The following is a 67,912-nucleotide window of genomic DNA, read 5'->3' on the forward strand; positions in this document are numbered from 1 at the left end:
ACAGTGATGTCATTCTGTACAGTGCCTAAAAGGGAAAAGCTTTAGGGGAAAAAAGAGAAAATCTTAATGATAAAGTTGTGACTGTAGCATGTACTGTACATCAATGGTTGAATGTTCATATTGACTCAACAGAACCCATAATCATGAGTACAGTATACTGTATATAAATTGGAACTGAAGAACAGCTGGAGTTTTCATCCTCAATTTATGTGCCGTTCCAGTTCCACCTCCTGAGGAAATATTGAACCATTTTTGCTTCTCACAGGCAGTAATATCATTTTTTTCAGTAAGTGAAAAGGCTGAGATATTTTGATAGTTCACACAGCGCAACAACTAGTGTTGATTTCCACAGAGTGAACACAATCTGTGGAAGCTAAATGAAGCTCTTTGCGGTACACTTGGCACAAGCCTCATGAAACTTTCATCAACCCCCCTTTCCCGACATTGTGCTTTCTCATTTCACACATTTTTGTGGCTTTGTGTGCTCGCGGTGGTCTGTAGAGATGGCTTTGTGGATAGATGCTAAACCCCCAATGGCATTGAGCAATCTTCTCCTCCGATGGAAGCTAGAGGTGGTGGTGGCCATGCTGTTGGGGTTGCTGACTCAGTCCAGATCACCACTAGCCACAAGTCACACCACACTTGTTTGAGTAAACCTTCTTCTCTTTTTTACAAATGACCCACTTGGTTTGAGTAAAGCAATTGGATTATGTGAGATAAAGTCTATTTTTTTTTAATCATATGCTGCCACTGCCAGTCTCAGATTTGATTTGAGCACACCACACCAGCGGGGGGGCTGAGTAGCAAAAAACTATGCATTAGCAAACCAATCCACGCCTCAGATAAAATCAAGCCCTCCTGGACTGCACATAATGGGTTTGGATAATGTAGGTTTGCACCAAATAGAGGTTGCGTATCTCTCAACACCTCGGAGCAACCTCCACGTCCAGACGTCTCTATGCCGGTAGCATGCCGATAGCGTGACCCAAAGAGGAAACGTTCATCTGGCTTAGCTGTCAAGAGTAGGAGACCTCCTCTGAAGCCATGAAAGAAGCTCCTGTTCCTTCTCCATGACGCACAGCTGCCTTTCTTTCCTTTTTTCTTTCATTCAGGAAGCCTCTTCAGCACACAGCTCCCTGTGTGTGGAGGCACTTCAAAGGCCCTATCAGCCAGACTAAAACCTCCAACCCCTTTTTTTTCTGAAAGAAAAAAAAATCATAACCAAAAACTCATGTTTGGACTCATCTCGCAGATGCTAGGTGATATCCAAAGCACATGGACTCCATTCTCTTCATGAACTGGTCTTGAAAGAATCTCGACTTCCACGCATGGCATCTAATGCAATCTGCGCAGGGCCAACGGAAGGTTAGCAGACACAGTTGAAGACATGCCAGCAGGGTCTTGGCAGGAATACAATTCAAACAGTTCCACAATATCAGATCTTGCGAGGCATGATGTAAGCATCTTTTATACTGTGAGAAGAGAATTGGGTGAAAAATGGCGTGGGAGCATTCTATATTAATTTCACACATATGAATTCAACATCTTACATTTACATTATTTATATGATGTGGCGAATCCAGTTTGAATGACTGCTACTATCCATCATTATTTGAATATATTATTTAACGGTTCATGAAGTTTTAAGACTTCCAGTTGGATTAGAAAGGGGTCAATGGAGGACAGGAAAAATTAAACCGTAACACTCAACTTCTCATTACGCAAATTGCATAGACCTAGCCTAGTTAGATAGCAATCACGGGTTACCCGTTATATTACGCCTGGCGCACAGACTGCAAGACGTGCCATCTTGGACCCGATTTGGCCGTCACTGATGTCGAACAAAAGACCCAGCTGTAGCTTACCCGCAACCTCGCAATCAATAACAAAGTAACTGCTGACATCTGGCAACAGTGATGCATGCCGCAGACAATCTAATTAAGCATTTAAAAGACAAGATGTTGCCTGTTACTGAATTTAATGCGAATTTCTAAACAAAGGAGGCTATATGGCATTAATGACAGAACAGGTAAAACCGACTTTAAAATTATGTAATTCCTTTCACTTACCTTGTCCACGAACTCTGTCTCCTTTTGTCGTTTAACTTTCTGTGATCCGCAGGCATGAAGAATGAACAAAGCCCAGAACACCACTTGCGTGGACCCCATACTTGTGGAAAAGTGCTGGAGAGGTCCGTGGTGTGTGCGCCTCCGTGGAGTTTGCAAAAGTGGAATCAGGATGTACGCTCTGAGGTAGTTTCCTACTTGTGAATCCACAGAAATCCCCAGGGAATTCCGGGTTCAATCGCCCCCCTCACCCCACTCCTGCCAAACTCACTTCCTCTGATTTGGCTTTGAGACACGACTTGCATATTTGATGAGTCAAAGGAAGCTCTTAACCTAATGTCTATAAAATTGTAGTTTTAGAAAGAAACGTGGGACTTGGCACACATGAAATGTAGGCTACTTGGCTGTAGAAGGCAACCAAGTGGTGCAATACCATTTACATTAAAAGCTTATGGTGGCCAGTGGTAGAAATGGGATATCATGATTTAAAAACAGTATTAATATGACAGTAAATGTTCTGCATTTTTGTCATGCTCTTTGTAGATTGTGGGTGGCTCCACACAAATTGCTAACCATGGCTGACACAGAGGTGGGCTTTTCATCAATCGTTTTTCACTATAGACTGGACCTTAGACTCATTGTGGTCTGGATGGCACATCAATCTGATAAAACACCCAGAGCTTTCACAGGTTTATATAAGATGACTGACACCTCATTAAGGGCAGGTCACCAGTGGAACAGAGCAGCCATTCACCCGCAGTGTATATTTTCATTTCCCTGGCCTGACCTCAGAGGGCACCGTGTAGGCCAGTGTGTGTGGGGGGAGAAGAACAAACTCTTCGAGGACTCTCACCCGGAGGCCGAGTATTTCCGCGTCAACATCATCATTTCCTTCAGTCCGTTCCAGTATAAATACGATGAGAAGTAGGCTACAGACAGCAACGTCCGCCACCTACACTTTCACAGGACTTTTACTGTAACACAGTTAATACATGTAAGTGTCATTAGGTTTCCATAGCCTATAAATGAGGCCCCTGTAAAGTCAACACTTCTTGCTATTCACTCCTTAATTAGAACAACCAGAGGTTATGTTGATACAAGGATGTGGATTTTTTTGCTCATTGGTTTCGTGGCTCGGTAAATTTAGCTCTTTGACCTCAGAGTAGCTTATTCTAAATGTGCAGCCCTAATGGGCTCCCCTCCATCCCAATGAAAACACCGTGGAGATAGAAGTGGGCTCAGTCTAATGGGGAACTCTGTTATGCAATGAGGCTGCCCTACAGTACGTTACACTGGCAACCGAGGATGTCAGACTCCATTAGGTAACAAGCCATGTAGAAACAAATGTACTGTAAGTGGAGAGGAGAAATAGACAGACAGACAAACAAATGAGTTTAGACAGACTGGTGAAATAGGTAAAAAAAACAAGGGGATAAATATATTCTGTATTTATATAGATGTACAAAAGGCCAATCTACTGTTTAAAACTCTGATTTAGTCAAGTATTAGGCCTACTGTAACACACAGTGATATAGTCAATTCAGAAGAATGCCTTTTAAACTTACAGTAAAATACCACAATGGTGAACTAAGTGGAAATGAATTTGTTCAACCATTTCAAAGTAGACTGATATTATCAAAATCCAACAGATATAGCATCAGTACCAGTTCACAGCAGTCAGTGAACAGCATGGGGGGAAACTTTCACCTGCAGGGGGCGTAATCATTCTATTGCATGTCGCTATTTCGAAACTGCCATTGACACAGACGATCAATGTAAACCTCAAAGCTGTTTTAGATCGACTCAAGGATGATCACACATCTTGTGTGAGTCATGAAAGAAATGGATGCAGCCCTTAGTTTCTTGTAGCCCTGTGATGACAAGGTCTTCAATAAGTCAATAATAGTCTAGACTCATGCACGGTAGCCTAGTTCATCAGTTAGCCCAATAAGTGAACACTGGTTAGTCCACTTACTGTAAGAGACTGCGGGTGAGTTTTTAACCATTTCAAGACGCTACAGGGGATTTATGAGGGTGAGGACAGTGTATGATTTTTATATATTTATTTATGTTTTTAATCTCAGCATCAGTTATTACATGAATACTGATCTGACATTTTATACCTCAAGACAGACTATCTTTGTGGACGTTTGCTTAGAAGATAAAGAGGTCCATTATAACGAGAAGCATTTCAGCCAGTAAATAAATTCATTCTTCAAAAATGGTTATTTTCCTTTATTTGTGACAAACCCAAACCACCTACACTCATCTGAAAGAAAACAACAGTAATTCCTCTATTTAATATTTATAATCCTGAAAGGAACAAGTGTTTTGGTTCCTGGGACCAATTATGTGCTGGAATTATGTGGTGTTTTGTTTTTTAAACAGTCGGTGTTGCCATTGTGTGGTGTACAAAAGCCTTATCACTGTAATGAAGTTTGTGTTCATTCGACAGTGAATTAATTTATGTGAGAAGAAAGCTACGCTCGATCATTGTGTGCTCTATGTAGCGCTAGATTAAACACATTGCTTGTCAAAGGGCCCTGGTTTTACACAATGTGTCAATTCTTTTGGTGCCGCCTGTTTCCTAGGTGACTTATGTAGTGGGAATCAAACTGACCAAATGGAAACAACTACTGAGCAATAACAAAACATACAAACACAACAACACACACACACACACACACACACACACACACACACACACACACACACCTGAGAGAATTCAGGATTAGACCCTACATCTCTCTACCTCGTTCTGTCAAAGAAATCCTTGCTTCTAGACCCTGCTTGATCCATATGCTCCCAGAGGACAAAGTGGTGGTGTTTTGGAGGCGCTGACTCAGCCATCGGAACTTTGAGCTGGACGAGCAAGGCGCCGCACTGTGCGTTGCTACGGGCGCGGGTTAACATCCTCTGGCCATGTCCAATTACCAAGCGGAGCGGCTGCTGCATGCGAAGCGCTGCCTACAGTACATCTGCCGTGCTCACACCACACAACATCAAACAGGAGGAGTTGTCACCGCCGCTGACTGCAGCAACAGAGTTAATTAGTGGGCTACCGCCACTGCAGAACACGCCGAGAGAGAGCAATATGAAGAAAGAGGAGATGATTGTGGAAGGTGGAACGTGACTACGTAAGACATACAGTAAGACATAGGAGAGAGAATGAAAAAGAAAAAGTGTACACACATGTGTAAGAGAGATAACTCTGCTGTAGGCTTTTTTTTTTGATGTGACGAAAAGTAAAAGCTTTTGAAGATGGACTGTGACCTTTTCCATGAGGCCTTAATCAAAAGGAATTCAAATTAATATATTGAAATGCAATATATGGTTCTATTCTTGCATACGAGTCAATCGGAGAGACAGATAAAGTGTGTTGACGTTTGAATTGCCATGGAAGTGATGTTGACAGTCTACTCGAGTGTCTTGATAAAAGTGAAATGAGAAAAGAGAAATTATCCTTCAATGTCCTTCAACGTACAGGATGCAACACAGACAGCCTGCGGGAGGACAAAAACGTGAGATAAATGCAGACGCATATGAAGACTCATCCACATAAGCCTACCACACACACACACACACACAAAGGAAAGAGAGCCAGAACAAGAGAAACACAAACCTTAACTCTGTGCAATATTTACACCCCCCCCCCCCCCCCCTTCTCCGTCTGGCATCTTTTGTCCTTTGTGTACGTCTTTCGTGTGGAGTGCTTTGGGTTGCACTATGTGCACGTGAAATGCGCTATACAAATAAACTGACTTGACTTGACTTGACTTCTCTTCACTATGGTGTGCATGTGGCATACTGCTCATCATCCTCAACCCCTCCTGCAGTCTCAGTACTGGGGGGGGATCAGCAGCTCTTCTCTGGCCAGACCTCTCAGGAAGTTAATGGAGGAGTACTGGACATCATCCTGATCCTGATGGGAATAAAAACCTCACCGATAGGTCATCAAAGTCAGCGATGTTGTATGAGTTCAGAACGTGTATTGCTGATCATCAGAAACAGACACTGACCACTCAGACAAAAGAAGAGCATCTGATGTACATGACAGTAAGAGACATCTCACCTCTTTGTCTCCCCCTTGTGTGATCTTTAATGCAATTAAAAACATTAATAAAAAACATGAATTAAAAAGTCAAATCCTTCAACGAAATGCTGTTGGACAGTATGCTGTTGTAGTGTCGACTTCTCCCACCACACTCTCCTTCATGTGATCTCCTCTCCTCAGCCAGTAAACGACACACAGGAGGCCCACAACTCCACAGACACTCCAAACAAGAGCCGCTGTTACAACATGAGGCTCCACTGGACTATAAGCCTCTACTGTTGTGAGAGAGAAATGAGAAACAGATAAAAGAACATCACATGGAAAACCTTTCCCTGACTGAAGATTGTGACTGATTGCGAGCTGAGATATATAATCTCCTCAGTGACAATATGACACATTTATGAACTCTTTATGTATCTCCGTTTGAGATTTCAGAGGGTGGTTTAAAGTGAACTGTAAAAACAAGTAGGCCTATTACACAAGTAATTTCCTCAGCAAATCAATCATCAGCAAAAGAAAAATATTTAAATATAAGACATCTCTTAATGTCATAAGATGGAGTCGGCAAGGTGGAGATGGGAGACCCTCATAGTCTAACGGCACAGGCGTAGTTGCCCTCATCCTCATACTGACTGGATGGAGCTGCAGCTGGTTTAGTGAATTATTTTCCAAGTTCCTTCTAGAATTCAATGCAAACAATCTATAGTTTCAGTGTTCTGTATACAGTCTGTGGGGAAAATCTCGGAGGGTAATTGTCTCATCATAATGCGGAACTCTCAGTTCACCGAACATTCTAATCACATATTTGTGACCGTATCCCTCAACAGGTTAATGATCTGCTTCTTCTCTACAGGACGTCCATCTTTACTCCACACGAATGAAGGGCGGTTGGTTAGATTACAGGTGGTGTGGCAGGTGAGACTCAACCTCCTTTACATCCTCTATGTCTGAAGAAAGAACTATTGAGCCTGGGAGAGGGAGACACTTAATCACTTTCTAATGATTGACATCCAGTAGCTCTCAGATATATTAAAAACATACTTTAATTTGATAGTGTTCCTCTTGGTGCGATGATCTTCACTCACACATACATGACCTTTATCCTCATAGGTGGAGAAGGACAACCTTCAAATCATCTAACAGCACAGCTGTAGTTGCCCTCATCCTCTATGTTGACTTTTGTCCATAGTGACATACAAATAACAATGATACAATAGTTCAATTTAATAATAAATTATATAAAAGTTGGTAATAAGGAGAATAACAATAAAAATCAATAATGTCAATTCAATCAATACCTTAATGACTATAACTAAATACTACAATATACAAACCATAATGCATAAGAAACCATTAGTAAACTAAGTGCATGTTGAACAGATATATACTTTGCTTTTTGCAATTGCAAAAAACAGTAACTAAACTGATTATGGGAGTATTTTTTTTTTCACAAAAGATTGTCTGAGAAAATTACAATACAGATATAGGGCCTAGAAAAGACCGCAGTGCAAAGCACATCAGTTTGATGTTGCTGATTTGAAAGAGTAATTCAAATAGTGCATGTGTGTATCATTTTGTTGCTAGAATTATTTTTTTACAAAAAGGATTGTCAAGTTTTGTTTTGGCATAAATGTGAGTTGTTTATCCACAAGTGCTGTGTTTATATTTGGCTTGTCCATAGAGTTTTGACATAATGAAGCAAATTCTGCTAAAAGTATACATAGCACATTTCTACATTACTGCTTTATCATTTAATTAATCAGGGATTTCATATACAGTTTTTGCTGTATGCTTTTGCTAAATGTGCTCTGTACCTCGGATGATCAACACCATGGAAACCAGAGGTGTCATCCCAAATAAGATTTGCGGAAGGTCTTTCTTTTCCCCTCTTCTCGATGTTACCTTCCGTTACGACACCGACATGTGTGGGGTCATCGCAGGACACCCCAAAGTGTGGCCTCACCTTATAGAGTTATGGAATGAGGTTCTTCGCGCACTCCTGCTCCAGTGCTGCACTCTGCCATTTCTGCCTGGTGGAGATGATACCCCTGTCGCATCAGTATTGCACTGTACATTCAACTGTTGCATAAACACACATCATCACCGTGGGAGGGCTTTCAACTCCCACTGTGTTGTGTGACACACACACACACGCATGCACGCACGCACGCACACACACACACACGCACACGCACACGCACACGCACACGCACACTCACACACAGGCATTGCACACACACACACAAGCATTGCACACACACACACACACACACACACACACACACTCACACAAGCATTGTACACACACACACACACACACACACACACACACACACACTGCACTGCACACTATAAAAAAGGAATCATGATGTTCACAGCAGGGATGGATGCCCATTATACTATAAGCGGTTGAGGAGACCTTTCATGCCTGATGTCTTTCTCTCCTCTCATGTTTACTGCTTAAGCTACTCTGCGACACATATCGGTGTGCTGTTTTTGAGTCAGGAGCTTGACACTGGCTATAGTGGCAACTCGTGGTCTTTGACCTACACGTTATGTTCACATTAAAGCACATTTTGATAGCAATTATAATTATTCATAATAATTTAGATTTACAATATGGTCTGGTGTTTACATGTAATCAGCCAAAGAAGACGTGCAACTCCTGTTACTGTACATTACTCTTCATGGGCTTTTTATAGCAGACAGAATTACTGTAAATGCAAGTCCCTGACTCTGACTCTGGCCTATAGGACACTTGCTGAGTCTGTACCTTGCTATCCATGAACCAGCGCTATATCCCCTCTCGCCCACTGCAATCCTCTGATGAGTGTCGCCTTCCATCTGCCTTCCATCAACAGTAAGAGGTCGTCATAGTAACTCCTTACTGGTCAAATGGCCTACTCTTTCTTCTTATCATCAGGCCTCATCTGTGAATCTAGGTCGAGGTTTGTTTGCGTTTATTGATATTTTTCTGTTTGATTTTTTTTTTCTGTTAGAGTCTTGTATTAATGTTGATTTATTAGACTATATGGCTTTAATTTAAACTGTTAATATCAGTGTCAGTGTGTTTAATGTAAGTCACTGGACAAAAACATCTGCTACGAACTATAAGCATAATCATAATATTATTCTGGGTTTGAATTTCAAACTTAAATGTATTTTCTGTGACCTGTTAAATGTATTTTCTCTGACCTGCTGTCAAATTCAGCAAACTACCACTCTGCTTGTGCTGACCATTCGGTGTGTGTGCGCCAAAAATAACACCCTCTAATAAATGAGGTCAGAGGGCAATGTCTTCTAACAAGTAAAGTTCTTGTGTGGAAGCATAAAGATGGCTCATTAGTAGGCTATTTTTCGTTTAGCTCTTCCCCACAGTAGTAGCGTTCATATGGACACTTTTAATCCAATTAGAAACGGAATAACAGCTCAATCGGAAATAAAATGTCTGACCCGATCAGAATTTTAATCGAATGAAAGAGATGGTGTAGTAGCAGACCATTCCTATTCTGACTGAACAGTATATGCCAATCGGATTGACTGTTGTATCTCCAAGTATAAGTAGTAGGCAACAAGGCTATTCCCATCAAAGATGCGCTGAAAAGTACCTGATCGGGATAGAATGTAGCCTACCCCATGTAGACGGCATGGATTTTTCTGTCAGAATCTGTTTCGGAATGGCAAAAAAACTAGGGCTGTCAAAATAACTGATTAATTTAGATTAATTAATTTGAGATAAAATAACTGATTAAAAAATTAACGCAGATTAATCGATGACCTTTGACCCGGAGCCATTCTAGTCAGTAACCATTACTTAACTTGGAAGTGATATTAGGGTAATGAGTGGTCATATGGTAGCTTCATCAAAGACAAGCTACTTTAAAGAGTTGTTTTCTGAGTTGTCTTCCAGGCAGCGCTACCACTGTTGACTTAAAAACACTTAATCCTACTCCTAACCTTAACCCTAACCTTAACCCTAACCTTAACCTAACCTTAACCCTAACCTTAACCTAACCTTAACCTTAACCCACGCCTAAGCGCCTTCCAGGCAGCGTTGGGGGCTCAAAGTCAAAACACAACCTTTCTAACAACTACTAAAGCCTACTTCTACTTAACTGTACTCATAACTGAAATAAAACCAGTCAATCTTTGACAGGTTCAAAAAGCACAAACTCTTATTTGCCGCGAGGTAACGTCATCTAAGAAAAAAGAAGTCATGGTGCGTACTTTGGCAGGCAAAAAAACCAACTTTCATCTGAGATTCGAACCCAACACCTCGAGCATGGTAACTTGGTTACTTTACCGCTGTACTGCGCCCCGTTGAAGAAGAAGGGGAGAATACTAATTATTGACTCACTTGTTGGGGTTGCTAGGTAACGGTAAACAAAACTAAAAGATCGTGTTTCTTGATTTTGCTTGCAAACGGACGGCTTTACCCGTTCACTGAATAAAGTTTGTGGAAATTTAGCACCACTTTCCCATCTCAAATATAGTTTTAATAATCCTAACTTGTTAGATTTAGGTAGGCCATCTCCTGCCAAGATGGTCCCGCTAGCGAAATTACGAATCCTACTATGGCCACGCCAAGTCCCGCCCTATGATGCGCTATGCCGCCCTCTGATTGGCGTCCTAACCTTAACCCAACCCCTAACCCTAACCTTAACCCTATCCTAACCCAGCACAGCGTGAGTGTCATTGAGCTCAGCCAATCAGAGGGCGGACTTGGCGTGGCCATAGTAGGATTCGTAATTTCGCGTCCCGCTATGTTGGATAGCACGCATTTCCGGTTTGGGTGCAAATAAGAAAATGCCTCCATTCCACTATTTACACCCGGGTGCAAATAATCACTCCGTAAAAAGAAAGTGTTGATTAAAACAGAATTTGCATATCAACGGAGTTTGTCAACTCTTAAGTATCACATTACTGCAAAGACATAGTGTTGACATTGCGATTTTGCGATTACATTTTATATGCGATTAATTTAGATTAATTAATCACAGAGTATTGTAATTAATTAGATTAAACATTTTAATCGATTGACAGCCCTAAAAAAAACTGTCCATGTAAATGTGTTAAATCAGCAAATATTAAATTAGCTATGGTTAGACGTAAGACGTTGCACTTTTCTCACTGTTTAAAATGAGCTAGCATACGCTTGGCTCTGGATGTGGGAAATAACCCAAGGATAGCTAAGCCAGTCAACATGTTAAATCATGAATTGGCTCTTGACCTCAAATATCACCGGCTTTTTACCAGAATCTAGTGAGACCATAACAGTTGATTCAGAATGCAGCAGCATGTTTGGTCTTGGAGCTGGAGAGTCACTCCTCTGCTATAGTTACTCTTCATTGGTTCCGCCAGAATTAATTTAAAATCCCTCAGTCTGGCCTAGGACACTCACTGGATCTGCATCCTGCTACTTGAATTGTATGACCCGGCTCTACATCCCCTCTCAGGCACTGCAGTCCTCAGATACGCGTCTGCTGTGTTGACTCAATTAATGTAAAGGGGTCAAGTCCAGATTGTGTCCTCTTTTTAGTTTGTGAAAGAGAGGACACAAGAGAAAACACTGCCTCAAAAGGCTATTTTGTATTCATTTGTGAACAACAGAGAGAAACACAAAGCAAATTTGCTGTAAACACGTTTGAGGCGCTAGAAGAACAAAATCCTGGACGATTTTTAGGTCTTAAAAAAAAGGACATTTTGTCCTGGAAAAAGAGGACATCTGGTCACCCTAGAAGTGTGTTGGTGGTTCCTGGTTGGTGGAATGAGTTGCCTATGTGTTCTGCATTTTTGTGATAGTTTTGGTACTTTCACTTAAAAATCTGATCACCTTACTCTTATTTATTTTCAATTTTTTTTCAATTTTACTTTATATTGATATTGATACTGCACTATTGTTACTATTATGGCCTATTATTATGTTCTGCACCAGCCCCGCCCCTCAACTCTGTCTGTCGGTCTGTTCAGGTGGCTGTGTGGCTGAAGCTGCGCAGGTGTTTGAAGTTGGGCCTGATTGACCTGCCCATGACAAGGCTCAGCCCCATGGGGCAGACGAGCTCCCTCTCCGCTCCACGGCGACGGTTTGTTTAGTTTGACTCATGCCCTAGACATACATTGCACTACATTTTGCTTTCTATTCACTATACTGATATTTATTGATTGCTTTAATAAACATTCTGAAATTATAGATATTTATATGTGGACCGCCATTATGTTGCTCATGCTTTGAGCCAAGAGTGTGTAACAATTATGCTTAATGCAAGCTTTTTATACTTTATTTGAAACCATCATTTTAACTGTGTGGTGTTCACTGTAAGTAATTTTGGACAAAAGCGTCTGCCAAATACCATAGCCATAACTATAACCATTTTTGACTCTGGCCTTAACTGCAATGCAATATATTTGATCAGCCTTAGTCCAAACCAAATATTTTCCCCTAGGCACACATGGGATATAATGACATCTGTCATATCGTAGCACATTTTCATCAATATTTCAAATGGCTGTTGGCTCAGGACAGTTTGAGGTTATGAATTCAGTTTGCTTGTGAGATAAATGTACTGCTGTTGTGGCGGTAAACAGCCTCTTGCTAAATCGTTGGCATGCTGTATCTCTGCGTATTGTGTTTCTGTTCGCACTTCCTTTGTTGCCGTTGGTGTTATGTTTTATTTATTCCCGTAATGAATATGAAAAGGAATAAGGCTCTCTTCCTTTCATGGTGTGTTCCCTAATGAGTTCACTGAAGTGCATATACAAAGAGCATCGCTATTAGTTTGTGTGCATGCTGGATAATAGCCTACGATGTACATTGAAACTGTGTGTTTCATGTTATTCTGATATCATTATTCTGAAGAGGCTGTACAACAAGTGTATGCCCTGTCTTTAAAGATGGTGATTAAATGAAAGGTGGATAATGGTGATTACGTCATAAACACCCTGAAGACACATAATCAAGGTTAAACTTCAAGGATGTCCACTTCCACAGGATGTACACAATCTATACTGATGATGTAGATTGGGCATTTTGCAGCTATATATACCACAACAAGCTGTTTCCGATTTGATCAGTGCATATCCTGCAGGTCTTTTGAAATATACTAAAGCACTAGCTGTCATCATCAATCGAGAGGCTGAGCTTTAAGTCTGACCAGAGCAGTGACTTGAGGAAATTACCGCTATTTCATGACATTAATCGTAAAGCAAGATTCATAAAGAAGTCTTCTATAAACTTTTGCCAGGGATGTTTAAAAAAAATCATACTAAATTGAGGCAATTCATTTTATATGTCTAAGTTGCACAAAAAACCTTCACATGAAGGTTCTATATAGAGAGGTTTTAAATGGGGGCATGAGAGAGTGAGATAACGTATTCCTTACATGCTAAGTATGTGGAATCAAAGATTCCAATTCATCTGCACATTTAAATCACCAGTCAGCTAGTTCAGTTTTTTTTCAGAGGATTATCAAGGGAGCTAGCTACACTGGCTCCATTAAATCACGTTAGGCAGGAGTGAAGGACTTCCACCCTCTCCTCAGCGTGTGTAGACAGCTGCATGTCCTGCGCCCAGTTGACACCTGGCTGATGGGTTTGAACGAGGCCACTCCAGTTAGCCAGTCAGGAATTCCGGCCAAGGGCCACACTGATCTGAATACAGAGCGTGTAGTTGTTTTTTTGAATGGTGAATGATAACAAGGAAGTCCATGTCAGCAGTGGTGGCGGTAATGAATGAATGGAGTGATTTATTTATAATGGCACCACTGGCAAGGTGAGGAGGCTGCCTATCTGTGTCATGGGCCCGTGCATCCCTCATGCCGTGAATTTTGTGATGAGAATATTCATGGGAACACCGGCAAGACAGCTCTCACCAATCATGAAAAGCTGCCACAGGCCAATGTTACCTGAGCATGTTGTGACTAGAATGCCTGATTGCACAGTATGACATAGGATATAAGCAATGTTTTGACATGTTATGTTATTATGCATAGAACGTTGCCACATGTTGATGCCAATTAGGGAAGTTTACACAACAACAATATTGAACTGCCACAAATTGACATGATTTTCATACACCCTCAGCCATAACCACCTTTAATTATGTGACTCATGTTGGACATGTAGCCTACTACATACCAGTGATGTGGCAACACAATCTAGGCCACCAAAATACGTGTTGGACATTGGACATTTGTGAGTGTGTGCGTATGTGTGTCTATAAGGAGTATAAGTAGGGGTTCTATAATCAAGTGTTATATTTTCAACAGTGCATGGAGAGCCTCACAATTCCATTCAACCACTTCCAGTTCCCTCATTGGCTCTGAAAAGTGGTTCTTACATCAGTGACAGAGAGAGAAAGAGAGAGAGAGAGAGAGAGAGAGAGAGAGAGAGAGAGAGAGAGAGAGAGAGAGAGAATACTGATGATAACTAAATAAACAGAACAAAGGCGGAGCACAGCAGGCTTCCGGTTCGACACTTCACGCGGGCGTCTGAATCCAGCACTCTGCACTTTCCGGCAACACATGAACAGCACGTTTAATAACCAGTCGGTCTGATGACGAAGAGCACTATTGGTAACCACGATGGCACAGTATATTACTTATTATATCTCTGTCTCTTTTTTTGTTTGTTTCAAAAATGCTCCTTTTTAAAAAGGGACAAAAAAAAATCTCATCCCAATAGCACGCCACATGCAAGGCCGTGTCTCCCTGTGAGATGGTTTCATTTCACGCTGTTTATCCACTAAAGCATTCAGTGAGCCGGAAACCCTTTCTGTTTATTTTTTTCTGTCTATTTAAAATACATATTTTTATTTATTTCTTCTCGAGACAGCAGGGAGAAGAGGCATTGTTTAGATTATGAGTCGCTCGTGCATTAATGCCCGCAGGATGTCACATGGTTTTCCACAAATGATTTTTCTCTGCTTATCATCCCCCAGACTGATAACATTTTGACATTTCTTTTTTTACTCTTTTTTTCATTTTGACATTTTTGACAGGAAACAGATTTTATATTCCCATACTCACTTTGATTTTTAAAGAAGGTGGGGAAGGGGGGTCGCTATGGCGTAACAGGCTACAGCACTCATACCCTGTACGGGTCCAATTGCCCCAGGGACCATGCAGGTTTGAATCTGACCTGCGGTCATATCTGCTCACTTCCTGTCTATATTCACTGTCCTATCTGAATAAAGGCGAAAAGGACAAACATATATACTTAAAAAAAAGAGGGTAAGGAAACCTTCACTTGCTATACCTGAGATGTTACAGTAATGTTGCTTAGGAGGTGGCATAAAATTGTCTGTAAAACGAATGTAGGTGAAATTATTCATTTGGGAGTTGTTCATTCCTATGCGTATGAATATAAGAGGTAAGGAATACTTGGATGATCTCCTTTAGATGGTCCATAGTCGCTCAGATTTTAAACAAACAGTGTACTGACAGAAACAAAGTTCTTGACTGAAAACCATTTCTCAATAAACAAACCGTAAGTCTCTAATAGGCAGACCATCTGTAAGCAGGACTGTTGCCAACTTGGTTTGTATCTGTTTGTAAAAACTTTGGTCTATGCCCATGAAAGGAGCACAGGGGGTATTGACCCGATAGCGCTGTGCTTACTGCTGAAATCAATTTGTCACCATGCCACACACGCACCATCCAGTAATGACACACACTTTGCATGCGAAGTGGATTGTGCACCCACGGCTACAGACGGTCACATGGAACAACACACTGCGTACTCTGTGGGCCAGCGCAAGTTGCTCGTGGCAGTGGGGCTTACCCGGCCTGGAGCGGGGCATTAGCCACAACACAACGCTTTATCAACACTGAACATATGATTCGCCAGGCAAGGCTGGGACGGATTACGTCTTTAAGACCCCCTGAGGAGCCGCACTCCTCAGAAAAGCACAGCGCTCAGTCCTGGGATGAAAGAGAAAGACCTCTGGGAGCCAATTCCAGAAAGACTGCAGTGGCCATGAGAAAGATGTGGGCAGCATGATGTTGACTTGGTTCGCTTGATTGGCTTGATTTTGCCCTGGTATGATATGAGCTAATGGGTCTCTGCAAACATCACAGGCCAATACTTACATACTCATATTTCTTCCTATACATTTATTATTATTATTAATAATAATAATAATGATAATAATAATACTGATAATGATAATGATAATGACTATAATGATAATGATAATATATTAGATTTATATAGTGCCTTTTAAGATACCCAAGGTAGCCAACAAAAACAAAAAAGGAAAGGAAGGTTACAGGCCAAAGGGCTCAGCAAAAAGATGTGCTTTTAGGAGTTTTCTGACCAAGCGTAGGGAGGGGGCACTGTGTATATGGAGGGGTAGATTGTTCCATAGACTGGGGGCAGCAGCACAGAAGGCTCTATCCCCAAAGGTTCAGAGTCTGGTGCGGGGGACGGCAAGCTGATCCTTGTCAGTGGACTGCAGGGACCTTGATTTTGCATATTTTTTGAGAAAGAAATCACTGGTGTGTTTACTTTCAATAGTAAAGCTGTTAGTGTCCTTTTAACTAGGGACAGCTTAGTGGCCTGGTATTTAAAATGCTCTAAGGCCATTTAAGGATTCAAAGTGCAAAGAAGGATGGATATTGACGTCTGGGCTAAAATATCTTACAGATTTCATATTCCATTTCCCCTGATCTCATAGCATCATCGTCATAACAGAACAGTGAGAGCGTTGGGATATGGTGTGACATCACATCACAGGCTCCTCAGCTTATTGGTTATAATAGAACTGGTCTCGGGTTTCATGCTAATTTCAACTGTGAAATGCGCGGCTATCAGAATCAATACCATTCCCAAGAATAATAGGAGGAGGTTTCACCGGCACACGGGCACACAGCCACACAGGCATCCGATCAAAGACAAACATGAAAGAGGGTGTCGGGTGGTGGGTAAGAGAGCTTAGCAGTCCACTGATGGTGGGCTACCAATTATTTCACAGTTGAAGTTGACCTAACAGTGAAAGTTACCCTTGTGAGAATGTTAAAACTAAAGCTATTTAGAAAACCTATGCTGTAAAGAAATGATTAAATGGGTAAAGTGCATGACAGGAATTGATAACAAGCTGTTGAGCAAAATAAATCATCACAGAAAACAAATGTGCCTACTTCTTCTCATCCTACACCCCAACTTGTTTGTCATACATTAACCAAACAAAAGAAATACAATACGGATCATGGGCAAGTGTAGAAGATCAAGTTTTGTTTTCACATAGTGCCAATCAGTCCAGGAGCACTGCTAGAAAATTACAGATATGCTATTATCTCTTGAGGCCCCCTGTCAGTGCTGCACTCCTTAGAATCATCCTAACCACACACACACACACACACACACACACACGCACACGCACGCGCACGCGCACGCAAACGCACACGCACACGCACACGCACACGCACACACACACACTCACACTCACAAACACACACACACACACACACACACACACACGCACACACACGCAGACACACACACACCGTTCCCCAACGGAGCCTGGTCTTGGTGGGGGAGATGCACCAAGCAGGATTTTGCCCTCTTCCGATTGTTAATGTAGCAATGATCAGACAAGCAAATGCAAAACAAATTAATTACTACTTCACTTCTACATGTGGCTCCCCCTATAGACTAATGGCTGGTGTGTTAATGTGTAAGATAATGTACATGTTGCTTTGAGGCATCACGTGAGTGTCTTCTCTATGTTCATTTCGTCGCACGGATATAACGGTGTGTGGGTGGTGTTGAGGGTGATGGGGAAAAATCGCTTTAGTGAGGACGCTCTCCGTAATCATGCTTCCATAACAACCACACTTTCTACTTGTCAATTACCGTCTTGACCAGAAAGCACTGAAGCAGAAGCACAGATGAATCCTAGGGGGAGGAACACCATGGGATGTTTTTCCTATCCCTGTCAGAGCTGTTAGTTCTATTTAAAACAGACGCTTTTTATAACGTGTGAGTAAATTGACAAGCAAGAGCTGGTACAAGAGAGGTGAGAGCAAGCTTTGTTTTGTATGTTCTTTATTGTCTCCACCACTTTAAACAAGCAAGATGATACAAGGCACAGATATCAAGTACAATAGAAATCACTAAAGCACAATCAGAAGATCTTAATATTAATACACAGTACAGATGGTCGAATGCATCAGCACAGTTGAAGGTCAGGAAAGATGAACGGTAGGTACTGTGTACTTTGAAAGTCTCGCTCCCTCTCCCTCTCCCCCTCTCTCCCTCTCTCCCTCTCTCCATTTCTCCATCTTTCCATTATCATCCTTTCCTGTGTTTGGGTGTGGGTGTGGGTCTGGGTCTTTTTTTTATCGTAGAGAATTGAACTGATGACGTCCAACTTAATCAGAGAGGAGCAATAAAATAAACACAAGGTCTGCAACCCAGCTGCTGGAGCAATGCTCAGACTCTATCGAAGGACATTCCATTCAGCCATGCATGCCTCATTTGGTCGCCTCCAAGGTTCAACGCAAAATAAGACTTTACAGCAGACACCAATTCACAGACGGGCATCCACTGTTTACTAGCCAGGCTAACACCACCACATCTCAATGTGATGTGGTCTGAGAAACAAACATTCATTTCCTCGTATATGAGGCCTAGCTTGTGAATGCCCAGAGCCATTTATTGGGCGCTGCGGATGTCTATCAAATGCGTCTGTGCGTAGCACATAGGCTAGCCAATCCTATCAATTAGCCTATATTCCAAATGACATGTAGAGCATTTTAATACTTCAAAATAACTAGTAGATTTGAACAAAAGCTGGTTTGGTTCTTAACCAAAGTACAAGCTTCGGTGTGTTGCGTAGATGTCGTCATCATCTTGCTGTCCCTTCCGTTCTGCTATATTGGTTCCCTAGCTGAGGTGAAGGTAAAGTCCATGGTTCCCAGGCTGTCTAGCAGCGTGAATGAAATCGCACTCAAGGCAGCATGGGTGTATAACCAGGCTAACTGTTCACTGTTCACACCCTGAACATATCTGTACATACTCACCCCTCTCTCACAGACACATACAGATACACATACACGCACATTCACACCCATCCTCACCCCTCAACCACACACACACACACACACACACACACACACACACACACACACACACACACACACACACACACACACACACACACACACACACACACACACACACACACACACTCACTCACTCATATCCACACACATTCACACACACCCTCATCCACACACAACACACACAAACACACAAACTCTCAAGCATCCTCATCCCTCACACACACACAAACACATATTCAGTCACTCACCGACTCTCAAGCACGCACTCTCATTCATAGACACCCTCACCTCTCTCTCTCATGCACGGATGCACACACACAATTCACACACACACACACACACACACACACACACACACACACACACTCACACACACGCATCCGCATACACACACTCTCACACATACAGTACTCTTGCGCTCAAAACACAGGCAGTATTAAAGCTTCAGCTTTAAATCAATACAAAAATAGGCAATGATGAGCACAAAGCTCAGTTCTGCTGTTTTCTTCACTGTTGTCTTTTGAGGTCAAAATTGTACATAGCAAGTGTTTTAATCATGCCCAGCCTTTACAAATCAAATCACAAAGTACAAGTAAGCAGTATGGAGCACTTACAGACCAAAAGAGCACAAACCACATAGGAATATTAAACATGTATAGCTTTTTGTCAACATACATTTATGCGTACTTTCCTTCGTTTTATACAGTAACGCTCCCGTTCTATATACAATTATGAGGTTTTCAGATTGCCTGAAGTCTACTGTCTTCATGTGCTGATGTTTATGTTGAATATATACATCTTCTTGTTCAGCCACAGCCCCCAGCAATCCCCCCTCACAAGGGTGTGCTTTCTCCAGAGTACGCTTAGATTAATCAAGCCCCCCACATGCTCTCATGCGTAAGCAGACATTTATGCTACACAAATAGCCGCCTTTCAAAACATTCAAAGCAAATGGATGGATGACCGTATACTGCCGTTGCCTTGGGTGAGTATGTGAGGAGACTGGCAAAAGAGAGTAGAGAGCCACTTAAAAACGCTTCATAATGGAAATCACCGACAAGCGCCAAAGTAATCAGAGTGACCCATCTCCCCTCTGGACAAAGAATAGGCAAAACACTGTTATTTAAGCATCGCTTTTCTCTCTAAAAAACATTTTGAAATCGTGATCCCGTCCCTTCCCGTTCGTCCCACTACTACCATGGTTAAAAGGTACCAACTCATCATCAACAGTCGTGAAATGACAACCTGTAATTACAGGATGAATGAAATTACAGGTTGTCATTTCACGAAAAAGTTATTTATTCTGCAGTGTCATCACAAAGAAGTGGGTGTGTACCTACTAATAATTAAAAATTAAAATTATAATAGTTAATCCAAAATGATGACTGTGTCAACATCTTGGCTCGGAAAGTCTGAGTCATATTTATAAGAGAGTCCCTTAGGTACACACTCATATCTTTTCTAGTTTCTTGGTGACATTGAATGGTTTCCACTATATTTATTATCAATATGTAGCTATATAGGCTTCCCCCACTTCTTTGTGATAACACTGCAGAATAAATGACTTTGTCGTAAACAAACGTTGTAAATAACTCACTCATTCAACATAATTAATTGCTGTCATTAAAACTCCACATATCTCAGTTATCCAGGATGAAGCTGTCCTTGTCATTTTAGCTTGCCTTCAAATAATACTGTAATGCTTTCATAAAGTATCGTTAAAAATGTTTTATCCCACAAGTAGCAGTCGTTGTGTGCATTTATCTGTGCTTGTGAGAGTGTAGGCAGTAGGCACATGTCATGCTATGACAAAAAAGGCAGATTGAATATGGAATGATTGGGCCTTACACACTCCTTAGACAGGGTGATTCTTGGAGACTTGCTTTTTTTAAGAATATCTTATTCCCCTGCTGACTTGAATTATCTACAGGCGTAGCTGAATTTGTTAGTACCCCTCAGGATTATTCAAATAAGGCTTCATTTCTTCCTTAGTGACAAAATTCAAATATTTGTTATTCATGTAGGCCTACAGCTGCATGCCTTTTACAAAGATATTCTAAAATGGTCCAAACAATTTTGTTTGTACCCCTCAAAAACAGACCTATTTGATCTACATCACTCTTTCAGCCTATGTAAATGAAGAAAACTTGCAGTTTGGTCTCATTGTGTGTGTGCACATAAATGTCCATGGACCAGAGAAATCCCAGGAAAGAGTCGCCTGAGGGAAATCAGAAAGAAATATAAACAAGCATGTTTAAGATTTTCCAGAGACTACAGTTGCATATTATTGACAATTTTAAGGATAATGGTACTATTGGAGGAAAATTCAACCTCCAGCCTGAGCAGAAGGATAGGGCCAATTGATGAGCCAGAGAAAACTTCCAAAGTGAACTCCAAGGTCAAGGTACACTGGACTCCAAGGTCAAGGTACACTGGACTCCTTGGAGGACTCCACTGCTGAAAGAAAAACACTACGAAAAAAAAAAAGCCAGACTGGAATTGGCTAAAATGCCTTTTTTTTGGTCACAATCGCAATCCTTCTGGAAAAAAAGTCCTCTGAACTGATCTTTTTACGCCAGTCACTTCAGCTCTATGTTCACAGATGAAAAAATAATGTGTCGAAGAGACACCATACCTATTTAAAAAAAAATGGTGGAGGCTCAGTTATGCTCTAGTGCTGCCTTGTTGGGTCTGGCCCAGAGTGCTCCAACAGGATATTGACCCAAAACACACTCTAAAGGCCGGCACCCACCGGACATAGCGTTCAGCGGTTTGGGCTTGACACATAGAATGTTAGAATAGTTTTCCAACCCTTTGCGGCTGCCACATGGCATACATTTCTAGTGGGCTTTGCTCCATTAAAAATAATGGAGTTCTAATTTTTTTGCACCGCCCATACGGAAAAGATATAGAAAAAACTTATTTGCCAGCAATGTGTTTTATATACAAAACTTGTATGATTTACTCTTGAAAGTGGCCCCTTTCACGTTTTCCTCATTCAACGTCATATATAGTCCTTACAGGTTACAATGTTTTATATATTTCAGGTTACACAGATTTAGCAAGGATCTTATAATGGTATAATGGTTTAATAACTCAATCATTTCAAAGAAAAAAATAGGGGTTTCTTTTTCTTATGGAAGGGCACCAACAATTTCAGCTACAACTGTAATTGTTACAGTCTAATCGTGCTAACGCATGAAACATTTGCCAAAGGTTCTGCCTCTGTGATTAAATGTTAAAGGTTCTGCAATGTCAGCTCACTCTGTCTTGTGTCTTATGTGCCCTGAATCACTGATCCAACTTGACATCAGGCTGCCACTTTGGCATGTGTAGTGCTTTGGATATGCATGAAAAAAGAGATGTTACATTCAAGATAGCTCACAGTAGATTAGTGTCATATCAAGGCGATGATATACAGTATAAATCTTTTACATATTATAATAGTACAACATTTATTTACAACTAGTTTACCACAAGCATTTATGAGAACTCCTGATATCTTGTAGCATGTTCAGTATTACATTGAGATAATTTATGCCTTCTGATTGCTCTTTTCAACTTTAATCATGACATTATTTTAAATCTGCACAATGTGGCTGAATGATCTTTTTCACCATCTTCTTAAAAAGTATTTGAATATGAATTGATGGATCTGTCAAATGACACCCTTTAAGAATGTAATATTGTCATGTCAGTCAGGGTAGTGAATAGTCCTGTGTGCTGTACATCCATCTATCGTTTGTTTTGAGACAAAGAGTCCAAGTGGCACTGCAGGTGTAGTTTAGCTTATCACATGATACTGTATGAATTCCTCCAAGCATTGGCGTGCGCGCCACGGGCTTTTACGACCGCTTGGCGTTCCTGGCCGCCTGAGACGTGTCGTAGACCTGGTTGCTGGCCGCCGTCCGGTCCGTCATGGGCAGCGTGAGGACATTCTCGAAGACGTTGCGCAGGCTGTAGCAGCAGATGATCTCCTTGAAGGTCTTGCGCATCTCCTGGCTGCGGAAGGCGTAGATGAGCGGGTCGATGACCGAGTTGCACATGATGAGGATGAGGTACATGTGGAAGTGCGACATGAAGCAGACGCAGTAGATGTTCCGCGGGCACGAGATCATGAGGATGAGGTGCAGGAAGAAGGGCGCCCAGCACACCACGAAGATGCCCAGCAGGATGGTGAGCGTGATGGCGCCCTTCATGCTCGCCCGCTGGTGGATGGCGTTGTAGCCGGGCAGCGCGGCGATGCGCTTGACGTGCGAGCGCGCCAGCATGAACATGTGGCTGTAGAGCGACGCCATGAGCACCAGCATGGCGAAGAACATGGACACCAGGCAGACGATGACCGACGTGGAGTCCGAGTAGATGATGAAGACGATGCCGCAGCCCGTGCAGAAGGTCCAGATGCTGGCGATGATGAAGGAGGCGCGCCGCACCGTCATGATGTTGTGGTAGCGCAGCGCGTAGAAGATGGTCACGTAGCGGTCCACGGCGATGGCCAGCAGGCTGCACATGGACGCCACCACCGAGATGCAGATCAGCGAGTCGAAGACGTTGTCCATCTGACGCGTGAAGTGGTCGTCCACCACCAGCTGCCGGTTGGCCAGCAGGTAGATGACGATGGTCTCCCAAGCGTTGGAGACGCTGACCAGCATGTCGGCCACGGCCAGGCTGCAGACGAAGAAGTACATGGGCGAGTGGAGGTTCTTGTTCTTGACGATGGCCCAGATGACCAGGATGTTCTCCAGGAGGCTGATGATGCCCAGCGTGAGGAAGACCTCGGTGGCGATGTTGAGCTGCTCGCACGCCTTGGGCTTGGCCGCGGGCGCGGACGTGGCGGTGGCGTTGGCGTGGGAGTACACGGGACTGGCGTTCAGCCACAGGCTCCAGTGGGGGAGGGGGAGGGTGGTGGTCTCGGAGGCGTTCATCTCCGGTCTGCGTCTCAGGTGCAGGTCAGGTCAGGTGGGGGGAGGATCAGGAACGGACACAGCGTTGACGCCTTTCTCCAGCTCTCACTGATGCTGTGGCCAGAACATGGTCCAGTGGACAACTGCAAACTGAAAAATGACAAAATGAATGACACTGGACTCAACTGTAACACTTACATAGAACATCAGGACCTCTGAACCAATCAACAACTCATCATAAAAGGGTCACAGGATCACTGGGATATTTATTTTTTATCTAATAATCATGTTGATTTGTTTTGTAAAATGTACCTGCCATTTAGGGGGAAAAAAGTAGATCTACACATTATAGACCTCTACAGATTTTGCTCATTCACTCACACTTGTTCAGTACATTTTCTTCAGCCTCATAAAGCTATGGTGCAATGGTTACCATGGTACCTAATCCACAGCAAGAGAAGAAAGAAAAGAAAGTCTCCAACTGTTATTCCTCTGTATGGAAGAACTTTTTAAATATGCTTAGACAGTGCTACACGCTTGAATGCATGCCTATGGAGACGCTTTTGGCTTCACCGAAAAGTGATGACCACAGCCATTACCTAGCAATTACCTATAACAAAAGGCAATGATTGGAATCTGATAATGTGCATTTCTCTCCATTTATTGGGAGAACGAAAGGCACAGATTGATTGTCAAATCTCGTTCCTATCACATCTCCTTTGGAGTGAAACTCTGAGTCTTTTCAGAAGGATGGGAACCCTCCAGGCTGAACGTTTCTTTCAAATGACCTGGGACCTTCTGTTCGGCAGAGGGCAGCTTCTGGTGAGCTTTAGTCGAGGCCTGTGCACCAGAGTGCATGCCTTCTTTTCCAGGCCCTCTGTAATTACTCCCCAGGGATTCTTCACTGGGGTGGAACGGCAGGATTTTGGATGAGAAAACAGACAGAAGTTTGGGACCCGAGGGAAAGAGGGTAAAACAGCATTCAAGACACCATCATAAAATAAATAAGTGCCATTATGCAACGAAAACCCTGTACAAATACTGTATCTCTGGTATTGAGTTAGAGTGGCAACTGTCAAGTGCAAAATGGCTATACAATGAATCTTGTGGAGCAAAGCAAACTGTTTCTTTTCACCTCGGACAGGATCAATATGTTATTTTGTGTCCAACAACTGTTTACGTTGCATGGCCTATTACTTTTAAACCCTCAACGTGAAGTAAACTTTTTGAAACTGTATACTGTTCAGTCTAACTATTGTAATCATTGTTGTTATTTGTATGTCGCTTTGGACGAAAGTGTCTGCTAAATACCATAACCATAATAACCATAACCATGACAATAAACTATTTATTTTCTATATTTAGTATATACTGTATAGAAAAAAAATATATATATATATTGTCTTCAGGATGTAACAGTGGGTTATTTACACAAAGTCATTACAAGATAATTGCTCGTAAAATTATTTCCATTTTAGCAACTGTAAATGGTGGGCCATTGCATAGTCTTCCAAATCATAACCTTTTCCCTGGCTATCACCAGACTCAATCTTTTGAGATTGGACATTAGTCTGGGGAGTCTGCGCTGCGCTGTCTGCTGTCTAGTTCAAATGACTGTACACTTGGATAGTCCTTCAACCAATCAGACCAACGATCTGGGTGCGCCTGGTGGATAAGCCAGTTTGTGATTGTTTCCAGCAAACGTGGATGGGAAGCAGGAGAGATAAATGTGGAGGTTTACAGCCTGAGCTGCCGGGCGAAATCCAATCGCCAGCAGACAGGGCTGAGTTTACCCATAATCCTTTTCTCCATCCTCCTTCTCTACCAATCATATCCATTCACCAACTGTTGCAGTAAAAGTTTGAAAACCCCATAGGTTAACTTATGATTTATTAAAATAGCAATCCATTCATTTTCTATTAGAGAAGTTGAAAGAAATATGCAGAGAATGTTATATAATACAATCCCATTAAAAGTAGATAGCATATAAATATGTATAACTTGCATGTTAAATTAAAGGCATGCATGGCAATGTCAGCCTGCTCCAGTTTTCAGCACCTAAGTCCACTTCACAGCATGACAGCGACATCCAGCCAGCCCGCGCATGCCATGCCGACAACCGCATCTCTTCTCTGGATAAAAAAAAAAAAACAGAAGTCATTTTCTTTATCGTTTCCCGATACTGAAGCCCACATGCCAATACACATGCCTTGGCTCATTCAGTCTCTTCGACTGAACTGAATCGCAAACACTCTTCATTTGCATCGCCAGCGCCCTCACCACTGCTGCAGCTCTCCGCTAGACGAGGGACAGGCAGCCAGCTCACGCTGTAAGCAAAGCCAGCTCCTTATCGACACGGCGGTGCACCACCTGAGTTGCCTGCCGTGCTTGTAATCTTAATTGTATTGATGTTTGGAGTTCTGGCATGACGCGAGGGGTTGTTTTCGTTTCCCTAATTGAAACTAAACGCGCCCGACGCTTCTTTTGAAGAGTGATGAAAACCAATCGAGATTTCAACAAAGACTATTCAAAGACCATTCTATTCAGTGTTGCAGCATACACTTTGCATTGACAATGCTGTATTGACATCGGAGGCTGTTCTTTTTTCCCCTTTGCTTTCAAACACCAAACAAAACAAAAGAGTTTTGACAACAACTCCTAGCGCACTCATCGACACTGAAAGGGCTCTGCCGAATATAATTAAATGTAATGTAAACAGTGCATTTTTCACATCATATATTTCACAGATCAACAACAAATATTTGTCAAGATAAGTGTGGTCTACTTTAAGCCCATGAGATGTCTTTCCGTGAGAGGCAGCCATCCTCTATGGTGCAATGTGCTTCTGTTTCCATGCACTGCTGAAAATGGGTGCAAATGAACTTTAGGGAAAAACAAAACACAGGAAGCCACATCCTGTGATCATCGCTGTGATCCTGCATGCATGTCTGGTTAGATCCCGTCTGCTCCATCTCTACTACGTGCTTGAATGCATGCCTATGGAGGCGCCGCTTTTGGCTTCACCTAAAAGTGGTGACTCGAGCAATTGCCTAGCAGTTATACCAAATGGTAATGATTGGAATCTGATAATGTGCACTTCTCTCTCGATATTGGGAGAACGAAAGGTTGATTGTCAAATCTCGCTCACTATCACATCTTCTCTGGAGTGAAACTGTCTTTTCAGAAGGATGGGAACTCTGCTGGAAATGGGGTGCAAATCAAGCTTGTAGAGAAAAACAAAACACAGGAAACCTCATCACATCGCCTGTGATCCATACTTGCATGTCCAGTTAGATCCTGCCTGCTCCATCTGTTATGAAATAGGGAAATGCTGATGATGGGCTAAATGTTTGTTTCCCATTTTTTCTGTCTTTGGCTCATTATATATTTCGGTTTATGATTTCAATGCAAGTTCTTATAATTCAGCTTTTGTGTGCGACTTCTTTTCTGGACTTACTCTTTTTTTGAGTTACGCACCAAGCGACACACAAAGAAAGACAAAGGCGCGGACGCCACTTTAACTAACTTAACCATCTGTTATGAAGAATGCTCTGCGTGTAGTGTATGTAGTGTAGTGTAGTGTAGTGCTCTGTTATGAATGCTGCATTTATAAATTGTAGGGTCAAAGGCTGCTGAGCGTATGCCCTCTGATACATCTTGACCATCACACACTTGGGAGGGCCCTTCTTCACCTATGATTTCCCTCTCTTCTCCAAACTATTTCTTCACAAGTCTAAATAACCATCCATCCTGGGCCCATTATCCATCCTGAATAACATTAAAGGGACACTTCACCGATTAGCATTAAGCTTTGTATCTTTAGAAGACCAGTCATGTTTTTGAATGGCCGTGCATCATGCCCTCAGTTTGCCTTGAGATGGGAGAAATACAGATTTCAACGTTGGACTCTTCTCTGAGAATACTGAAGGGAGGAGTGAGCCGCGTCTCTGTTGTGCATGGTCCTTGGTTAGAATATAATGTATGCTATTTTAGACATCATGCACCTCTAACACAATCCGCTCGGTTGGATCAACTCAACCATCAGAAAAGGTTCGATTGAAATCAGTCTGGAGTTGGTATGTTGAGTGGACATAGAGTACAAACCTTAGCAAGATATTTGATATTGATTCATGCTAAAGGTTTTGCAAAATTGATCTGGTGTCAGATAAATTCAATTCTTTGAACAGGTTTATAAGGGTGCACCCCTGTGTCTGCAAGTGTGATTGTGCACTCAATGTGCTCATTTGTATGTGTGTGCGTGTGTGTGTGTGTGTGTGTACAGGAAATGTCATACATGATCCTTCTCAAGAAGACAGCCTTTTTCCGAGATTTCGCCATTTTAGAGCAAGTATGAAAGGCTGCCATATTGATTTGATGCATTCCAATGTATTTACAGAGCACTAAGGAAGGCAATAATCATCATTATGTACAATCATATGACCTCAATAAGCATTGTCATTGGAGAGAGAGAGTGTTTCTGAAAGCCATGACCAGAGACGATTGTCAAAGGGACACTTTATAGGCACACAGATGGGAGAAATACGGATTTCAATGTTGGACTTCCTGCTTTCAGTGATGTAAAAAATGATGCAAAATCTCAGTATCGCCAAGGGCAGCCAATGGGCTAGGGCCGGCCCTGGGTGAAGTGTCCCTTTAAAGTGAGATAATTGATAGAGGGTCATTTTCTATATTTTTTAGGAGTCCGGAAGCAGCTTAGATAGTAGGTATAGGTCCTAACTCCAAAGTTTAATTATTCATCCTGTGTCCGAAAGAGTGTTTCATTGGCATCACACACAATGATAATAAAATAGTAGCACATTATATTCAAACATTATGTTTATCTTCTTGAATTTCCCCTTGGGGATCAATAAAGTATCTATCTATCTATATATCTATCTTCTCTAATTGCTTATTCAGAGAAAAGTTTATGCTTGGCATAATGGACATGCCTATTTAGGAGTCCGGAACTACGTGCCATTTCGTTCCATTGACAAATCCCTTTATGATTCATCTTGGTAACTAGACAATCTTTGCCATGACATTTCTGAAGGGATTTCAGCGTGCAGTAACTGCATGTTTTTGTTGTTGTTGTTGTTGTTGTTGTTGTTTTGTGGGAATCACATTAGACATTCATGTCATTCAAGCTACATCTTAATAGACAAAAAGATAGAGAGAAAAATATAAAAGCAGGATTTGGTAGTCTCGGGGACACGTGTAGCAACATGAAAAGCCTATACTATTTAAAGAAACATCACAAGGCAAAGGTCCATGGTTTTCAACTGAACAGCCTTCATCCGAGTGTATTCTGCGGCAGCTTTCATATTCTGATAGAGGCTTTTTACTGAAGCTCATTTCATTTCTGATTTCTGAAGCCCCTTTTCATTAATGGAGGATAATTATCTTGCCTTTCCAGTATGAACCTGGATTTGAAAGCACCTTTCGGGGATCTTATGAACTTGTCTTATGAACAGAATTGCCAAGCCAGGTGGTAGGCAGGCATCTGCCATCTTAAGGGATCAAGAGTTCAGAAGAAGGGGAAATGACGTCCGGCCAACATGATGTACCTTTCAAGGCATTACAGTAAGAGCAGTATGTTTTTTTCTCCACGACAAATCTACTGTATGTATCTCAATGTGCTATATATGTTTCTCGTGGGCTTCAGGGTTGCATATGGCCGTCTATTTCGCCCAAGCCTGATAAGAGGATTTTATCCCCTCTGCTTTTATGATGAGCCTTATAATAACCATGTCTTTCATCATGGCTCAGAAAGCCCATATCCAGTGTGATTGGATATAGTCACCTGGCCTGCACACACTCAGGGTCCTTATAGAAGGTCCATTAGGAAAAAACTCAGCCATATTCCTGTATAATAACTGGACCCCTGCCTGTCACTTTCATGCCTGATTGTACCAGACTCACTCACTTTGTGAAGAGAGTATAGGGTGCTCTCCATTGGGAAATGTTTCCAACTCTTGCATCGTACTGGGCATACACTGTGTGTTAACTTTGCCTAACCGTTAAAAAAACTGCATTGTTTTGTAAAGCATCAGCAAAAATATAGAAAACAATGTATTGACCTCTGCTGTTTAAATGTATACCTTTGACTGCATTAAACAATTACCACAGCCGGCAACAGCCAGCAATTTCAAAACTAATGTCATCCTCTCCAATCACTGATTGGCCCACCATCCTGCTGGCTGATGGTATAGCGTACATTAAATGCATGGACAGGAGCCAGACTAGTATCTCGGCGATATGAAAACGAGTGTAGCTACCTGGCGGGTGGGGCCAGGGGCCAGGCTAGCCACTTCCCACCTGCAGCCGTATTCATGTGTTCTACATGAATACGGCTTAAGGTATTAATAAAGTATTAATATTCTCTCCGTCAGTTTCCTGTGACTCGTGTCTTTTCCGTTAGTGTATTGTAGGTCACTCCCTAGAGGGATATGTCTGTCTGCCTTTCTTTCTCTCTTTCTCTCTTTTTCTCCTCCTGCCTTTCACCATCTCTCTCTCTGTCTCCCAGCCTTTCTCTCTCTTCTCTCTCTTTTTCTCTTCCTGCTTTTTCTCTCTCTCTCTCTCTCTCTCTCTCTCTCTCTCTCTCTCTCTCTCTCTCTCTCTCTCTCTCGCGCGGTCCTTGTCTATTTTGTGATCTCCTTTGACTCTGCTGGCATGTGGAGCTCCAGCACAATCCTGTCTGCCCTGCTGGCTGCGCTGCGGCGGTGCCGCGCCTCCACATTTCAGGGGTCGGCTCTGACTCACGCCCCCGCACAGGGCTGACTCAGACTGGACTGCTGGCGCAACCACAGCAGCAGCAGCAGCGGGAAAAGAAGAAGAAGAAGCAGTCTTGCTCAGCAGCATCACTTTGCCTACGATTCCCCTTCATTCAGCATCACACAGACAGACTGTGCGTCTAAGCAGCTCTCCGGCGGCTACATGGGGCAGCCTTCTGTTTAGTGACATTCTGAGGAGTGCCAGTGCTATTCCTTTTTTTTTTTTTTTTTTTAAAAAGAGCACAGATCTACAAAGTATAGATCTAGAGCACAGTACTAGTGCCATTCTAATTGGCATGCCTTAACCCCATGGGAGCAATAGCCTTTCCTGCAGGAATGTATTTGCATTTGTCTGCTGTCTCAATTCCAGTCAAGAGAATACAAACACGGACATTATACTGACAAAGAAACAAGATTTAGGCTATAAACCAAATGGACATATTATTGTTTTAAACCATGCCTTGAGGACCACCAAGATGCTGTTTTGTTAAAAAAGAGACAGTGTAGCAGCTGTTTTGTGGTTTGCAAGAACAGCACCATTACAGACCTGCTAATAGCCCAAGCGAAGGGATTTGCATAGTTTCTCATTGATGAACATGTTAAATAGCCTACATCACACTCACTGACAGAAAAAAGGGAATTAAAGACACAGAGAGAGAGAGAGAGAGAGAGAGTGTAAGAGAGGAAATTACTGTAAAGTAAGAGAGGAAATAACAGATAGAGATAAAAAGAGGTAGTCTTGAGTAGACTGAAAAAAGCGGGTCTTATTTTAACAAGTCCAGAGGGAATAGGCTCCAAGGGAGTTGTACATTCTTCATCCTCCCTTTGAATTTAAAATATGGAGTCATGTTTACTTTGCCATTCCAGACCACATTACACTTTATGACAACCATGTCATGCTCCAGTTGAATTATACATTTGTATTATTAAGTAAACTGAGGAATGTGCTCATGTAAGCGAAAATGTCTTTTACTTCCCAGGAGCTATTTTGCCATTCATAAGGAATGCAATCAATAATTCTATAGAATGCCATTGAGGACCCCTCGCACGAACACAATGTTGAATGATTGCTTCACAATTGCTATTTGTAGCTTTTCGAGACACAAAGGTTCAATCTTCAAAGACTCAGAGACAATTTGGTCAAAGACCGTTCTTCGAAATAGTCTGTGATTAGGAGTCTCTCAACTGAATTTCTACTTTGAGTTTTCTAAACCATTTCCAAATCGGTTTTTCTAACTTCACCGACATCATTAGGCTACAACATTCCTCTTGTAGGCTACTTCAGTACTGGACAGTGGACAGCGTCCAAAATAAATTAAACATTTCGTCTTACGTCAGGATTTAACCCCAATCCATGATTTTAACAAAAAGAAGCCATGTGATTTGACTGCAGTAGGTTCGATGTGATTACATTTTCTGTCTAGGCATCAATTTCAAAATAAGTGTAAGTAATTGGTTTACAACCAGAATTAAGCTGCCTACTCAAAGAACGGCCGCCTAAAAAGCCACGCGCGGACGGCAGCACTCACCTTTTCCCTCGAGAACGAAACGTTTTCAACACCTGTTGATGAGCGGAACGTGAACAAGAAATCTGTGCAGTAGTTCAAGCAGCTTCTCAAAGGTAACAGACTTCCAAGGGAATGAAACCTCTTTGCTGTGTGGTCTTGCGTATGTCTGGTAGCCTATATAAGCTGAGTGCGTGTGTAACTCCACCTCCCGCATCTCGGAGTCGATGAAACACAGACAGATACTGTAAACCAACAGCATAGTCCGCATAAAACATAAAACATAAAAGATAACACATAAAAGATAAAACATAATTAACAGAAGTCGGGCAGTTTGTAATGGCGGTGCCCAATGTCTGATTTACCTGTTGTTAAATAGCCAATTCTAAGACTTGGGCTAATCCTCCCAAAATAGGTCCGGGGCAGTTATCCTTTTGTCAACAAACATTAATATTCAAGAGAGGAAGTGCAAAGAAGAACACAAATTCTGTCCGGATTGGACGGCATAGCTACAGAATGCCTATTCATCTTTGAGAAAAATACAAGTTTGTCTTTTACAACAACCAAAAATAATTTGCATAGCCTATTGTCTAACTGACCACAGAAAATTAAAAAAAAAAATCAAACAAATCAGGACTGAAGGGGAATGTCTAAACTAGCCTAATTGAAAGGAATTACAAGTAGGCCTATAGTCATAATAGCATATGACACTACCAGTCCGTTTTCAAGAAGATTAGACTTGAAACAGACACAATAGTTGGCTATATTGTTTTTAATTATTAAAAACCACTGGAAAAAAAACAGGCTGCTAATTGTCAGAGCTGTTTCTGAGCCACCTACGATCTGATTTCTCTGGACGAATGGTGAAGGCTGGCCTGCTACTTACTATTTCTCATCGCTAGCAGCTTCACCGTGATTAGCTTCAACTCTGATACAATTGTGTCTGTGCATGTGCACAGCTGACCAAGCTTGGGGAAGATATATCTGATCTGGCTACATAACTTCATCTACATGACAAACAATGTCCTCTCAGACTAAGCAGCAGGCAAAGTGTTATGATGTGTGCTAAATCCACCCTGGGACAGACGACCCACCTATTCTTTGCATGCCTCCATTGCTTGCAGAAGAGGGATGTAGGCAACTGGTTGGCCTTCATATCCACTGAAAAGGATTCTGCAATACGTTTTAATGGGGGCTAAAGGAGAAGTGCAAAACTGTGAAATTGTACAGGTACCCAACTGAACAGGAACACCAGTTAATTATATATTAGATATGTTTGTAGTATTGAGGTCCAGTCTGATTTGCGTTCAGTTTTCAATGTATGGGTATTTTCAACTACCAGATATGTTTTGCATTTTGTATATGTGTTTTCCCAACATACACTGCTGTTCTAAGAGTTTAGAGAGAAGAGTTTTGCAAGTATTGTTATTATTGCTGGATTGGTGTTTTGTGATTAGTAATTAGTAATAATTTTAAGGAGCATTTACTTTTTTCCTATACCTGGGAAAAATATTTTAATGGACACGATCACTGATATGATAATCATTATATATCCGACATGAAAAAAGTAACATTTTCAAGATATTGTACAGACACAGATAATTCCAGATCCTGTTCTTTAGGAGACATCCAAGCATCATGTCAAAATGCCATGCCTTGGTCATGAGGAAGCCCCATTCATTGGACAATACATTTTCAAAACACTGAACCCTGCTAAAATGATTATGGTAGAATTCTGGTTAAAGATACAAATGCTCCAAGGAAGAGCCTTCCTTCAGAATTACATTTCTAGTTGCCTCCCTATAGCCATCTTGAATGATATGGTCTCAATTACTTAGACTAAACTAGATTTGTCACTGTTGGATTAAATTGTGAGACTGTCTGTTTCTTGTATGTGTCCCTGAATAAATAACATGAGACAGATGCACTATGTGAAACACTACCCCCCCCCCCCCCCCCCCCCCACACACACACACACACACACACACACACACACACACACACACACTAGCGTTGCCATAAGTATTATCTCGATACCGAGTGAAGAGTTTCGAAAATTTGATTTGATTTGATTTGGGAGCCACCACCACCTTGACACCATCATTAATATTAAATATTGTGTGATCATTCATCAGAGGAGACCCTATAGATTTGATCGACTTTGATCGACCCTCCACAGAGAGAGAGAGAGAGAGAGAGAGAGAGAGAGAGAGAGAGAGAGAAAGTGATGGCTTATGTTGTAAGTTTCTGTTTCATATTTTGAAATTCATTTTCATGGACATTTTTGTCTCTTTTTGTGCTTTGTATCAAAGAAAAGGGACATACAAAGCTTTTTCATTAGGCTGTGCAGAATCTAGAAGTATAGCCTAGGCAAAAAAAAAAATGCTACACAGGCAATTGCATATAGGCTTAGACTCTGTATAGCCTAATGAAAAGTTGTTATAGTCTTTGTCAAGCACAGAAGGGGGGAAACATGTATATTGTGAAGGGCAAAGGGAATATTACACTGTTTGCCTTTTCTGGGTTATGCATTGACAGCCCTGACAACTTAGCCTACCCAACACACCTGCTTGCTTGTCTACCAGTTGCACCAGGGTGAAGTGGCCTATCTTTGACACTCTCTTGCGTGTCAGACCACCCCTTCGGTTTCAGCCAATCAGATATTTCTTTTACTTTCGACCTAGCCGTTGGAACCGGTCTGAACACCACAAAGGATTTCGCTAAAATGTTGGTGGTGCACGGGGACAATTTTGTCATCTTAAATTATCGTCCCTATCTAAACCTACACCCATGTCTTAAATATACACTTAAGGTCGATACATGCAGCTAATGAATTCAGCTCAAGGTGAGCTGTAAGTACTGTACCTAAGTGCTTACAGTTTTTCTCAGTTGCTCTGGTGCACTTCTCAGATCAGAATAAAAATGATTAGTTCAACCTCCACAACATTTAGTCATTTGTGCACCTCATAGTGTAGTCATTTCTCCTTTCGCTGAAAAATATGCTAAAGATACTAAAACAAGGATCCACATGGATGTATACTGAGGATGTATAAGTATGACTAACTAAAAAAAAGAGCGACAACACTGCTACAAAGAGTCGATGCAGTCATTGATCATATGAGGGTTCAACTCCATCCGCTGAGTGGGTTAGATGTAAAGAAGCCAGAATTTCCAGTGAATTAATGGATTTATTATTATGCAAATATTGATCTAGTTGCGAAAAAAGCTAATGTGACCTCAGCAGTAGCTTGAGGTTATTTATCTTTGTAAATAACATAGCAACACATTCTGTTTACTTTGTATAATTCACTGAAAGTGGGTTAGGCTACACGCTTTTAGCAACTGTGTAGTCTTGCTGTTACTGTTCATTTGAAGTCTGCTTGTGGGCTTAACACAATCATTTCAGTTTTCCAAACTAGTGTCCAAATTCTCACCTCACATACTGTATATATACAGTGCGTCACACCTCCTGACAAAAATCAAGACTGAAACTCAAGGCGTGTTGCATGATGTGTTTATACTGTATGTCCTCTTGTAACTTAGGACAGCATGCTCACGACCATGTGGTCACAAGAATCTGGAGGTACACGGTCGAGCGCACAGAGCTGTGTGTGTGTTTGCAGCACAGCGGCGAACCAGTCTTGTTCCACAGCTATAGTTTTCTTCAGGATGCAATTGTTGTCAGGTTGCCTCTAAAGATCACAAGGCTCTCCAATGCTTTAGATGACCCCCTTAATGTTTAAAACACATTGTCCCTTTTTCCCCAATTGCCTTTCAAAAAAAGGAGAAAAAAAACATCACAAAAACAACTTAATCAATAGGCACAGGTATTCACAACGAAATATCAACATAGTCACACGCAGGCACACACATTCAATAAAAATACATTTACAGGTATGCATACGCTCACAAGCACACATCCCTGGCACACATGCAGACAGACACACTCACGCACGAATGCACACACACACACACACACAGACAAAGGCACGTAAACACACAGACACACGTGCACACTCAGACACACACACACACACACACACACGCACACAGACACACACCACAATCAGCAATTATTCAAACTCACAAGACTGTGAGCTTCCTGTTATCGAGTTCTTTATCAAGCCTAAGTGCTCTAATAGACTGTAGAGTGTGCTCTGACACTGGTTTTAATGAACTTATTACAATTGGCGCGGCGCCCAAGACACTGACAAACAATAGCTCTCTGTTTAGACTCCCTGGAGATTTCTTAGGGCAGAAGTTTACTCTTATCACCGGTTCAGAGAAAAAGAGGTCCAAGGCAGCAAACCGCGATGACTAACAAAGATTCAGTGTGTGTCCCTGGAAACAATATGCAATATGAAAGACTCATGAAACAGATGTTTGGGGAGAAAGGGGGGGGGGGGGGGATGAAATTAGTCTCTTACTTGTGATTCCTACTGAAAATCTGTGTTCTGGGTGAGCACTTGAACTTTTGTGAGAGAGAAAGAGACAGAAAGATGAGGTTATGAAAGGTCCGATTTTTAATTGCATTTGTCTTGAAAACGGCCATGTACAGTATGTAATTTCGGGCCTGAACTTTACTGAAGCGCTGTCACGATGAAAGGGCCGCTCGGCAGAAGGGGCAGCCGTCCGGCCCAGGTTACGGCTGATTCAGTTGCGCTCACAGAATGATTAAAAGAAAACGGTGCAGCTCATAATTGGTCCTTCATTTGATCTCAGACCATGATAGGCAAGAAGATTAGCAGCTGATAATTAAACATGCCTTCTAATGAGACGCAAGACAAAGCGCATTACTCAAAGCTCGGTGACTGCTTAAAAAACAAAACAAAGTCATGGACAAAAAAAGTTGGCTTAGCAACACAAGTTACACAACAGCGTCTAACTAACAACTGCCAAAAAAACATATTGATTTAAGGGGACCATAGACAGGCCTACTGTAGAGCTAGGCATATTTTAAATACTGTCACTATGGTAAAATGGGGAAGGGATTCAATCCAAAAGAAACTGAGCAGGCCCTTTGATAATGCTGTCTAAGGTTCTGTGCACATCTTTTGTCGTTGTCGTGTTAATGGAGAACAGCCAGGTCACGTCTGAAGCAACTTGGCCTTGATGCATGCATGCAGACCCGACCATCAACCTGCTCTTTGGAAACAGCTATTGTTGACTCGAGTCAGTGTGTGTGTGTTGGCCGGAGGGGGAGAAACACCTTTGTGAAAAGCATTAATGATGTGAGAACTGAGCTGAAAGCACTCAATTCTCCTTTTGTGATTTGTTTAAGTAGAAGTGGTCGTGACACCCAGTGGGTCTGGATGTAGTAGAATCGGACTCAAGGTTGGTGAGCAGTGTTAAAGGTGTTCTATGTGATGTTGGCTAACGTCATGTCTGTTGACGCTGAGACAAAACAGAGAGCTACCCGTCATTTCCCGACTATTAGCCGCGGCTTATACATTGATTTTGCAAAATGTCTTCAGGGATGAGGTTAATACACAGGGACAGTTAATATGGTATTAATATGGTTTTGTTTCTTTTAACTTGCATAAAACACTGTCCTGCGGCTTATACACAATGCGGCTTATATGCAGGAAATTACTGTACAGTAGCTTGCCCCCTCTCTCCTGCGCAACTGAAACTCTCCTGAATGCGCATCTCATCGATGAATGGTTAGTCATTTTTTTTATGTTTCATGGTCCAGGCTGTGCCAGGCTGTTTTTGTTGCCGTTTTCGGAGCCTGGGCTGTTTTATAGTGTATTCAGGGGACAGGCAACTAGTGGATTGTGAGGTTGGGTGACCAGACGTCCCCGGTTTCAAGGGACAGTCCCTGTTTTTGGTTGCCTGTCCCCAGGAAAATACACCTATGTCCCCGCTTTTTGAAGATAAAACTTGTATGTATTTCAATCAGATTGACAGTCAAACTGAAAATGTCCCCGTTTCTTTCACATTTTTGGTATTATTTCACCGGTTTTGGTCTCGGACATCTGGTCACCTCATTGTGAGTAGACGTTTTAGCCAAGACACTGTTAAAGTTAGAGCACCTCTAGACTACGCAGCTGACGCAGCCAGAAGAACACACGTCCCTTGGGGGTCCCCTCCACGTGTTCCCTGCCAGAGCTGAGCTTTGAAGTAAGATTATGTCCTTTAATGCTTTGCCTTATGCCATCTGCTATACATTGAGATGAGAGAGAGAGAGAGAGAGAAAGAGAGAGAGAGAGAAAGAGATGATCAGTGATCATGTAACTCCAACATATAAGAGGAGCGATTTTAAAATCAATAAAAACTGAAGGAATAACATCATGTTAACATCAGTGTTAGAGGCAATAATTGATCATAATTAATAATAATTGTTGATAATTTAAAGTTAATGAAGTATTAATTTACCAATGCTAACAGAATAGCCACTTAAAAATAGAGCCAAGGCCAGCGTGCAGTGGCAGAATAGTGGCTCTTGTTTGATGGCTGATTAAAACATATTAATTCACCAGCTTATAAAGGAGCTAATTGCAAATATGGATAGATTACAGGGGGAAAGTAATTGCATATTGGACTGGGAATGTGGATGCTCTTGCTCTCTTCACATTTTATTATGTGCTTTGTCTAAAGTTTTGCACCAACTTGGCCCTCGCAAAATATACTTTTATATTTCTAAAATCCTGAGTTTGTTTAATTGAATAGTTTTCTAGAAATTCCCATTGACGAAATTATCCACATGGCTGTTTTAACAGCAAATGCAAATGTTAACATACTGTGGAAAAGCAATGGGGTAGGCAAATGGCCAGACAGCATATAACACCTGTGGGAGGGTCTGATGTAACCACCTAGTTATTCTATTGATTTCAACCTTTGGATGACCATTGATTATTTCCATGACCATTTCACTGAACATGCGACTGTTAGCCATGCAGGAGAGAAGTAACTGTATTGTCTGAATAGAACGCTTGAAGGTAATCTGAGGAGAGTCCATGAGGAAAGCATTTGAAAAAAAAAAAGATTGTTGCTTTGCCACAATGTCGAAACAAATCATGTACAAAAAGTTGCATTTGAACGCAAACCACCGCACAATCTCAAATTTCTAGTGCAGCTACCAGACCAGTGATGTGCTTGATTAATCTGTTTATCACAATGTTTGTGTCACCAATCTGATCTTGAGACTGTGCACTGCAAACAGTGCCCAACAGGAAACGGGAGACTTGAGTGGCTCTGTCCTCTTCTCACTGTTTTATGGGCCATAGCTTGGCCAAGACCTCACTCATACGAAGCCTTCGTTATGGAAGGGGAAAAAAAGAGCTTAGTGTAAAACTTGACTTAAAACACCATCATGTGGTGCACAGCCTGCAAAATCAACTCCAACAGTACATTGCAACACTGAGAATAAAGCCAATGTGCCATTGTCAACTGAGTGAAAGGGTGCACCATTGAGGAAAAAAAAACATTTGATATTCTCATCAGATATCAACCAATGTATGATGCTTGTTTTCATCTTAATTGTTATGAATAAAGAATACAAATTGTTCTGAACCATTTTGCATGTTGTTTGATTTGGTGCAAAAAAACAAAAAAATTGTCAGATTGTTATTCTCAGTTTGCTGGATTTTGTACGCCTCTCCAGCCCACCTATGAGGGATCTATGCAACTCTGTGGGAAGTTTTAGTCAGCCGTGCCTGCATGCCTCAGGCTCGCTAGACCTGGAACGGGATGTTGACCATGCAGCTGACTTTAAGCTCTTCAGAGACGCCGGCCAATGATGAGGACTCCAGGATTTGCAATGGTTATTTCATGTCCATATTCCAGGCTCCAGGCAAAACAAATAACAAACAAGAACGAGTGAAATCTGCTGGTAGTTTATTGATTGAAGACTAGATATATTTTTGATTCTCTACACTGCACTGCCAAACTCTGAAGATTTGATGATCTCAGAGTAATAAGATTGTGTGGAGATTGTAGGTGCTCGGTCGCAAAAGTGCAGTCACAGCCTGACCTGGCAGAGATTGGCCATCTAAATCTACACTGTACTTTATCAGTAAAAGGTATTTCAGCAGCAAGCGGTTCAATCTTTTCACGTTCAGAAAGTGGTCCAGTGGCATATATTAATATATGAATGAATGCATTAAGACAGCAAATGTCATTACAATCTAAGCACAATCATTTCTCGGAACTGTTCTCATGATAGCATAGGTTGCCTGATACAGTGTGAGGTAATTGTGTCTATGGGCAGTTTGGCTGATGTGTTTGTGTGCTGCACTGTGCTGCTGCCTACTGTCCCACAGTCTTGTGTCTCTACACTGTCGTGTCCTTGCTGAACCTTGCTTTATTTGCTTTTCAGCGGCATAGCAGAGAGAGAATAAAAAATGTTAAATTGATCGGTCAAGAATGTATTACGTGGATAACACAAACACAATAACTGTTGCCATATTTAACAGTATATATAGATTTACAACATCCATATGAATGTGTCACTACTTATGTGTAATTACCCTTCATAACAGCAAATTAATTGAATTTCCCCTTGGGGATCAATAAAGTATCTATCTATCTATCTATCTATCTATCTAAATGTCATTTGAAATGGCCAGCTTGCTATACATGGCATTCATAGATTTGTTTGCATGAGACATAGGCAATGAATAAACTTAAACTAAAAATAAACTTTTATTTGTCACATTCTTCCACACCTGAACCCTTTCCTGATTGCAGGTCTTAATTGTGAACAACAGAATGCTAATCACATACTTTAAATGTGATTAAAAATATACACTAGTTGAAATCAAAGGGACTTGAAATCAAAGGCATAAGAAGTGGTTATGAGAGCTCTTTTAATGAGACATGTTCAGCTAACACCTTCACCCCCCAATAGGGTGCTATTAATATGAAGGGGAAAAAATCACAGTATTTCAATAAGATTGGGGTGATGGATAATTTTGATTTGACATTTTAATAGCGATAGCTGTGTGTATAATTAGGCTGAAAGATTGCTCTTCGAGTACTGAGTGAGGAATGTTCTTCTTCCAAAGTCTTTCTTACAACCAGTGGTGTATAGTCTATGATGATAAGACTACACATTATACCCACTTAAAAAGCATCTCTATACACTTACTGTATAAGGAAGGACACATAGGCCTACTGTATTACCATTTGGGGTTGATCACAGTATAAAGCTAACTACTCACAATATATCCACTATATGCTAACTAGACTACACCACTGCTTCCAACCCTCCGAATCAGCTTGTACATTTTGTGCTGACAGTCTTGGCCTTCAAAAGTTCTCTCTTTCTCTCTCATCACAGACAGGATTGACTCATGGGAAATCTCTTAGTACAAAACAATTAAATTGGAAAAGATGTAGGTTACATCTGTGTCCTTATCTCAGGATTGTGACATTTTGTGTCAGCGGTAGGTACAGTACATTCATAAAATATAATCAGATTTTCTGAAGTTGATTTGTAAGACTTTTTGCATTTTGCATTTTGCATGTAAACACAAACCAAACTACATTCACAAAACCTCCGACAAACCCTGCAAAACTGAACAATCGCCTCGCAACAGTTGTACCTGTGCTCAAAATCAAGCACTGTGTTCAGATAATCTCAAGAAGCAGTCAAAATGAAAACACTACTGAGCAGTAATTAGACAATACTGTACATCAAAAAAAGGGAGAACACAGTTTTCAGGGCAGCTCATCATAGCTCCAGGAGTACTTTTCATTACAAAACAGTAAATGCATTTTGATTCTAAACAAACTTACCAAGACAAAGCAAACATATATCATAACTCAATGGATTCAACATCTACTGTAAATCCAGCAAACATAGGGGCTTGTGTTTACCATTACTAATATAAACATTATACACCTGTGATGTGTGCGTTTGATATGTAACAGCATAATCATTTTGAAGTGTAAGGGAATGATAAGAATCCAAGTCTTAGCAGGTTATCATTCAAAAAGAGCAGTTTATACAATATTACATTCTATTTTATGTATCTCCATTAAAATTTGTATATTTTGTCCTTGAAGAAGAGCTGTATGATTGTACAACGGCTCTATAAAGAGATGTTCTTGAACTCTAATCTGTCCCTCTACATGAAGATTATCTATAGCACATATTCTCCAAGCAGAAAGAAATTGTGAAGAGAGAGTCCCTTTCTTATCTAAAGCATGTAGAATTATCAGAATTAGTTTCACTTGCACAACATGCACTTCAAACTGAAAATACATACCCACATACTGGTGTCAATTTGGAGAAACATCAGGAGGACGCCCACAAGAGTGGTTACAGCCTACTTCAAAAGTAATCGTGTTACTGTATGTTGTAAAGGGCACACTTCACGCCAATTTTCCTTTGAGGATGCTGGATATTAAACCTAATATCAATCTGAAATTCACCTTACAAAGATGTCCAGTATATGTTTAAGATGGACTCAAGATCATCCACACACAATTCATATAATCTTAAGTGTCTGCAAGGTTCTGTGTTTAGTGAGAGTGTTTGAATAATGTTGCAAGAAAATAGAAAATGCTGTCCTATCCCATTCACTGGCAACCAGTGTGGGATGGTCATAACACTGGTGACAATAAGCACAGCAGAAAAACAGCAATGCTCTGCTCAGCGACTTGCCCACCAAAAATGAACTCTGACTCACCTTGACATGCATGCAGGCACTCTGGACTGTGCAAATGTTTGCATTCGTCTACCATTTGCTGAGAACCCTTTTTCACTGTTTCCATGTGTGATCCTTGAAAAACCCACTCGGACTGATTAAGAATGTTATTATGTCGACAATGTGTATTGATAGAAGGGTCTTGTTCATACCTGTGAAATCAATTTGTGTCAAGTCCCACCCTAGCTTTAGGTGTCTTGAGCAGGGGGAGTTCGGTGGTGACCCTGAGAGTGTGAGGAAGCATAACAGAGCTGTCAAGTGAAGTCAAACAAAAGCAAGGCCATACCAGCGCACACACACGCGCACGCATGCGCACACGCACACGCACACGCACACGCACACGCACACACACACCACTAGAGCCTACAGAGTTGTAAAAGTTTGTCTTAGGAGCCGTATTCACATACACGAGTATCTTGAAAAACTGAGACTTTTCCCTTCGTCTGTGCCTTTCGTGTAGGCTACACACAAACGGCGATTTCGCCTCCGAATACGATTCTTTCTGAAAACTCCGGCAAAAGTGTAAACAAAAGCCCTGCCACATATTTGCTCCAACCCTTCACTACGTCAGCTGATTCTAATAACTATACAATTACTGAGCCACATAAGCTAATCAGTGAAATCACCTGTGTTAAATACACAGATAGAAACAATACATAGGACTTTTACACATCTGAGAGCCTATTATACTTAAAAGCAGCATGAGGAAATTCAAGCAAAAGGCACTCACTCACACTCCTTCTTGGAATGAGAACAATAGGCTACCTTACTGGAAATGTAGAACACATTGCTGTTTCAAGTTGGAGCACCATCTGGTGCCTTCAGTGCCATTGCCCCAAAATAAGCATTTCTCCCATGAAATGATCTCACCAAAAAGATTATCCACTGAAATACACATATAACTGTGTGGGTGCCATCATAAAAGTGTGAGTAAATTGATCCATTGCGCAATGATGCTATTTAACCATGCATCAGATGGTACTTGCTGTTCAGTGGGCTGTTTGATTGCAGTTTTACAGACCAGAATGTTCAACAGGTGGGTAAGAATTAGAACCTGATTAGAACCCTGTGGACTCCCTTTTTGGAAACAAAAATGGCCACTTTGATTTGCTTAAAGAAAATTTAGTCATAAATACTTTTATCGCTCCGACGTAATTAGGGACATTATTACTTGTTTCATGTTTATCTTTTCATTAGGGCACACAATTATTGTTGAAAATAATATTTTACAAAGAAAATAATGAGACTTGAAAGATTCAAACGACAAAAAAACACTCACAATGGCTGGACAGCTTCTGTTAATTATAAGCAGCATGTGGTCTTTACAATAGTGTATTGCTCTTAATGGTGCACAATGAGAATAAATTAAAATATTCAACACTGTTGTAAGGCACATTCAGGTTAAAACAATTTAAATGCCTCTTGAAAGAATAACTTGTATCTGAATATCATCTGACAATATCACCCCCCGTGATACATTGTGCTGAAGAAAATTCAGAGGGAATCTGAGGCAAGCAAACAGACACATAAAAGAGGCTGTCTACAACAGAAACGAAAAACAGCCACAAAATGTACAGCGATATTGACCAACGCTTTGCTATAGTATTTATCATCATTGTTGAATGGAAGTGTTTTCTGTTTTGACACCATAAATCTCTCACTGCACCTTTAAGGCCTAAAGGCGAATATCTGGCATCTGGATTTAATCGGATCATTCTATGCACAAAGTTACAAACAAAGCTCATGTTATTTAATTATCAAGACCTTTTTTCCAAAATAATTTTAGATAAGGGAACACGAATCTCTGACGGACCACCTTTAGTTATAGCCTTCAAAATACCCCTTTGACAAAACGTTCACCTGCTTTTCATCCCAATTGAAAGGAAAAGACCACCAGATACCATCCCTCAGACACAAAGGATGCATCTCAAGTCTTCAGAGGTGCATCCCATCCCTCTTTTTGCATGCAGCCTCTCTCCTCGTCCCTCCAGCTTGTGCTCCGTAAATCATTCAAAGCTCTATGTCATCGAGGATGTCTCTTTTATGCAACCAGAAGAGGAGAGGAGGAGGAGAAAGGGCCGATTATGTGAGGAAATATACGCATCCACTGCGGAAGTGTTTTCAGTGGGAATTGTGTAATCATTGGTCCAAGCTGTCAAGGCCAAGGGGCTCATCTCAAAGCGCCATTTGCATACGGCCTCTCTCCTTGGTCCTCAGTCCTCCAGCTCGTGCCCCCAGGAATCGTTCAAAGTTCAACGTCATCGAGGATGTCTCATTTATTTAACTGCAACCAGAGGAGGCAAGACCGAGGAGAGAGCCCCAATCCCAATCCTACTCCCCCACCACCACCACACCACAACACACACACACTATGTCCCTTGAGTCTGTCACTTAACATACTTGTTTTTCACACTTCAATAATCTGTAGAAACCAGACACATCGAATGAGTTTCAGAATCTCACATTGCATCATCAACAGCAACATTGGATTAGTCTAAAACTGTAAATCTGTATTCAGACTGCCAGGGCTAACTCTCCTGTGATCTAGGAAAAGCCTTTAGTAGCTCTCAGTTAGTGGCTGGCCTGAGGAAATCATGCTCTTTAAAAAACGTGTCCCTTAGAAAAGCCTTGTGTTTAGACGTGTCTCCACATTTGAGTCATTTTCGTAGGTAGGTATAGCTCCCTACATCTCTACGGTTTGTTTATGTACTGCCTGCTAATCACAGCCTACAAAGTTGTGGAGCACTCTTTATCGACCGCACATACAAATTAGCTTGTCCAAACTAATGTCAGAATTGTTATTCAGCAAGGGGAACGGAGGGGAGGGGCGGAATATACAGACCTATCTATAAACACTTTTGTGCTTTTGTCGGTCTATCATCACCATTATCAATAATGTTCCCTCGCCGATTCCTTGAGAGCAAATTCATTGGGCACCATAGATTGACAAGTATTGATTTTGTGCTGAGGGAACTGAAGGTAAAACATCGATGCTTGCACCGAAGCCCCAAGGCACCTATTTCAAGCCTAACTGACGAGCAGAGACTTAAGCTTGGGTGGATATATTAGCCTTAATACCAGGCAAGGACCTCGTCTCCTGAAGTCTATTTGAACAGGCCCGTGCAGAAGAAGAAAATCACTATGTTGAACAAGTAACTACCTGGTGAAGCACACGAGACTTCTGAAATGAGAAACTGCCCAGAGAACACACACATGGTTGGAGTATTAAATGGCATTTGTCATTTAATTGGATCTTGACAGTCTAATGACATACATCTACAAAATACTGTTTTTGAATTTAGCTATTAACAAAGTCATCCCACATACATAGTCCATAAACCCCTTGAAAACAACTAACAGATTTGAGGCATCAAAACAGTTCCCTTGAAATGGAGCCCAGACATGTTTCTTCTTCACAATCTCATTTATGTGCTGACATAGAAAACAATTATGCGATTCTGACAAAGCCAATGGCCAGTTCAGGGTATCCGGACTGAAGACTATGGATAACGCGCTCGGTCATGAGATACCATGAGGTAAATGGCCGAGGGCAGCTCACGCTCCACCGTGTCGTGTGCTTGCCATTTGCTGACGGGCAACAAAGCATAGGTTTGCTTTGATTTTAACGTGGCGTGCCCAGAGCGCAACTGTACCGGGCAATCAGTAACGATTTCAAACGATTTTTTGCTACATCTTTGAGCAGCAGCTGAACATGACTCACAGCATCGATGTTGGTGACAGAGGTGCTCAAAGGAGTTACTGTTACACTCTCTCTCTCTCTCTCTCTCTCTCTCTCTCTCTGTCTGTGTGTGTGTGTGTGTGTGTGGGCGTGGGCCATATGCCATACACAGGTTACATATACAGTATATTTGTTATCTGTCATCATTTGAGGTATGTCTTGATTTTAACCATAATCCCGACCACAAAAAAACAATGGCTTTTGTACAAAAATGTTTTTGACCCTATCTCTTTGAGGCAGACACTGTGCAGACAATCTTTGTACATGCCAAATACATCAACTAAAGAAGAAAAGAAAAAAAGTTGCCGATTTGATCTTTTTTTTTTTTTTTTTTAAAGAAAGAAAAATGAATCAGTACAGTCCTCTTGCATCATCCACACGTCAGGCTCTTCCATGTTCAGGACTCCATCTTCTCAAACACAAACACCAGGTATATGCCTGAAAACAACACAGTGAGAAAGAACGCACATGTGAGCTTTGAAGGACAAAGGGAAAAAAAAGATAGTTGCAACAAAGCAAGGGCTGAGAACCATTTTGGTTAAAATCGATTTATATATATATATAACCTGAAAGCTCTTGATGAGCTCTCTTAGCTGACAAAATTATAGAAGTAAAATATTTATAAATATATAGTTATTGAACAAAAATCAAAGGGTCTTTAACTGTGAACATATAGAAGCAGTTCGATTTGTTTTGGCTCTCCTGTAAAGTTGGTGAAATGTCACTTACGCCACTTTGGATCTCAGCCCTCGAAAGATAGCAATAAAGCCAATCGAGGGTTACATAACAGCACATCTCCAATCATTAAGGTGCAGTTACAACAATTGGATTTAGCGCCCTTATGTCTGAACTCTTCGCTAATGGAGAGGAAAACGTCTATTCAGATGACCTTTTTCTTTTGGACTAAGACATGCAAAGAGGGGGTTTGAGCACTTAAAGAACTACATGACTCTGAATGTGAATATGTACAGTGATTTGTGTCTTACTTGTGGCTTCCCATTCAGACTTGCTTAGAGTTCCCTGGGAAGAAAAGGAGAAATTGGCATCACATGTAAATGGATTATTGTGAGGCCATCACAGTGAAAGTTCTCATTTTCATCCATTGCCTAAACCCTCCAGGAAGCCGCACACAAATAGTGCATTATTTAAATAAATGTCATTATCCATCTAGAAAAGGTTCTCAGTCATTTAAAAAAAAAAAAAAAAAGTTCCAAATCATCCAACAGCTTTTCTGCGTCCTTTTATGTCCTTCAGCTTCACAAGGACCCACATTAGCCAGCGATACCTACTGTGCTTACACTGTTAATGCTATGCCTTTTCTCCATTAGAACTGAGGCAGACAAAGTAATGAATAATGGAAAAAAATCAGCATGCCGTTTGAATAATGTCTAGGAGCGAACTTCCATTACTTTTATTCTCAAGGCCAAATAATGAACAATGATTACATTCAAAGCGATGGGGGCATAGCTAGGTATACTGTTGCTACAGCACATCATCAACCTACCAGTGGCATTCTGGTGTTCTCTTGCTCAGAGCGCATCTTGGCATGCTCATACTCCTCTGGCCTATCAGAAGCCAGCTTATCCGCATCACCGCCTGGGTATTGCTATATAACAAAAGTAAAGAAAGAGAGAAGGAGGGGGGGGGGGGTGTAGTTGTTAGTCACACTGAGACCTTGAGTTCCTACAAACATGCACACACAACTTAAAACATGAATGATCTTTTATTTACATTTTTTCCTTTATATTTTACATGTAATGGAGTAGTTAGGTGATACTGCCTTGGGTGGTGCTTTTCTTTTGCATCGTTTACAGTCTGCTAACTCCGGTTAACGTAGGCTGTCAGTGTCAGCCTATTGAGAACATTCAAGGTAACATAGTGTCCATCGTACATACTGATGTTAACACACCTGGCAATCTACTACTGGCAGTTAAGATACTTTGCAGGAGATTTCCACAGAGGAGGCAGCCTACAGTCAAGCTACTAACAGTGGAGCTACACCAGATGTGTAACTGAAGCGTTCCGTTCGCGACGCGCATGTTGCAGCAGTTAATAATCACTATGATCAATGGAAGTAGCTACACCAGAGGCGACAGTGGCGCGTACATTCGAAAAAAATAGACCCATCTTCTCAAATGTATTTTACGCGTCGCAAACGGAACACTTCAGTTAGGCGTCTGGTGTAGCTCCCCTGTGAGGCTGCATGAACAGCAACCCTCTCCCCTAGCTACTGATGGTGTTAAAAGCATCACTTTTTACAGACCTGCACCATATCTCCAGAATCTGATGCTATCAGAGGTCCACACTGAGCTGCTAACCTGCAACTTGCCCTTCCAGCATCTGATTAAAGAGATCCCAAGGCTGCATGACTGGTGCTGAAACTCTGAGGGGGATCCTGTAGCTAGCAGAACTCCACAAAGCGACGGATTTGCACAATGTCCTTCCAATCTCTGGTCAGAGAAATCGCAGGGCTCCACCGGCACAACTGGACTCTGAGAGATCCGCTGTTGCCAAAGGTCCAATCGATGGTCTGCTGATTGCCTCAAGCATCAGATATTGCTTAAGACTGATCTGTGCTTCCAGAGCTCTACTGGAAGCCTATGGGGCTCTTTCAATAACACCAACCAGTCAACGATCCGCATTGAGAGTTAGTCTGCCCAAGGACATGCTGACTCATCACTTCCTTTTCCTTTCCTTTATCGCCTCATGGACATGTTGGGCATAGTCACTTCCATCCGCCGGGTTCCATACCATCCGGAGGTGGGTGTTGTTGAGGATGCCTTAATCTACCTGCTTTCATAGAACACACTCTCACTTGGACAGGGCTGGCAGCACTGTGAGGATCATGTTCTTTGATTTCTCAAGTGTTTTTCAACACAATACAGCTGCTATGTGAGAGAAGCTGCAAAGGATACAGGTCGAAACCTCCACAACGTCATGGCTGATTTATTACCCGGCTGACAGACCCTCTGTTGAGACTGAAAGGGTGCGAGTCTGAGCAAGTCATTAAGTAACATAGGAGCATCACAAGGGACTGTGGTGCCATCATTTCTTTTCACACTATTTCCAGCGCAGACTTGTCTTGAATGCGGATTTACAGAGCCAACATCAGTGGCCGGTGGTGACACTCTCCCTGAGGCAAATCGACCATAGAGATAACACCGCCGAAAAGGAGGGCTTTCAAAGGGATAACAGGGTTGAAGCTGTTTACAGAAGTCTGTGTCCCAGTAAGCACATCTTATCAGGTGTAGAGGATGAGGAATGGTCAGACTTCCAAGTGCAGATAACACACAGCAGCGTTTGATGGAGTGAGAGAGTGAGTGTGTGACACTGTGCCACTGTGTAAGTAAAGAACCTGTGTGTGTGTGTGTGTGTGTGTAGAACTAACCTCCAGTGCCCCCATCCTCTGCATCAGAGTTTTATTCTGCTCATTCTGAATTTTCTCTTGGAAAAACTCATGGAAGGTCTTCTTATACACTAGCCGCATGTTGTACTTCTTTGCCATCCTGAAACAGGCATAGTGAATTAACAAGGTAATCAGTCAGCGCATACATAAACAGTTACATCTGCTCTGAGGCTAGACTGCCTGGGGATATTTTGGCAGGTGTTCTAAGTTCACAGTTATTTCCTTGCTTGGGGCTGAGAAGTGACTTTTTAGATGATTGCGCCCTCTGCTGGTTAATATATGCAATGTTTTTCTCAGAGATATATTATATGTGTAGATATGTACAAATAAATAACACTCACTCTTCAAACATTGGGAAATAGACAAGGAACTCTGGGACATCAACCACACCCTCCAAGTTGAAGTCATACTTGCAGCCAAAAAGAGGAAAGTCTCCTTTCTTCTGGAAAGTTACTTTGTACACCTCGTTCCCAAACGAGTTGGTGTCGGAGGTTTCTAAACGCTTTCTAAATCGAACAACACAAGTAAGAAAAACAGCATTACATCATTTAATACATAATTTATGGACATGTTTACGGCGTTATCCTCTGAACAAGTTATTGACCATGCCAAGCCCTTGAACCAAATGAGAACAAATGGGCATCTAGAGCTACAACTAGCACTTATTTTAGAATTGTTGTTGTTTGGTCCATAAAATGATGACGGAATATCAATGTTCAGTGTTTCACGCCTAAGATAGTCAGTTTACCGTCATAGAGCAGTCAGTACTGAGTGAGTGAGTGAGTCCTTGCAAAATCCCCTATATAATGGCAGTTTTTTGGGATTGTATTTTATTTCTTCTTTTTTTTTTTAATTGATTTATTCTTGAAGTTGAATGGACACTTGAGCACAAGGATAAACGCTTATTTCGAGAGCTGAGAACCAAAGGGGCGTAAGTGACATTTTGGTCAAAATTGAGTTATATATATCACCTGAAAGCTCTCGATAAGCTCTTTCTAGCTGACAAAATTATAGAAGTAAAATATTTATAAATATAAAGTTATTGAACAAAAACCAAAGGTCTTTAACTGTGAACACATAGAAGCAGTTAGATTTGTTTTGGCTCTCCTGTAGCCTGGTTGTACCATATCCTCGTACTAATATCGTACAGAGGTAATGGTGAAGGGAAATGAAAATTGAGCGGAAGCTTACGTATGGCTATGCCAGGCTAGCTCTCCTGTAAAGTTGGTGAAATGTCACTTTGGTTCTCAGCCGTCGATTTTAAAATCATTTGGAGTGCCTTGGTTGTGGAGAAATTCTCCTTTTCTACACAAACTATTCACCTTGGACCAAAGAGCACCCACCAACAAGCAGCATCAAAAGAACAAAGAGGACTGAGCACGCCACTAACTCTGAACATTTACATGATAATAAACTTGAACTTGAGTGAAGAAGTGTCCTTACACCAGCTCATAGGCGTCAGGCGTGGTGCCGATGAAGAAGCCCCCAGGGCGGAGCCTCTCACAGGCATTGCGCATCATGGTGTCAGCCTGCTCCTGGGTCTCAAACGAGTAGTGGTACACAAACTGGCAGCTACACACGTCAAACTGAAGACTCTCATCTGACAGCTTCTCTGACAGCAGCTCCTGCACAAAAGACGTCGTTATTAGCGGAAACGTTGCCCCGTACAAGTCAATGTGTGTGTGAGTATGGGTGTGTGTGCTCCACCTCAGTAGTTATATTTATTGATGATGATGAGCCTTAGTGGCTCGTGAAGTGAGTGGAGACATATAATCATCAAATGGAAAAAAAAAAGAAAGTCCCCACGCATACACACTTGACACTCAGTGGGTGGATTAAAGTGATTTCAACCCACATGTGTTAATCAGACAGGCACTGTGCTTCTCACCGCGTAGGTGTATGTACATGTGAACAAGACAGTTATATGCTGCTACGTTATATATATATATGTCTGTGTGTGTGCGTGTGTGTCTGTGCTCACCTTGGTGCAGTCAGCTGTGATGAACTCGGCAGAGAATATTCGCTCGTTGGGGTGACACTTTCTCCTCATGTCATTGTAGCGCTGTTGACACTGTTCCACCGACACAGCTGCTATGTCTGTCGAACACACACATACACACACACACACACGTGTCACACATCCAGCTCAACAGCACTTGCAGCATCCCCTGAACAAACCAAGCTGTGAAACAAGACAGACAGACTGAATTACCTGAATTATGAAGGACACGACAGCGACAAAAGAAGACTACGAAAAATCTCTCCAAAATGCAGAATGACCTTAGCACTACTCAATCCATTCATTTCTCAGTTAAAAACTCTATACCGCTGTCTAGACTCAGCTATTGTATGCCTTTTTGTACTGGTCAATACCCCTTCCCACTAGTATTACTCAACCCTTTCCTAGAAAGCACCTATTCGTGAGGTACTGAAACTTCACATTATGTTTAAAAAACTTGGGCCTTGACAAGTGTCAGTGACTACTTTTAAAACTCATCAACTGCATGTTGATATTGTGATGGGTCACAGACATCGTTGGAGACAAGCAGACAAAGGAGTACTACATTAAGAAGTATTCAAACATTGCAAAATCTGAAACTGTCCATTGCCACTTGTGATATTGTATTGAAATTAATTTGTATTTAGAAGACAACTGTGGATGCCTTCGTGACATTTCTGTGTAGTGTAGAGAAAGAGCAGCTGTTATAGTTAAGTAAGTTCGCCTACAAAAAAGATCCAAAGCTGCCATCTTTGCCCATATAAGGAGATCCGGGAGTTAATTGAAGCTAACTGCCTATGGCAAGTTGCATGGTAGTTAGCTCTGGGGTAGCTAAGATCAAAGTGTGCCGCCTTCACCTACCGAAGATCACAGTATCCACTAGACGGCAGTGGACAAAACTGTGTAGTGAAAAACGTCTGCATTTCCAATGTCATCATCCCCGCGAGAGTTTAACAGGTGCGATAATTGAAAATCCCCATATTATTTTCCCATAGAAAAAATCTCAAGATACCGGATCTCCTTATTTGGGCAAAGATGGTGGCTTTTTTGTAGGCGAACTTCAGAGGTCTATTGTTTGGCACTCCCTATGAATCACATCAGCCTGATCACTAGTCAGTAGAGGACCAGCAAAGCACATGCTTGCATGAGTATTAATGCTCATTTCAAATTACCCCACAACAGCACCTCTCTTAAGAGTCACTGGCAGACGTCAGACTAACAGACCAAATTCAAAACTCCGCCACGACGAGAGAAAACAGAGGCAGCAGTAGAGAGACAGAGAAAGGTCAGCTCAACGTTCTGCTGTAACATTACCTGCACAAACTAGTCGGTTGATGTGGCCTTTCCTCCACTTGAGAAGGTCTCCTCCTTTCCCACAGCCCAGGTCCAGCACAGACACCTCTCTCTGGCGCTGACGCACCTTATCCAGGATCTCACCTGATGGAAGAAAAGTACACACACACAAATGACATTTAGCTGACAGGGTCAGCCAGTGGGCATTGACCAAAGCAGTTTAGGCTACACTCATACACATATAGATCGCCCCATGAAAGCTTACATTTGAAATTGTACTGGCCACCATTAATAGCACAACTGATATAACAAAATACACTGTTTGTGAGGGTAGATATAGAACAGGGGCTGGCCATATAATAATAAGCGTACACTGGCACAAGTGTTTTGGACTTCACAAACTGTTCATCTCACCTATGAGGACACTCTTCAGCCAGTTGTTGAAGTTTCGCATGTGAACAATTCTGCTCCTACTGCGCTCGGCCAAACCACACTCCTGCAGCGAGTTATAGTGCGACGCCACTTTCTTGCTGTGATGCCCCTCCTCTGTGACCTTCAGAATGGAGGAAAAAAAAAAGAGGACAGGAATTAAAGATAGGGGTAATGACTAAATAAAAATTGACCATGTATGTCAGTGTCGCCTCAATATTGAGGACTACCTTGGCTTTTGCTTACAAGGAGAGAAATCCATTTCCTACCAGTTTCTTGGAAGGGGATTCCTCATCACCCTCTTCCTCCTGAGGTCGCTTTCTTTTGCCCAAAGGTGACTCTTTGATGCTGGCGTCACCTGCGGTGCCCTCCGTGGGTATGCATGATCCATTGCCACTGCCTTCTGCTTCTGATGGCTTGGAAAGTTCCTCAACTGCAATCTGACCAGCGTCTGTGAACTGTTCCATTTCTGCTTTCTTGAAAACCAATATGTATCAGCCTTAGGTATAATGGTTGGTGTTGAGAGAAGTCTTTTGAGACTTTAGTTGAGAGTTTCCTGAAAGGGGAATGAGAAAATCAAAATGAAATGCGTCATACATCTTGTCAGGTTTCTTAATGGTAGTCTATTTCACGTGTTTACATATCCGGGCTCTAAGGACAAATGCATGGAAACCCTTGCAATCCAAAACAACGTTAACTACACAGGGTTTATCAGGAAACATTTGGACAGTACAGGTTCATGTAATTAACATCACTGTGCTTTTAAAATATTGCATTTCTTTTGTTGGACACCGTATCCTTGGCACAACACTACGCGCACTAATCCCTACTCAAGCTAATACGATTTAAACCGTGCAAACTAATACATCGGGTTGAGAAATGCTTAATAGATTCACGGCTGGAGTGACAGACCATCAACAAAGAGGTACGTTTGCCGTCTATTGACCAAACAGAGAGCAACCTGTCACGTTATGCAGCAGACCTTTGATTACATTTGTTACAACATCCGTAGCAAGCACAATGTTATCGCCATATACACAATAGCACAGAATGTACACAAAGCTGCTTATGGGAAAACAGTACACACAATCAGTGTTCGCACTGCACGGTGTATTGTATCTATAAAAGCATTAATCTCACATACTGGGTTCGTAGCTAACAACTTGAGTTTTCCGCCATTACGCATCCCACGTTAGATCGGAGAGTTCTTGTTGCGTATTTGTTGGCGTACTCCAAGACACTGGATGTGAAGCTTGCTCCCTCTGTTGGCTTGGATGTTCGCGCAGGACAATATGTAAGACGTGCGTTGTGGTGTAACGCATATGGATACCAACCAGGACATACCAAGGTCAAATAATTCAAATATATCCCATTTATAAACCAGTTACGCTGTTCTTGTAGTGACAGATTTGTCTGAGATGTTTTACACACCACAGTGGGTGACCATGCGTAGATCATGCCGTAGACGCTAGCGTCTCCATTTTGAGAAGCCAGCAGGGAGATGTAGTTCCACAACATGGCACAATAAGGCGAACAGTCCAACACCAGATGAAAATACACTACATCTCCATATCTGCACTGGGTGTCCTAGGTCCATGTGTAATAAGTTCGCGTCCTGTGTGGAATTCTCGAATGACAGAAGGACATGGCCTGCTAGTTATTTTGAGTTTGCCGCAATGGAATGACCACCCCAGCATGTTAATTTCATCCACGTATGTCTTGTAAATATATTATCTTTTTTATTCTTCGTAGTCAGTTGATAGTCAAAGTATTGGTGGTCGTTTCATCGCCCAGCTATTGCTAATATCGGTAGCGTTAGTCAGCTAAATGACAGATCCAGGTTTCAGCCAGCGTTTGACGTTTGTCGCTTGTCTGTCGTCAGTATTTTGGCAAGGGTCAGACTACCTTGGTTTGTTTAGCTAAGTGTTGTTTTTCTGACCAGCCAGGCACAGTCGGCCTTGACAGACCTATTTAGTGGTTGGTTTATTTGCTGGAAGTTACAGTTATGCTTTGGATGTTTTGTTAGGCTATTTTAGCTAAGGATAGGAAAGTAACTACAGCTCAGTTGTCTTTCCTCGAAAGTCAGAATGCTTACATTTACTGCAGTTGTCCTGTTTGCTTGTGTCCTGCAGGATAAAACCCTCGCATAGGATGACGAATTTCCAGCTTCTGAAACATTGAGTCATACGTTCATAAGGTATGGATACTGGAATGTGTTGACTCTGATGATGTTTTTGCATTGTTTATATAATCCATTGTTTGAAGAGTACGTTTAAGAGATAGGCCGAGTTTCTTTTGTCCTTTTGATTTTGACAAGAAAAAGCAAAAGGAGTCTGCAGAATAACCATACCATTGGCTGTTGACAGTTGTGGCCTTATTTAACAACTCTATGATGACCTAGTTTCCTTGCCAAGAGTCTTCCTTCAGTTACTTTGAATGAAACATATCTGCATCCATGATACATGTGGGCTGTAACTGGCCATGCTCGGTTTTTGATTTGGCCAGGGCCGAGATCGGACGAGGCAATAACAGGTGGAAGAGAATGCAGAGGTTCTTGTGCACCAGAGCTATGACGCGGGCTGCTGCCCTGCACCGCCTGCTCCTGGGGACTCCATCCTGGGCCAGCAGATCCCTGACCGGACCCCTGACCAGACCCCGGGCCCCCCCCAGGCTGATCTCCAGCCCACGCTATGTAAACACCACGGCGGCAGCCTGGACTTCAGCCCCGCAGAAACCCAGCTCGAGCGGGGCCGTGCAGCCAGAGAAACCCCCCGAACAGCAGGAGCCTGAACAAGAACTAGACCCTCTGCTTGACAAGTCCGTGGGCTTGGTGCAGAGGTTCAAGAGAACCTTCAAGCAGTACGGCAAGGTGATGATACCTGTGCATCTTCTGACGTCCTCTGTGTGGTTCGGGACATTCTACTATGCAGCCATGAAGTAAGTAGGAGCCGGTGTACCATCAGAAAAGGGGGTCAAGCAGTCTAGGCGGTTTATTGCTAATCTCAAGAGTTGACACACAAGCCTGTTTGGGAGAAAGCTTGCTTTGTTTTTCACTTTGACTATTGTGACGCCCGCCCTACCAGCTTTGCCATGACTGTGAATAGGCAACGTTCACCTGTCTCTTGATACCTACAGCCTTGATACCTAAGGCCTTAAGTAGCTAATTGGCTTTTTCATCTGTTCATGTCTTTCTTGAGTGCCTGGTGACATGCAGTAACTGGCACAGTGTGGAAAGTTGACTCCTTAATCGTGTCAGGGCTTATCTGGGGCAGACAGGCTTGAAAAACACAACTGTCTGGGAAGATGCGACAGGAACTTATTGCTGTGAGTGTGACACCAGAATTAGAATGAAGCTCAGGAAGTAACGGAAGACAGGAGGAGCTAATTATTTCCTGAGAATGCACACTTTCGTCAAAGCAGATCCTCTAGACAGCTCAAGTTTATTATTATGGAGTCTAACTTCCTATGCTGTGATAAATGGTGCCATTCTGGGGTTGTTATGTAAGAGAGCGTAGACGTCAACCTAACAGTAAAACCTATGATATTATAAAGAGGAGGGATTGATATCACTTGGAAAAGAGGAAAACTTCACCACAACACATTATTGTGGTAGCCATTTACATTTATTAATTTAGCGACTTACATATGTCAGTCAAACCGTACATGTTGGAATAAAGTCCAAAATTGCTAAACAAGAGTGATCTTGGGTTATAAAGTTATTATGATTCACTCATATGGTCATTGTGTCAGTCGTTATGTCAGTTAATATTTTACATATCTACCACAAGTGGTTATGAAAATGTAAGACTAAAACTAGGCGTGTTAGCATTTTTAATAAGACCAGAATTCTATGTTTGGATAGCCAGTAGGAACATGAAAATGTATGTGTGAATAGGAAGAGTTTGGTTCCAAAATACTCGGTCCTCCATTTTAATGTATTTTCATATATTATTATTATTATTATTTTTTTAAAACAATACTTGTCAATATTAATGCCCAACACGGCTTCCAGATATAGTTTTAATTGAGACTGTAAATACATCACAAGGGTCTGAAAATATGAAAACACAGGGATTGAGCAAAAATGTTTTATAGGCCTTGGTTTTGGACCCATTCATGATGTAGACTAGTCAGACTCTGCCTGTCCACGCACTTCCGCTCAATTTCATTTCCCTTCAGTATTCCGTGTGGGATACCTTGATCCACTTTCATTTACTCCGGCAAGTGCACCTCCGCCCAGTCAGCGAACAGAGGGCGTTCCCGAGAGCAATTACATTTAAGTTTCAATCGTCATCGTTGTGTCCCCCGTGGTTAATATACGTCATTACCAAACGTTAGTGATTGAACTCCGATGATTTCAAACTTCAGACAAGCGTCCACCAACCAGGAGATAAACATTTGCGAATGGATCTAGGCCAGACTCTCTGCGAAGAGAGTTTGGTCTCCAGGCTAGAGGTAGACAAGGTTTGAACAAAATCTGAGATGGTGCTTCAACAACCTATGGTGATTTTACATCGAAGGACCCTGATGAGAAAAAAAGTTTCCATCATATAAGTAATATGTATTTGGGAAGTGGTTATGCAATCCTAAAACATCTATGAACAAGTGTCACACAAACAAGTAGGAATAAAGAAATGCTAAATGTCTATTTACCTCTTATCTTTGTCTTTGTTGTGTACCCACAGGGGAGTGAATGTAGTGCCATTTCTGGAGTATATCGGATTTCCTGAAAGGCTTGTTAGACTTCTAGAAAATTCTCAAAGTGGCTACGCTCTCACTGCATACGCAATGTACAAGGTAAGGCATTCCTGGACGTCTAGTCTGAGGTTAACAGACCATAATAGGTCTGGCTCAGATGTCTTTAGCAATGTAAACACAAATCAAACCAAATGCTCAAGAGTTTATCCAACACAATTGTGACCTTGGCTCAAAATTATTTTTAGCATCGGAGTCAGAGAGAAATGTGTTGGGGTTTTTTTGTTGGTTTTTTTTGGATGTGGCAGGGGGGGGAAAGGCTTACAGTCTGTGTGTTGATGTTTTCAATGATTGCTATGTCTGGTGCAGATTGCCACTCCAGCGAGATACACAGTGACTTTGGGTGGAACATCAATCTCGGTGAAGTATCTGCGGATGCACGGCTACTTGTCCACCCCTCCGCCTGTCAAGGAGTACCTTCAGGAGAAGATGGAGGAAACGAAAGAGCGGCTCTCTGAGAAAATGGAGGAGACCAAGGATCGCTTTTCCGAGAAAATGGAGGAGACCAAGGATCGCTTTTCCGAACGGATGGAAGAAACCAAGGAGAAGTTCTCTGAGAGACTGCAAGAGACCAAAGACAAAGTGGCTTTTCGTAAGAAAGCCGAGTAGGTCTCCGTCTTTTATCGTGTGCAGGTCTGTGGAAGGCCATGCTAAAGAGAAAAAATGACTGAAGGCTATAGAACCTTGCACTATAAAGACTGAATCAGATGCCTCAGTGTAATCAATAGTCAAATCACACAAACACACACACACACACACACACACATTACTGCAAAACTGCTGCTCACTTGGCACATTTGGTAAAGAATTTTGAAGTTCGTGATGAGGAATTGCTACATGTGCTTCTAAGAAGTCATGTTGGTAATATTGTCTCTCTCTCTCCCCCTCCAATCCTGCACCCTCATTCATAGGAATTGTTTTCATGGTCACTATTCACTTCAGCTGTAGTGTTTAAACAGGTTGAGTCAAGTTACGATCCTCACACAACATTTTCAGACATCTCCTGTTCTTGAGCAGACAACAAGTGCGATTGTCCTCAGATATTTTTGAAATGCAGAGAATTATTTTTGTTTGTTAACAAGCTAAGAGAGTTACTTAATGTCTGGAACCAGATGATTAAAATAGCTTGTGTGTTTATGTGTGTGTGTGTGAGTGAGAGAGATGTTCCTCTGTTTTGACGGTACATATTGCACACTTTAAGCGATGACTGCAGAGTCGATTTTCTTGTGTGCGGTGACGGTCCGGTGTTGAGGAGCACATTGAGTCCATTTCCATTTGTGTCCTGTTCTTCAAGAATTCTCACTCATAAAATCATATAAAGCAGAATTAAACTTCAAATGTTCTGAATTAGTGTAAGTAAACAGTGTACCGTAGCCACATGATTGTGTATCTCTTAAATATGAAAGAGGAGCGGTAACTTTCCATTTAACACATAATTACTATCAAATGAGTTAATTTACCAATTATATGTAATATTTAATGACATGATTTTTTTGTTTTCTTTACTGTAACCGTTATTCTCGGCTAACAGGCTTTAAACTATGGACAGCCCAAATGTTGACTTTAGCCGAGTTTGTACTCTGTTTGTCCGTGATGCCATTTGAAGGCTTGTGAGTGCAAATGTTAATTTAGTTGCGGCAAAACTGAGGTCGTCAGGGCAACCCAGCCTTCAATTTCTTACCTAGCCTTTCATTTCTAAGCCTTCTATATCTGTGTTTATGATTTTTGTCTCCACCTCCTTAAAAAGAAATCAGTTATTTATTTTAGTCAGTTTTACCATTTTTATGACAACTCTCCCAGCTGGTTTGCCTATGAGAGAATGAGTCATGGCTTAAATCTATCGGCTGATTTAGCCTTTAGGCTCAAAGGTGTTTCATACAGCCGACACGTTGCCATGCAGGGATCTGTTCAGGTGAATGTGGTCTGTCCTGACTAAATAAAGATCAACGATGCACAAGAGCTTCCACTGTTTTCTTTCTTCATGCACGACAGCTGACACACAGGGCCAGACAAAGATTGTGAAAAGAGAAGCCTCTTTAGGACACAGGTTTCACAGGTTTCACTAGGGAACTCGGACAAACACACTTAACGGCCACAGAAAACGGTCCCGGGCGACAATTCAATCGATAGTAAGACTTTATCACTGCCTGACAGTCCTTTTCTAAAGCCCTTATTCATTTGAGTCCAAGGAGCAATGACTGGCACAGCAAATGGCTGAGAGGAGACACAAATGAACACCTGTTGTGGGCCATGAGAGAGTTTTGTGAAAGCTCTCTTGGGCCGGAGGAAAACCAGACCTATAACCTTTAGGATTTAACAAAGTCCTGAGGTTAAAGTAGCAAGGGCTCTGAATTAATTTCTGTTGTCACATAAAATCTATTAATGTGTGTGAATATTACTGGTTTTAATTGATGAAGTGTGGCCTTGCTGTAGTAACTTGCTGAATGGCCTTGCTGTGATAAAAGAAGGAGACTGTGTTTTGTATCTATAAAACGGTTTGTTGACATAAAGGGGAGTTAGTTGTAAGGAATAATTGAATTAAAAAACTACTCTGCCAGTTGTTTCTCTTGCTAAGATATTAAAGTGCATGTATTACTGTAAATAAATGCATCAAAGACCTGAAAGAATTACATCAAGCAATGGACAGACTGAAATTCAGGAGAGTGTTTTCATTATTATTATTATTCCTTACCTACCTCTATATTTTTACTAACACAAACTGCCTGCTTGAGAAGATGAGTCAATGAATGATGATGGGTAGCCTATTCACCAATGTCACTTAAGACCAATAACACGCCTACTTTGAGACTGCCAGTCAGATAGCAATAACAGAATGTTTTGACCATTACTAATCACTGGCATGTCGTGTATCTTACATTTTGGGTTTCTCTGAAAGATCATTGTATGTCATGTCTAAGCATCTCACAGAGGGATTTGGGGCTTCCAAAAAGGTTAACCTCCTTTCCCCTGACCTACAGTAGCTGTGACTTTCACTTACCAAAAATGCACTATACAGCACAGCTTCAAAATGCAAATCAGATATATCAAATCATATGATATGATCATATATCTGACTCAGTATGCCACCCAGCTCTTGGTACTGATACAGGCTTCTACTTCAATGACCTCCTATAGTAAGTCCTCCAGCAAACAAAGTGAAACACTTACAGGTGATCCAGAATACAGCGGCGCACCTATAGTTTTTCATCAGCTGGAGAGGGCACTTCACTCCGCTGTGCATTGAACTCCACTGTCCATCCATGACCACCCGAATCAAATTCAAGTCTAACGCTTGTCCAGAGTGGACAGACACCCAATCTACTTGAAAGAAGTCGGCAGGCTAACACTCCTGATGAAATGACCCTGATGAAGGCGTATGCCAAAACGTTGGTCAATAAAAAAATCTTATCGTGAAGTGTGCCACGACACTTTTGTTTAAAAGGCTAACACTCCTAACATTCCTTCTCATCCACCGTGTTCCTCCAACGGAACGTCATCTGGTATTGGCATCTCCACACATGGGGGAAATCTTAGTCCAGACAGTTCTTGTTTGAGGTTCTCTGATGGTGGAACTCACTAACAAATACTGTCAGAGTAGGAGCATCCATCTATACCTTCAAGAATCTCTTAAAGACTCACCATTTTCAAGAGCACCTTAACAAACCTGACCCACACCTTGAATGTTGTTCTACACTTGTAAGGATAAAAGCATCTTATCTCCCAAATCTGATTGTAGCAGTGTAACAGTCTAAAAGCCTAAATCATCCTATTATGTGGCACCAACATAATGTCAGCGGATAGGATACAGTCGCTTGTCAAGGCAAAGAGCAAATACCTATATTAGACTTTGAAGACAACAAAACTAATGTCCTTGACACACATCTTTTTTTTTTTTTTTAGAAATGATTAGAGCAGTAAGTAAAAAGTTCCTATTTGTCATGAATTTAAGTCTTTCAATGTCCTGTAGGAGGATACCCTCTGAATGGATGTGGGACACTAAACAGTTAACAAATGCTTATTTATCCTGAAGACTTTTCCAAAATTCGAAGGCTACAGTTATGCCACAATCATTTATTTTTGTAATCTGAATGCCATGTGTGGCATACAATGATCACTTCCTGATTCAGGTACATATAGCTCAAAGATGAGCTGGAAACTTAAGGCACATGTCCTGTGACGCTGAAATACGGCATTATGCTGCTATGGTTGAAACAAAATTGTTGACACACACACAAAAGCACAAAAGACACCCATTCTAATAGTTCTTTTTTCCCAACTTTAATCGCTCTCTAGCCATTTTATCACAGCGAAAGAACAAGCATGGAATTGTTTCATGAAGGACTACAACAGTACTTTGAGCAACAGTTTTATTATTTTTTTTTCTCTCCATTTTTTTCATATTTTTTTTAAAGTCACCTTTTCCTGTAAAAGTATTGCAGTGACAAACCTCAGGCTGCAAACGGATGACATCACAATTGCTTAAATAATAATTAATAATAATAATCATCAATATTAATAATAAAAGGCATAAGAACACTGCAGTGGCTCCTCAGTCACTGGTTTCCTTCTGGCAGAGAAAGCAGAAATGTTTTTATTTTCAGTCCAGGTTGGATACAGTCCTGTGGTGAGAGATGATGACCGATGATGATGATGGTGGTGATAATGATGATGATGAAGGCAAATAGATAAAAACACAGCACTGTGACTTTCGGTTTGTTTTTGTTTCCGGGAAAAAAATCTTTTGATCCATGGAATTGAGAGAAGAACCACACCATTCGGACAGCCTGTGTCGTTCATTCAAGCTCGTATAAAGGAAATGCAACAGCCTGGCATTAGAAAAAAAAGATAACAAAAGAAACCTTTGATGCTGAAAGGTTGTTACAACAACAAAAAACAAAACAAAAAAAATGATTCAGAGGAAATGAACAAATGAGCATGCACAGTATCAATAATGGACTGTGGATCATTCGCACAAAAGGTAATCGCAGTGCTTGTTTACACATCACACATGACTTGATTATGTGTAAAATAAAAAAGAAAATAAAAATTTAAAAAACTTGTTGACTACTGTAGTATGTCTTGCATCATCTAAATCCCTTTTTTGTGGAGGGGCTGGTTCAAAAATCCATTAAGAACCAAAAAAGGGGCGAAACCAGCCCTCGGAACTATTTATGATATTGTCCACCATCTCACAAGAAGTCCTTCCTCAATCCCATGTCATGTCCTTTTTATAAAGATTTTAGATTCCATCAGCTATGGTACAATTCATTCATAGATTTTGTGTTATTTTTTTTTTCTTCTTTTTTTGTCTTTTTGCTGTAGTTCGAGCGTGGTTAATACAAGTCCAAACAGCTAGCAGTCACGAAAAAGGTCAAATAAATAAATGGCAAGCGCTGGCATCGATAATTATTCTCTGGAAGTAACAAAAGCTGCAGCTATTTATCCTGTGTACAACTGCCTTATATCAGAATATTTGTTTTCATCACATAACAGATTTGCATTTACTGTATAGGAAAAAATATAAGAAGTATTTTTCGTATTCATTATGTGACCATATCGTAGCATTATTTTTGCAAACTTTACTCTGTTTTTACAAAAAGACAAAGCACAATTGTAGGGCATTCACAAAACTCGATGCCACCGTGTTAAATTTTTCTTTTTAATATCATCTATACATTATATTACAGTATTAACATGTTCTCTTGTGGTTGTCTACCCATTGGGTAGGATATGTGCATAATATATTCAAGTTATATACAGCACCGTACAAATAAACAGAGTCAAACTACTGAAAAAAGCACCGTTGAAAGTGAGGCACAACAAAGGTGGGGGCTTTTTTTGAGTGCAAGTGGGTTCCTATGTCTGCTCAAACTTGACCATTAGGCACGGAATTTGCTCACGTAATTCTATCAATGACGACAACATGCAATCATCTCGGGTCGACAAACATAACAAAAAATTGTAGGAAAGAGAAAAACAAAAATAAAAAAAAATAATAATTACACGCTCCCCGTCTGGTCTAAGCTACGACAGCGGGAGGAGAGAGAGCCATGAGGGAACATATAAAACAAAGATAAATGAGGAAAAGAAAGAAGAAAAGACAAACATACGTGAGAGCTAGTTCTCGTTCTAAATAAGGTATAGAGTAAAATACTTAAGAGGTGTGTGTGTGTGTGTGTGTGAGGGCTTGGGGCAGCGGGGTGCGAAAAGGCGGACAGAGGGCTACACGTGGGACATCTGACGACAGCAGCAGCAGTAGCAGCGCAGAGCAGCAGCGAAACACACAAAAACAGACAAAAAAACTCAGACTGTGCGCTCAGAATGAGTGACAGGAAGGAAAACCAATGAGGAGTCAGTCAGTTTACGGAGCAAAACCAGGCTTTCCTAAGTATGACTTGAGGGTTTTAAAAGGTGGGGGGATAAGATGATAGGTGTTTTTGTCAATGATGGTGGTAAGGGGAAAAAATGGGAACGTCATTCATCAAAATATGGATTTTTTTTTAACAATGCAGGAGCTTGTATTGTTGTCTATGCCTACAGCCATTTAACCAAAAGTGGCTTTGCCACTAGTAAGGGAAGAGAGGGGAAAGAGAAAAAACACTTGTCTCAAAAGGTTGTACATACAAATAAATACTTCATAACAAAATAAATACCTTCAGCTTTGATAAAACTTTTTTTTTTCTGTGGGCCTTTTTTCTCTCGATTGGAAGCCCAAGACCAGTGGTTCTCAAAGTACAGATCAAAAACAATCAGCGCGTCTGAAAGCATTCTGAATGTGGTCGATAGACATGGGCATATGCGGGACTATGAAAAACAAACAATAGAAACAAAATAAAACTCAAGACAGAGGGGAAAAACACACACACACACACATACACACACACACTTTCTCTTGGCATTCAATGGGATACACGTAACTTTCATTCTATGTGTTCTGGGTAAATGTTTGTTCTTTGAAAAATTCTTGTTCCTTTTTCGAGTCAACTCAGATTTGTCCTTCTCTAATCATCAGGTCACATATCCACACCATCCAGTCTTGGGTCCACAATCATCACCTAGTCTTAACAATCATAAACGAGTATGTTGGTCTTTTCAGTTTTGTTGCTTTTCTCCCCCCGTCTGTGTCTCTAGATGGTTCTTCCCGGGTGCAATGCTTAAAAACGACGAATTAACAGTCTACAGACTACAGACAGACAGAAAAGCAACAAGGGAATGTGTCTGATGCACGATTTGTGGCGACACCGTTTCGGGCACAGTCCCTCGATCAAACCTACACAAGTCATAGCCATCTTTCATACACCTCTCTAAATGATCACTTAACGCAACACAAAGTAAGCATGAGGACTGCCTAACGGAAAGTAATAGGTGGACAAAACTGAAAAAGATTCGTATATAATCTACTGGATAGTGGTGGGGGCAGGGGAGTCTTGTGATCCTTCTAAAGCAAACCAACAATTTGATTTAAAAAAGAAAAAAAAAGATGCACACTCATGACAGTGAGTGAATGGGTGTGCATAAGACTACATTTCCCACAAGTCCCCTGCTCTTGGACCCAACGACAACTCTGAGGTGACAGGAAGTATAAAGTGCTACTTGACAGGATGAAAGCGATATATGTGTGTGTATCATGACTTCCATCCAAAAGACTCCGTGCTAGTATAATTCAGTTGTTCAGAGGAAAGAGAAATGGACATTTGAACAGATTTTGTTAACCCCTTAAGTGCCATTTTGCAGTTCAGTTGTGTATAGATTTAGGCTGGATCAGAGTTCTCTATCCCCTCTGTATTTTTTTTTAAATAGATAACAGAAAGAAGAGAAAAGGAAAGCAAAATGCTTAGTCGCCTTTAAAAACAAAACAAAAAAAAACACACATTTAGGGGAGCGATGCACGAGAAAGGTAGCCTTATGCTCTTCTCTTTAAACAGTTAAGTTAGTGCAACTTAATATTTACGATTTTTTTGTCCCCTCACGTCCCCCTGGTGGTTTCACTCCTGCGTGAATCATGGCACTCAAATTTTGGAACTCGGATAATTGTCTGTGCCCAGATCCCAAAAGCAAAAAAAAGGAGAACGAACAAAGGAAGAAGAAAAAAAAAAATACAAACGAAAGACAGATCCTCAATCCTATGGCCCATGTGGCCGTTCAAGCAAATGTCTGTGCCAACAATCTTTTTTTTCTCTTTTAAATAAACGTAAGCATACAAAAAAAACAGACAACAAACAGAAAAAATAGCTATTAAGCCAAAAAACATCCACACAAGGCCCACAGTTTCTAGCAAAAAAAAAAAAAAAAAAGAGAAACATACAAAAAATAATAATTTGTAAGCTTGGTTCCTCGATTCTGTTCATATTGTGCAAGGGGGAGCGCTGGGGAGGGGGGGCAGTCCTAGAGAGTGCCACGTCTTGCACGTCTTTGCTCGCTCTCTCTCCTTCGGTCTCCCTCGCTCTCTCGCTTTCGTTTTTCTTTCTCAAGTTTTTCCCCCACTCTCTCTCTCGGCCTCCCTGTGTCTCTCACCGCCACGTGTTTGTATGGGAGTATATATGCGTGCGTGTGTGTTTGTTTTGTTTTGTTTTGTTTTGTCTGTTTGCTTGTTTGTTTGTTTGTGGGAGTGAAAAGGGAGGGGGGGGGGATCAGTCCCGTTGGCTATCCTTTGCCTTGCCGGGCACCGTTGTGCTTACGCTGCTGCTACCAGTCTGCTGGTGCCCGACTCGGATGCCCACGACCGCCGGTGGCGGCGGCGGCGGAGGAGGCTGTGGCTGTGGCGTGGGCGCGGTGGCGTTTCGCTGGGCGGAGGGCGGCGCGTTATTGCTGTGCTGGTGGAGGAAGGCGGACGACCCTTGACCTTGCATCTGACCCATGACCTCGCTGTAGGTCGGCGGCGGGCCCTCCATGCGGGCGCTCGAGGCGCTCTTGCCCGAGTTGCTGCTGGGGGGCCGCGGGCCTCCGCATCCGCCGCCGCCGTGCACGTAAACGTCTATGAGGTCGCTGTCGAAAATGGTCCGGTTGGGGGGCGCCCGCACCGAGGCTCGGCTCAGCTCCAGCTGCTGCTCGGGGTCGCGCAGCTGCAGGGTGCAGGGCCCCTTGTAGGGGGGCAGCTCCTCGCCGTCCGACAGACAGATGGTGGGCGGCAGGTCGATGTCCTGCTGCAGGTAAGGGTAGGTGGGCTGGAAGCGGCAGAATCGGTCCCTTTGCATAAAGGAGGGCGGGTTGAAGCGCTCCTGCGTACGCGGCCCGTACATCACCTGCAGGAAAAAGAGACGGAACGCAAAGGGAGAC

General features: G+C 41.8%; 5 protein-coding genes across 7 annotated transcripts in view; 1 reads left to right on the forward strand and 4 right to left on the reverse strand.

The window, feature by feature from the left end:
• The window catches only part of cthrc1a (collagen triple helix repeat containing 1a), a 7,585-nt gene extending 5,270 nt beyond the window's left edge, over positions 1 to 2,315 (reverse strand). Inside the window, exon 1 of the mRNA XM_062528733.1 lies at positions 2,070 to 2,315. Within this exon, the coding sequence (XP_062384717.1) occupies positions 2,070 to 2,168 (99 nt within the window). The 5' untranslated portion in view covers positions 2,169 to 2,315. The remainder of the gene's footprint in view (positions 1 to 2,069) is intronic.
• A 20,458-nt stretch (positions 2,316 to 22,773) lies between these two features.
• On the reverse strand, positions 22,774 to 43,247 carry mc5ra (melanocortin 5a receptor). The gene is made up of 2 exons (XM_062528726.1): positions 42,575 to 43,247; positions 22,774 to 24,235 (listed from the first exon to the last, which is right to left on the reverse strand). The coding sequence occupies exon 2, from the start codon at positions 24,104 to 24,106 to the stop codon at positions 23,027 to 23,029; it is 1,080 nt and encodes a 359-aa protein (XP_062384710.1). The 5' UTR covers positions 24,107 to 24,235; positions 42,575 to 43,247; the 3' UTR covers positions 22,774 to 23,026.
• A 2,985-nt stretch (positions 43,248 to 46,232) lies between these two features.
• Positions 46,233 to 55,306, reverse strand: rnmt (RNA (guanine-7-) methyltransferase). Its single transcript, XM_062528723.1, has 11 exons — positions 55,026 to 55,306; positions 54,151 to 54,437; positions 53,867 to 54,005; positions 53,474 to 53,596; positions 52,142 to 52,257; positions 51,604 to 51,785; positions 50,502 to 50,666; positions 50,143 to 50,260; positions 48,259 to 48,360; positions 47,741 to 47,774; positions 46,233 to 47,192 (listed from the first exon to the last, which is right to left on the reverse strand). The coding sequence occupies exons 2-11, from the start codon at positions 54,346 to 54,348 to the stop codon at positions 47,152 to 47,154; spliced, it is 1,218 nt and encodes a 405-aa protein (XP_062384707.1). The 5' UTR covers positions 54,349 to 54,437; positions 55,026 to 55,306; the 3' UTR covers positions 46,233 to 47,151.
• Positions 55,307 to 55,452: 146 nt separating this feature from the next.
• On the forward strand, positions 55,453 to 60,595 carry fam210aa (family with sequence similarity 210 member Aa). Of its 2 annotated transcripts, none has more exons than XM_062528731.1 (5): positions 55,453 to 55,593; positions 56,014 to 56,078; positions 56,387 to 56,818; positions 58,567 to 58,678; positions 58,946 to 60,595. In XM_062528731.1, the coding sequence occupies exons 3-5, from the start codon at positions 56,424 to 56,426 to the stop codon at positions 59,243 to 59,245; spliced, it is 807 nt and encodes a 268-aa protein (XP_062384715.1). In that variant the 5' UTR covers positions 55,453 to 55,593; positions 56,014 to 56,078; positions 56,387 to 56,423; the 3' UTR covers positions 59,246 to 60,595. The 2 variants fall into 2 exon arrangements, with proteins under 2 accessions (XP_062384715.1, XP_062384716.1); XM_062528732.1 differs by lacking the exon at positions 55,453 to 55,593 and adding an exon at positions 55,798 to 55,858.
• A 2,294-nt stretch (positions 60,596 to 62,889) lies between these two features.
• The window catches only part of ldlrad4a (low density lipoprotein receptor class A domain containing 4a), a 68,899-nt gene continuing 63,876 nt past the window's right edge, over positions 62,890 to 67,912 (reverse strand). For both annotated transcript variants that reach the window (XM_062528729.1, XM_062528728.1), the window contains one exon: positions 62,890 to 67,878. In XM_062528729.1, the coding sequence (XP_062384713.1) occupies positions 67,267 to 67,878 (612 nt within the window). In that variant the 3' untranslated portion in view covers positions 62,890 to 67,266. The remainder of the gene's footprint in view (positions 67,879 to 67,912) is intronic.

This window comes from Sardina pilchardus, chromosome 24 (genome assembly GCF_963854185.1).
Source record: "Sardina pilchardus chromosome 24, fSarPil1.1, whole genome shotgun sequence".
In the NCBI taxonomy this organism is placed as follows: Eukaryota; Metazoa; Chordata; class Actinopteri; order Clupeiformes; family Clupeidae; genus Sardina; species Sardina pilchardus.

Coding starts and splice junctions, on each gene's coding strand:
- mc5ra (XM_062528726.1), bottom strand. CDS start 24,106: ATGAACGCCTCCGAGACCACCACCCTCCCCCTCCCCCACTGGAGCCTG.
- rnmt (XM_062528723.1), bottom strand. CDS start 54,348: ATGGAACAGTTCACAGACGCTGGTCAGATTGCAGTTGAGGAACTTTCC. Junction 51,786..52,141: donor TCACAGCTGACTGCACCAAG/GTGAGCACAGAC, acceptor TCTTTTGTGCAG/GAGCTGCTGTCAGAGAAGCT. Junction 50,667..51,603: donor CCTGACGCCTATGAGCTGGT/GTAAGGACACTT, acceptor TGTTCGATTTAG/AAAGCGTTTAGAAACCTCCG.
- fam210aa (XM_062528731.1), top strand. CDS start 56,424: ATGCAGAGGTTCTTGTGCACCAGAGCTATGACGCGGGCTGCTGCCCTG. Junction 56,819..58,566: donor TTCTACTATGCAGCCATGAA/GTAAGTAGGAGC, acceptor GTGTACCCACAG/GGGAGTGAATGTAGTGCCAT. Junction 58,679..58,945: donor CTGCATACGCAATGTACAAG/GTAAGGCATTCC, acceptor TGTCTGGTGCAG/ATTGCCACTCCAGCGAGATA.